Raw genomic sequence first — 65,721 nt, forward strand, 5'->3', positions numbered from 1 at the left:
TGTGAGTTCGAGAGTTCGAGGCTAGCCTGGTCTACAGAGTGAGTTCCAGGACAGCCAGGGCTACACAGAGAAACCCTGTCTCGAAAAAACCAAAAAAAAACAAAAAACAAAAAAACCTTACAGATCTCTGTGAATCACTGGAAATAGTTGTGTGTATTCGTGGAATCAGAGGCTTTTTCAGAGGGAAGAGATGAAGGAACTACGTTTTCTAGGTTAGAGTATAGCCATTCCCCGAGTGGTTATGGAGAGGGTCTGTGTGTGTGTGTGTGTGTGTGTGTGTGTGTGTGTATTGTATGTGTGTGTTATGGGTAGACATAATGTTACTGTGCCCTGCCTGAAGATTATCCTAGAATTATTCAAATGCTGGTTTCTCTGCCCCCATATCTGGTTGAAATCCTTATTCTAAGAATCTCAATGTTGTGTAAACATTGCTCTCCAATTATTCTCTGATTGGTCAATAAAGCTAGCTGATCAGCCATTGGCTGAGCAGGGGAGAGAATAGGGCTGGACTTCCTCCCAGCCAGGGTAGAGAGAGAGGAAGTAGGGACTTGCTGTTGGGGAGAGTCATTTGCTGTAGGGAGGACGTACCTTGCCCTGGAGCAGAGAGAGCCTTTGGTTGGGAAGTAACCAGATTCGTTTAGAGGATTAAAACAGAGTAATACTGCTTGATTGTTGTACCCTTATATAAATGTAATATTAATAAGTAATAAGCTGTTATATAAATGTAATATTCCAGCCTCAATTATTATTTAGGAGACAGTGGGGTTAAGAGAAAAACTATGTGCTTTCATTTAAAATGCTCTGTGTGTGTGTGTGTGTGTGTGTGTGTGTTACCTGGGGGACATAGTTGTTGTACTGAGAGAATGGATATGGTACATGAGCAGTTTCAGGCAACATCCTTTTATTAAAAGTATAAGGGTCAAAATCTTTGAACAAGTAGGGAAATTTGAAGGTAAAGAAATTACTATTTTTTTTTAGATTAATAATCCTAAATAGTTTGCCCTTGTATCCGTCACTTCTGTAAGTTTTTCTTGTTGTGGAAGGATGGCCTGCAAACTAGATTCCATCTACACAGTGGTTCTCTAGTCAGTGAACTTGGTAAACTGTCACCAGTTGAAAGCCCCTGTTTTCCCTTAACACACAGCTTTCCTTTGTATTTTAGCTGAGGCAGAGGAGCTACTTTATGCCTATAATTTTGCTACTGTTATGTGTTTTAGTATAAATCTCTGTGTTTTCCTGTGGTCTTAGAGGACCCTGTGAAAGAAGAGTTGTTCGACCCCTAAAGGGGACTTTACCCAAAAGTTGAGAACCACTGGGCTAGTGAGATGGTTAATTGGTTACTGCTCTTGCAGAGGACTGGCGTTTGGTTCCCAGCACCCACACTTGGTGGCTCACAACTGTCCCTGACTCAAGCCACAAGGGCATCTGATACCTCTGCCCTTTGTGGGCACCTGCACTCACATACCACACTCCATCCACCACGCAAATGCACACACTTAAAAAAGACAAATCTTGCTAGGTGGTGGTGGCGTACACCTTTAATCCCAGCACTTGGGAGGCAGAGGCAGGCAGATTTCTGAGTTCGAGGCCAGCCTGGTCTACAGAGTGAGTTCCAGGACAGCCCGTCTATACAGAGAAACCCTGTCTCGAAAAACCAAAAATAAATAAATCTTAAAAAAAAATTTAATCTTTTTTTTGTCAAAACATTTCTGTATCTGTTTATTTCTACCATAATTTATTTAATCATACCTCTGTTGTAGATTTGGGACTATTTCTACTGTTTTGTTATGTCGTGATAAATTAGTATTTTTCCTGTTTTCCATGTGACACAGTCCTAGAATTACTTTATCCAAAGGGAGTAGTTTGGGGGCTGGACAGATTGGCACAGTGGTTTAGAGCAGGTACTGTTCCTGCAGAGGACCCAAGTTCAGTTCCCAGCACCATGTCCGGCAGCTCGAAATGTCTGTACCTCCTGCTCCTGGAGGATCCAGTGCCTTTGGCCCTGAAGAGCACCATCACACACATGCACACACCCACACACAAGTACACAGAAGTTTTTTAAAAACGGGAGTAGTTTGGGTAGTAGGTAATTATAATTTAATTTTCAGAAACGTACTTTCTCATCTTAGATTCCTAATAGTGTAAGAATGGCTGGGTTTTTTTGTTTTTGTTTTACTTTATAAATAAGTGAATCTTGAAATGAGTAAAAATTTTTTTAAAGAATTTTATTTATTTTATGTATATAAGTATACTGTAGCTGCCTTCAGACACACCAGAAGAGGGCATCAGATCCCATTACAGATGGTTGTGAGCCACCATGTGGTTGCTGGGATTTGAACTCAGGACCTCTAGAAGAGCAGTCAGTGCTCTTAACCGCTGAGCCATCTCTCCAGCCCCGAAATGAATATAATTTGTTATATAAACATTTTGCTTCTGTTTTGGGCCTTGCATCCTGCTGAGCCACTCGTCTCTCTTCCCCAGAAGTCTTTCTTCCTTGAAGTCCTGTGATAAGACTTCTAGGGCACTTCAAGAAACGTCTCAAAACCTGACTTTGGTGCTGAATTCCTAGACTTCTCGTAAGATTCTAGTAAGATTCTAGCATCAGATCCTATTATAGACGACTGAACTCAGGACCTCTGGGAGAACAGAGCAGCTGACACTCAACAGCCAGGCCGCCTCTCCAGCCCTGTTTTGCATGTTGCCTGTAGATTCAGCTTATAGTATCTTCAACTGTTTATGTGCTGAGTTGATGGCATTAAATAACCCAATCACTAAATTGCCTCTGGTTATCAGAACTCCTTTGTTTTGTGGTTGGACATCAGAGGACATCTTAGAACTGTGTTCCCTCCCTCTACTCTTTGGGTCCTAAAAATCCAACTCAGTTGGACCATCATGAGGCTTAGCAGCCAGTGCCTTCCCCTTGAGTCATCCCACCAGCCCTACCTAATAGCTTGTTAAAGAACAAAGTTCCAGTCGACTGTCCTGGCAGATGGTAACACCAGCTTGTCAGCTTTCTCATGGTTCATTCACAGAAGAGAAGCTCACTGTGTGGCAATGACCTCTAATGAAAGTTAGTGCTTTGGCAGAAAGACTGTAAAGCGGAGTAACATTTTCCTTTGCAGGTTACATGTCTTGCTTGTGAGAACAAATCAAATACTATAGAACCATTCTGGGACTTGTCACTGGAATTTCCAGAGAGATACCAATGCAGTGGAAAAGATGTTACCTCCCAGCCTTGTCTGGTTACTGATATGTTGGGTAAATTTACAGAAACAGAAGCTTTAGAAGGGAAAGTCTACGTGTGTGACCATTGTAACTGTGAGTATGGCCCGTCTCTCTGTGCTTTTGTAACGTTAATATCAGGTGGGGACCAGGGACCCTGGAAGAAAGCACTTCCGTCATAGCTATGAAAATGATTTTTTTTTTTAGTTCTGCAAAAGAAATCAGACATTTCTACTTGATAATGATCATTATTGATGATAATAAGTTTCTTCTTGTAGTGCCAGAGAGGTGGCTTAATGGTTAAGGGCACTGGCAGTTCTGGTAGAGAGCCAGGGTTCCATTCCCAGCACCCATGTGGCAGCTCAAATCTGTCTTTAACTGTAGTCTCACGGAGTCTGATGACTTCTCGCCACCTCAGGCGCACACATGTGGTGTGCAGACATACAGGAAGGCAAAACATTTACCCATACACATAGAATAAAATAACAGTTATATCTATCTATCTATCTATCTATCTATCTATCTATCTATCTATCTATCTATCTTATTTTGGTTTTCCCAGACAGGGTTTCTCTTTGTAGCCCTGGCTGTCCTGGAACTCACTCTGTAGAGCAGGCTGGCCTCAAACTCAGAGATGTGCCTGCCTCTGCCTCCCAAGTGCTGGGATTAAAGGTGGATGCCAGGCTCAACAATAATTTATTTAAAAAAATGTCCATGTCTCAAAAAAAAAAATGATACAAGAACTTGAGATATTTAAAAAGAAAAGAAAAACAGTGCTATGGCATTAAACCTCGTGTTTCCTGCATGCTAGGCAGCTGAAGAGATATATTGATTATTTTCTAGAACCCCTTAAAGTCACATTTTGTTCTGAGTGCTGCCTTAATTTCACATTATTAGGTTATGACATAGCCTAAGATCTACCTATAGGACTTGGGAGAGCAATGGGCCTTTGTCAGATTTGTTAGGATGAATTTAAAATGTCCCAAATAGCTTCATCACCAAAATTTTGGGGTAGATAATATTATACACGTAGTATATAGTCTTATAGTAACTTGAATATGTAAATGAGGCCGACAGATCCAGGCTTAGAAGAACCACTTTAATACAGTAAGGTGAAGGTTGCAAGTAGAATCCGGCGGCCTGGCCGGCACCCTGTGTAGCCATACACAGAGTCCAAAAGCAGGAACAGGGTATTTAGCAGCATCCGGGTCCCTGGAGGAATAGCTTCTAGTAGCCAGTGAAAGCCACCCCAAGCTGACACGAGTGGCAGCTGCTAACCAGCACGCTCTGGGAGTCGATGGTCCAGCAGAGACTCCAGGGCACAGTCCCTAGGTGGACATAGGGGAGAACCCCGAGTCCTTGTTAAAAGAGCATGACCCTGGTGTGGCGAGGAGAGACCTGGGAAGCATTACCAGTAAAGCTAAGGACACAGGAGTGCTATGTGCAGTACACAGCCATGTGCCTGGGACTGGCTTAGTGAAGGCTAAATGAATTGACCATACGTTTTTAAGAGTCCAGAAAGTGTGTTATTAAAGAATGTATGGAGGGAAATGTTCACTTTCTCCTGCTAGTTGGCCTAGTCAAATCTACTTTTAAATCTATAGCGGCGTTCTATTTTATTCTTGCGTGTTTTGCCTGTATGTATAAAAGCATACCACATGTGTTGTGCCTACAGAGGCCAGAAGAGGGTGTAGCACTCCCTGGACCTGTAGTCACAGACAGTTGTGAGCGTCCACGTGGGTCCTAGGAACTGAATCTGGATTCTCTGCCAGGAAGCACTTGCTCTTAGCTGCTGGATCCAGCCCCTTGCAGGATTATTATTAAGTCCCATACTTCCTTTCATGTCTACCCTGATTACGCATCCGTTTCTCGTTTTGTAAAATGCACAACATTTCCTGAGATCACCTCTAGCATGGTGCTATCTATGCCTGGTGCCAGTGTGGGCGAGTTACATGAAAGAGTTCACTCATGGTTTTCCTTGTAATTTTTGAAACTGTTTTTATTTTACTTGTATTTTAGCAAAGCGTAGAAAGTTTTCGTCAAAACCAGTTGTACTCACAGAAGCCCAGAAACAGCTTATGATATGCCACCTACCTCAGGTCCTCAGACTGCACCTCAAACGGTTCAGGTCAGTAGTGTTAGTTCCAGTTGTCTACCACTTACGGGAATAATTGGGTCATTCCTTCTGCTTACGATGCTTCAGGACTTTAATTACATTTGAACAGTGACTACTTGGCTAATGGATGACATTCTTTTTAAAAAGCATAGTTATTATCTTTAGCTTTGAACAGCAGACATCTATATTCAGAAACTGAGTTGTTTAAATAACTGTTTTTCTGAGCCAGGGCCAGGCTAGCCTAGAATTTGCTGTGTAAGGTACCCCAGCCTGGGATCAAACTGAGAATCCTCCTGCCTCACCTTTCTGAGTGCCAGCATATCACATATCCCAGCAATGACTGTGACCTGCTCCATGTGACTTTAATTATACTTATCATTTAATATTCAGGTGTACTTTTTGAAAGATATAATTTTGTAATGTGTGTATTTTACCCAGTTGCTTTGTGGTTAGAATATACTGATCAAAGATATACCAGTTTGGGGGCTAGCGAGTGTTAAAGTACTTGCCACCAAGTTCAATCCACTGGATTCTGCCCATGGCTTAGAGAACCAAGTCCCACAAGTTGTCCTCTGACCTTCAGTGACACTGCAGCATGATCATCTCCCAGAATGAGACACACAAAATAAAATGTGACTTAAAACCATAAGAAAGCCAACAGTTGTAGCACACACCTTTAATCCCCGCACTCAGGAGGCAGACACAGGTGTCTCCTTTACACAGTGAGTTCCAAAACAACCAGGGCTACACAGAGAGACCGAGCCTCACAAACAAACATCCTAAGAGTTCAGTTCGAAGCATTTAAAAAAAATTGTCTATTTGTATACCTGCATGTGTATTCACACATAAGAATGCCACAAAGCACATACAGCAGTCAGAGGACAGCTTCTTAAGAGTTGGTTCTCTCCTTCTGCCATGTGTGTCATGAGGACTGACATCTGTCTGTCAGGATTGGTGGAGGCCACCCTTACCACTTAAGCCATCTTGCTTTGCCAATTCCTCAAGCAGTTTTCTTACTTATTTCTTGAAACAGGGTCTCTGTACTTCTGGCTGTCCTGAACTCTCACGTAGACCAGGCTGAGTTCCTCCTGCCTCTACCTGAGATTACAGGTACAGACCACTGTGCCAATAAGAATAACTTTCTTAGTTCAAGTACGGCATTACAGAAGTAAAAACATCCCTTCCTGATATGCACTGTTAGACTTGGCCCACCCCGTTGACTGACTTAAACTTGTAGCTGTTAAAGATGCTGTCAGCAGATATATGAATGCTTTGTACGAGATACTAGGTTTTTTCCTCAAGATTACAGCTATGCACACACAGAAGTAATTAGGTAAAGAGCTATATGCAAGTGCCGTCGGATTTGAGGAAGGGTGTTAACAAAAATATTTAACGTTCCCAGAGCCTGTCTTAGGTTAGTTGGGGTCCTGGGCCTTTCAGGTCTTAGATAACGTGGCCATGCCTTTATGAATCCTATCTAAAGCATAGATCTAACAATATAGCACAAGACCCAACACACAGCAAAACCAGTCTGCAACAAAGTAGCTTAATTTGCTTACCTCTCTCTTACCAAGCAGAACAGAAACTCAGCAATAACCAGTGCCCTAAGGAAAAGTTCTTCCTTACAAAGGGTGTGCTGCTAAGAGGCTACTCCACTCTTCTCCGTATTCTCCTCCCTCCAATACATTCCTTCAGGGGAGGTCAGCAGGCCATTAATGGGACAGTGAAAAGGCTCCTGGAAAGCACCACCAAATTCTGGTACAGCTGAAAAGCTTCTGGTAAAGATGGATGGAAGACGTTAGCTGTCATCTTCAAGGTCCTCCATATCCTTAGACTGCAGCTCTCTAGTCCTAGCTGGCTCTGAGAGGCTTCCCTTCCACGGCTGACCTTTGTTTCTGAGCAAGGCAGATCCACTGCAGTTTCTGTGCTTCTCCTCAGGCAGAATAATGTCAGCATGCACGTGTGTCTGGACACCCACTTCTTGGGGTGGTCCTTGCATCAGCCCTTCATCTGTCAGGGTGCCTTCCATCTGCAGCTTCGGTTGTCTGTCCCACCCCTCTGGTGCTTGAATAGCTGCTGCCTCAGCTTTCTCTGGGACAACTGATCTGGAACAGCAGACACCCCTGGCTGCTCTTGGCAGCTCACTCCTGATTTCCGTTTCTAAGTGCCACACCTCAAGGCCAAGTATTGTGCTTCATACAATTCCCCCTTTTAATCCTCTGATCTCAAGGCCTAGAATGCAATTCATAGAGCATGCCCAGAAGTGTCAGGTAAATAAAGGGAAGTATCTTTCGGGAGGATCACTGAAGCCAAAGAGCAACATGAACGAAGGTATGGAGGGAAGAACAGGACTTTTATAAATAAATAAATGAATGAGTGAGTGAATGAATAAATGAATGAGGAATGAAGACAGGGCTGAACAATTAATAGTATAAGGACAGTGGAGATTGAGACTATATATACCAGGGGCTGGAGAGATGGCTTGGCAGTTAAGAGCAGTTAAGCACTGGCTGTTCTTCCAGAGGACGCAGGTTCAATTCCCAGCAGCTACACAGCAGCTCACAACTGTCTTTAATTCCAGTCCCAGGGATCCAACACCCTCACACAGACATCCACATGCAGGCAAAACACTAATGCACATGGAATACAAATAAATAGAATGTATATCACTTTTTTTCTTTTTAAGACAAGGTCTCATGTCTAGACCAGGCTAGCCTCAAACTTAAGAGATTACCACTGCCTTTGCCTCAGCTCTGGGATTAAAGGCATGTGCCACTATACCTTCTGTATTAGAAAGCAGTGGGAAAGTCCTAAAAAGGACACTGTAAAATATAAAATGACACTGTAAAAATGCCAGTTATCATACTTTTTTAAAAAAAGGCAATGAAATAAGCCAATTTATAATTTTAAATTATTCTTTGTCCTAATTTTTTAAACTTTTTTTTTTTTTTTGGCGGTGGGTGGAGAGCATATGCTTCAGTGGGCATCTCAAAGTCCAAGGACAATTTGCGAGAGGTTGTTCTTTGTGGGGACAGAACTTAAGCCATCAGATTTGGCAGTAGGCTCTTCCACCTATACCGAGCCATCTTGCCAGCTCTTAAAATCATTTTCTACACAGGCAGTGCAAACAGAAAGGGACTTAGGACGCACTGGAATAAACTACCCAGTAGTCATGTCTATGGAGAAAAACATCATAACCATATGAAAAAAGGCATCAAAAAGAAAGTACCCAGCCGAGCAGTGGTGGCGCACGCCTTTAATCCCAGCACTTGGGAGGCAGAGGCAGGCAGATTTCTGAGTTCAAGGCCAGCCTGGTCTACAGAGTGAGTTCCAGGACAGCCAGGACTACACAGAGAAACCCTGTCTCAAAAAACCAAAAAAAAAAAAAGTACCCAGTACAAAGAATTTAGTTATCAGCTGGGTTCCCTTTCCTTAGGTCCCCTGCGCTTGCCGGTGGATCTTACATTTGAATTTATCCATTACCACAAAGGGCATCTGAAGATACTGATGAACAGTAGGGATAGAGAAGGCACTAGGGAGGAGAAAACAAAAACAAAACCGACAGCAACAACAGCAGCCACTGTATCCTAGGGTTACTTTTGCTGTGATGAAACACCAGGACCAAAAGCAACTTGGGAAGGAGAAGGCTTGCCCTTCCACATCACTGTTTGCACTGGAGAAAGTCAGGACCGGAACTCAAGCAGGGCAGAAACTGATGCAGGAGCTGATGCAGAGGCCAAGGAGTCCTGGTTACTGACCTGCTCCTCAAAGCTTGCTCAGCCTGCTTTCTTATAGATCCCAGGACCACCTATCCAGGGTGGTACCACCCACAGCAGGCTGCCACATCAATCAATAATTAAAAAAAAAATGCCTTCCAGGTAAGGTTCACTACCCTCAGGTGGCTATAGCTTGTATCAAATAGAAATAAACTAGTCATCGCATATACCTTTCCCTGACATGGCCACTCCTCTATGTTCTACTAAATACTAGGGGAATTGTGTGGAAGCTTCAATGCATAGACATTATGGTATCTCTGGTTCTCCCTTTTCTTGGACTGAACATCTGAACATCCTCAGCAGTCTCTGACTACTCAAGAGCATACAAAAGGCTCATCAGCACTTCCGAGATCCCAAGGACGGTATGAGAAAATGCACGACCGCCAGCTATCATCTGCCATCCATAGCAAGGCAGAATGTGAAACTCACAAGGCTAGCATTCATTCTCTAGGTTTTATCTCTGCATTACAGAAGACAGTTATTTCAAGCCTGATGGAAGCCTCCTGCGTAGTTGCACAAGGTTGTGATACCACACTACTTGGGGGGGTGGGGGTGGGGTGGAGGCAAGACATTGAGAAGTTCAAGGTTACCTGACTACATGGGACCCTGTCTGAAAAGACAACCACGTGGCAACAAAAATGATGGAAGGGCTTCAAATACAGCACAGTGGCGAAATGCTTGCCTACCAAGTCTAACCCTCCCAACACTACATGCATGCATTGTTAAACTGATAAAGCAGACGGTATTGGGCCTTGTTGCAAAAGAAAACACACATCCCTCCACAGCTAACTCAGCACTGAGAACACGCGTTATATACACATGCTGCTTTAGATTATGCACTCTGCGGAATCAACTACTAAAGCTGTCTAGACCTAATATATGGCAAGCTTTCTTCCCTTGATTCTGAAGTGTCACTTGCTTTTCTTCCTAGATGGTCAGGACGTAATAACCGAGAGAAGATTGGCGTTCACGTTGTCTTTGAGGAAACCCTAAACATGGAACCCTATTGCTGCAGGGAGACCCTGAACGCTCTCAGACCAGAGTGCTTTATCTATAATTTATCTGCTGTCGTAATCCATCACGGAAAAGGATTTGGCTCAGGACACTACACTGCCTACTGCTACAATTCTGAAGGAGGTAGAGCAAGAAAACCAATTTTATTTTATCTTGGGTTAGACTTGTAAGCTTCTGCTTAGGTTTTTAGCAATTTCTAAGTTGGCCACTAACTCACCCGATCATCCACCTACCTTCTTTCAGACAAAGGCCTTCTGCAGTCAGTGCTGCTGGATTTTTGGTGGGTTAGGGAGGTACAGAAAACATTTCACAGGTTTGGATACTTTTTTGAGACAGAATCTCAATTTATGTAACTGGCTATTCTGGAATTCAGTGTGGATACCAGGCTGGCCTTGAACTGAGATGTTCCTACCTCTGCCTCTCCTGAGGGCTGGGATTTAAGACATGTGCCATCAGGTCCAGCCAAAATACACATGTAATCTTTTCTTTGGTTTTGAGACCGAGTTTCTCTGTAGACCTAGCTGACTTGGTACTCAATGTATAGACCAGGCTGGCCTCAAACTCAAGAGATACCCCAGCCTCTGCCTCCCAAGTGTGCCACCAAGCCCAGCACTAACCATGGAGATAGCAGATACTTGTTCAGATTTAACAGAATCACCTTCATCTGTGTCCTCCATATCCCTTCTACAGCCACCTTTCTGCTTTCCTCAGCAAAAAGCCTTGCTGTTCTCATACAGAATCTGTTAAAACTACTAGGGACTATATTGTGCTTTATAGTAAGTAGCTGAAGCAATAATTACTATTTCCTCTGGGAATGGAGGGTATCAAGTACATGTGTCAGGTTCTGTAACTACTAAGAACAGATAGGTTGTTGCATAAAAGGAGTATGAAAGAATTCTAGAGTAACACTTTCCCACTGCAAAGAAAATGAGCTTTCCTGCCATTGCTTTCCTGCAGGAAACTCTCCCTTTTCAGTCAAAGAGGCTTTTGTAGTGGAAACTTTTGAAATTCTTTTACAACTACTGATCTTTGCTTCACTCTAGGGTTCTGGGTACACTGCAACGACTCCAAGCTAAGCATGTGCACTATGGAAGAAGTACGCAAGGCCCAAGCTTATATCTTATTTTATACTCAGCGAGTTACTGAGAACGGACATTCGAAACTCTTGCCTCCTGAGCTCCTGTCCAATAGCCAACAACACCCCAGTGAAGAAACCGATGCCTCTAATGAAGTCCTTAGCTGATCCAGACAGTGGGCTCTCGTTATTTGTATATATACTTTTTAAATGGGCTGACTTACGATGCTGGGCTTCATTGTTTTTATTCTGTAATTATGATCAGTGCCTGCTGTGTTTAGACATTGTGTATTTAACTACAAAGGTTTTTTTTTTTTTTTTTTTTTACAGAGACAAAACTATAAATGTATGTATATCAACTATAGGTCAACTAAACTTTTTTCAAATATTTGAGTTTTATACTTTTAGTGTTTACCTCAGACTATTATTACCTCTTATATTTTGATGTCTTAATTGCCTCAAATCATGAATTTGTGCAACCTACTAAAGAAATTCAGGTGGCATCATTTTCTATATATTGTCACTTATTTATCTTTTGTAGCTGTTTTCTATACAGATTCTAACTACATGGGAAGGAGATGCTCTTCACAGATTGACTAAGAAAAGAAAGCCATTGGTGTACTGACTCCAGTTCTGCCCCCTCGGAGGTAACTAGATTGGAAGTGAAATGCTGAAGTATCACCTAGGTCCAGTCATTCCTGAGGCTTCATGCTTCTACAGGGCTCAGAATAGACTTAATACAGATACTGGTCTTTCACTACAACATTTATTGCTTCCATAACTGTCCTTTATTGAGCACAAATTCAAAATGAAAATGGCAGATTTACAAATGGTATACTATAATGAACTTTGGAACTATGGGCAATGAAAAAAAATAGTTCTAATAAAGCAGTCACAAAATTTTGAATTTAGCAAACCAGTATATTATGATTATAATACAAATGTAGTTTATCTTGAGAAGTGAGTTTTATGTTTAATTATTTTAGATCTCTTAAGTACTTGAGATCTCTGTTAGTTACATGGAATATGTATGGGAGAATGTATAAGGCGGAGAAGACAGCGGTTCAAGCATGGCACCTGGGGTGTTACATCTAAGATCTCATTTTTCTTGAAGTAAACTAAGCCTGACTCTTGCTAGGATTAAGTGACCACTGGGAATCTCTTAGGACCCTGGCCCCTCTTTAAAAAACAGTAAAGTGATCTAAACTTACATTTACTGAAAGCAAGAGAGATTTCTGCTTTGTTCTAAAGAAAGCTTTCTAGGTCTTACGGAGCTCTGCTGCCTGCCACCATGGCCACCGCCACCCAACCAGCTCAGAAAGGGGGCTCCACCAACCTACAGATCCCAAGGTACCTGTTAGCCACTGGGAGAGGGTTTTTTCCGTTCTTGCTAAATAAAGTGACTTTATTTACAGCTTCTGTGCCAGGAAGAGTTAGTTGTCTTTAGCACAGACTTCTGAAAGGAGTGTCACCTGGAGCAGGCAGCTTATCACAAACTCCAACAAAAACGCCATCAACCTACAGAAGAATCATTTGTGCCAAAAATATAGCTGGAGTATATTAGGTCTGAAAGTGCTCACTTACCCAACACGTATGCAAACTGTTGCATCAACTGTTAAATATACCTCATTAAAGATTTGTGATAAAGGTACCGAGTCTAGCCTTTAATTTCAAGGACTGTGTTTTGAGTCAACACATTGTAGCACCTTATTTTTACTGGTATTTAAAGGGAAGAAACAAAACATGAAACTAGCACACAGCAACCTGTTGTACTTCCCACTATATTCTTTTGTGAATCTAAAATTGCATTTAAAAAAAATACGCAAATGATGTAAAGAAACTTCAGTTTCTTATTAAATAACACAGATCTACCATGGATGTCTGCACTTTTAACTTGTTCTAACAAAAACTCAACAGTTTAGGTTGTAAAATAATTTACTAAAGGCACTATTGTTAAAGTTCACAGGCCGACTTTGTTCCAGTAAGAGGTATATCACTAAATGTACAGTGATTTTAAGGGATACATAGCTAGTAGGCAAACACATGTTGTTTTTGGCTTTGTGTTGGTTTTGCTTTCCTTTATAAGGCCATACTCCTTCAGGACACAGTGATGTCTTTCTCTGCTCCCAACAGTGCTCTGAGAGGCGTCTGGACCTTACAAAGAGGAGACTGCTGAAAAGCTCTTAGAAAACCCTAAAGCTCTTTGTTTAGGGGTCAGTTTATAAGATCCTGGGCTTAGATATCAAGCCACTCCAAAGACAGGGACATGAATCCAGAGCCCCAGGAGCCAGCTGGAGAGGATGTGTGTATTCGAGGGTAGCAATGTGACATAAGGTCACAGCTCACAGCACCAAAAGTAACCTTCACTTACACTATTCAAGCTGCCCACGATCCAGGTCCGGAAGTCTACCTTCTCTTCAGAGACAGTGTCGAGAAAAATAAAGATGATATGGCAACCCAGATATAATACAGTACCATTGTGCTAAGGCATACACAAATTAAGGCTTTACCTGGGTAACAATTTTGAAACTACGGTGGAACATTTCTAGCAAACCACAAAGGTTTTATGCAACTAAATTATTATTGGGCCCAGTCTAAACAGGTTAAATGTGTCTTTACATTCAAATTAACACACACGATTTATATATAAAAGATAAAGCAAACCTCATTTCCTCAAGTCATCTGATGCTGGGATCTCTAACTTGTTGGAGGCCGTAAATGTTGAGCTCACGAAGGAAAAGCCCAATCCCAAGATAACTTTTCTAATTAGGACAAGATTCAAACTTCTTTTGCTTGTGGCTTTAATGTTGATTTGGTTTTCTAATGTGGAATACATATCCTATAAATATGAACACTGGGTTAAGTGACATTTACTACATCAAGGTTTTTCCAATTGGCACAATGTTTTCCCATGATGCTTAAATCAGTACATGGGGTTGGGGGAGACACAAAATATGCTTCTACAAAAAAAAAAAAAAAAAATCCTCAACTGTAGTCATTTCTGCCTGCTTCTTACACATGAAGACCTCGCAGCCACCATGCCTGAAGAGAATCTGTAGACTCTGTCACATCTACAGTCCATCGGAACACTATCCATACTTCAGCCTCTTTCTGCTTAGAATTACAACCATAGACATTAAAACGTAGCTCTCAGATCTGAAAATGTCTTTTATTTTTTAGAAAATGGATTCCAGGAAGGTTAAAAAGCAATACCAGAGGGCATAGGTGCAGAACTGGATGTACGTAGTCATTCAGAGCATCCAAGTAAGAATATGGCAATATAAATATCCAAAAAGCATCTCTTGGGTCTTCAAAACAAATCGTGTAAGTAATTCCTAACTAGTGAGCAGTACAGCATTTCCTAGACGGGAGAAACAGTTAACATTAAAGTCTTGAAAGCCTTCCCTTGGTTAACTACATGTAGACAGTTTGCCTTTGATCAAACTCCTTTAAACATGGATAACGGTATTACACAGGTCCACTGTTAAAACAGACAACATGTTGCAAATTACGTGTGGTATAATGTGTTCCAACAAAGCTTAGAAAATAAAGACGTTGAGTTGCTCTGGACTAAGTTTAATAGTCATCTCCTCGGCTGACAACTTCTTTACAGGTCGGACGCAGCAGTATGGTGTGTTCAAACTGTGCTGTGTATGATCCTTTAATGTCACACAGTGGTGGGTATGGATCTACAATGCCCAAGTCACACAGATTCTTCAGAGCCATTAAGTATTTACTTTCTCCCAAGCGATCCAGCCACCTTCGGCAGAAGGCAAGGGTACCGAAGTTTTCATTGATGACATTTAACAAGTGTTTTGTTCTTGGAAGCCTAAGAAGAGAAAAGTGAAGACAGTTGGCAAGAGTTAACTAACCAATTTACTCATTATAAAAGTCAAATCTAAGCTGTGTCTGCTCCTGGAGTCTGAGTTTAAAAACATTCTTTCACTAATAGTAAGAGAAATGTAATGGCCCAAAGACATGGCTGACTATGAAACATGCTAAAGATGACCTCCTGTGTGCTAAGTTCCTAGATTGAGTATCATGGAAGTTTCTTTTCATACAAGTTCGCAGGTGACAACCTGTGAAAGTATGAATCCTACCTATAATCAACCTTTGTAGTGAGTGAAAAACACAATGTCAACTGGGACTGGCCATTTATTTACCAACAGGGAAAGCATTATAATCCAAAACCTAGGAATGCTGGGAAATGATTACGTCATCAGAAACTGGACTTGAATACTCAACTCTCCATCGGTTTCAAGGCAGGGAAGGTTAATGGTCATTTTTCTGCTGTACTACAGAAACCAAATAACTCACTGAGAAGACTGCAGACCCTGGCACTTACAAATACACCACCTGACATGTTTGCCATACTCTTGACTTGGAAGAGATGCTCAAGAGTTATCAAGTCTCTCACCTTATTGGCACATGTCCCACATCAAAATTTTTCATGTAGTGTGAACATTCCATGTCGTCATGAACCACGCCCTTCCCGGTGCTACCAAAGGTCTCAATGGCGTACACCTCTCCTTCCTTCAAAAACACAAGGGTCAAAGAGCAAAAAACAATTCAGAACTAAACTTCCTGTGATAAGCAGTAACATGAAACACACTTCCCAGTCCCTCAGCCTGCCGGCCTGTCTCCTCAGCACCTCTGACCACTGGATAGCCCTTATCAAAATGCAGGTTTTACATAGCTGTACCCCAATGCTCCCTAAAGGCGACAGCACTGAGGACATTCCTAATATTTATACTAGGTAAATAGTACATTGACAGCCTCAGTTTTCATGAGTATAGCAAAATATGAATATGAATTGTAAGCTTCTTCTGTTCAGTATTGATTTAGATGGGAGTTAGTTTAGAACAAAGTGTCACGGCTTTTCACAGACGTCTAAGAGATGGGCTGGGACTGAGGGCAGTGTTAGTGCGCCCACCGTTGTAGCAAGCCAAATGCCCTTGTTAGCAAGGGCTACTCACATACCTCCATTCTTGTAGCTTCCCCTCCTTTCACGATGGGCACTGTTTTTCCAGCGTGAATTCTATATGGCCCAATTGAATGTCCATTTAAGTTACGTATGGGTTTCACTGTCATAATAAAGAATTATTGTTCAGAATCTCTCAAGGTACAGACTTTAACTGTTTATACCAAAAGAAGACACTAAGAGTAGTGGCACACACTTTTAAATCCCAGTACTTGGGAGGCAGGTGAATCTCTGTGAGTTCAAAGCCAGCCTAGTGTACACCTAGTGAGTTCTAGGCTAGTCAGGGCTACACAGTTAAGTCCCTATTCTGGAAGGAAGGGTCGGGGGAGGAAAAGAAAGGGGAGAGAGGGTGGAGAGAGGGAAAGAGAAAAGGAAGATAAGGCTCTCACAGAGATAAAATGAAAAGCAGTTTGTTTTATTAAGTGTGAAAGAGAGCTGGAGGAGTCAACTGTTAGAGAACATGCTGCTGCTTCAGTTACCCAGCACCCACAGCGGGGGGGCCTCACACCAGCCCCAGAGGATGCGCCGCCTGCTGGCCTCCATGTGCACCTGTGCTTATCTGCACAAACATGCAGCCACACATGCACATCATTTCAAAATTACCAAAGAGAATGTTAAGGGAGGAATGGAAGGAAAAATAAAAGTGATGAATACTATATAGATATAACCTCAAGGACAAAAAAATATGGTTACAAAATTAAAGATAATGTGAAGGTTGAGGGCACTGTCAAATGATCTTAAATTTAGATTTTACTATTTCAAATGCTACAAAAACAAAATCTAATTTTCTGCAACCAACGAATAAAGTGACACAATAGAATATTACTCAAAAATTCAAACAGAAAACAAATAATTTAAGTAGAATAAGCACTATTGAGTGATTAAGACTTAGAGACATACATACTACAGGCTTCCATATGTACATAGGTACAAATTCCAGAGGCCATGAGTTCAATTCCCAGCAACCACATGGTGGCTCACAACCATCTGTAATGGATCTCCCTTTTCTGGTGTGTCTGAAGATAGCAACAGTGTACTCACATACATTAAATAAATAAATAAATGAATAAATAAATAAATAAATAAATAAATGTATTAAAAAAAAGAAAAACAACAAAAAAAATTACACAATTAGTAAAGACAAAGAGAAGCAAATGCCAACACTTCAGCACTCGTGATTCTGGCTTATAGAGATCACTGCTGCAACTGGAAGTGGGCAGAGGGTGCTAGTGTTGCATGCCCTCTCAGCTGCTGTTTGGAAGGTGGCCCCAGTGCAGTGGAGTTGGGAGGTACAACAGTGGCTCCCACTGTTTGCCAGGAGCCATTATGGAGCACAAAACACAGCAGTGGCACCAGGGCTGGACAGCTAAGACAGCTCTCAAGGGACGAAGTTAACTAACTTCAGCTGAAGTTTTCAATTTACCCCTCAGTCTCCCCCAACTTCATGATGTTTAGAACATCGTTAGAAAGGAGGACTGTGGCCAGCAGATGCAGACAGACCTGGGGTTGCGGACTACACTGACAGCAGTGAATGCCAAGCACCAGAAAGCACAAGCGATCCTAGGAAAAACATAAAGCGGCAGCTGAAAGAGACTAAAGGGCAGACTAGGTATTAACTGGCCTCCAAATTCTGAACTTGATTCAAAAGAAACAAGTAGGAGAATCACCAATAAATGAGACTGTGGCCTCTTTCTCATCCTTAATGTCCCAGAGGACTTCTTAGCTCCTAAGTAGCTCAGACCTGGTTCCCAGATAGCTCCCAGTGCTACCGCCATACGCTCTACAGCTGACCCAAAGACCTATTTAAAGCACCATACCTTGATATGTCTTCCCATCTATTTCTACTTCATAGGATTCCATAACTTCTTGAATGGCCTCACCAACATCACAGAGACGAACGTCAATCCCAGCACACTAAAAAAAAAAAAAAAAAAAAAATACATACATATATATACTTTTTTTATTTTTATTTTTTTTAAAGATTTATTTATTTATTATATATGAATACACTGTAGCTGTCTTCAGACACACCAGAAGAGGGCATCAGATCTCATTACAGATGGTTGTGAGCCACCATGTGGCTGCTGGGATTTGAACTCAGGACCACTGGAAGTGCAGTCAGTGCTCTTAACCACTAAGCCATCTCTCCAGTCCTATATACTTTTTTTAAAGTGCAAACTTTTATAATGGTTTAATATTTTCCAATAAAGGACAATCAGAAAAGCTGTTTGCACATACTGCAAATAAAATATCATGCAAAGGATGTTAAAATAAACACATAACAAAATTAGACCCAAATTTTCTTTGCCTGTAAGAAGTTATTAGTTATCAGTTATTTTGGAGACATGTGAGGAATACAATAAATTATAATGGGATGGTGACTGCTGCAAAGATGGCTCAGCAGGTGAGAAGACTTTCTCCTATTGCAGAGGAAACCTTGTTTTGTAAGCAGAACCCACATGACTACTAACAACTCTTAACTCCAGTTCCAGGGGATTTGATACCCTCATCTGGCCTCCAAGGACACTGCACACCTGCAGAGTACTTAATGCAGGAAAAAGTAGTCATACACATAAGCATTTATACTCAGTAATACCAGGAATCGCTGCTTAGACAAAAATGCACCAGTAGAATCTGATGTAGTTGTGGAAATCTTGGAGTCTGCCATCTTAAAACCTCTAGGGAAGTCAATCCTAACCTTGTGTAATGATTATGATAAATGAGTCTCAGTAGCAGTGCCCAACCATCAGAGGGAAAAGAGAAAATAAGGCAGCCATAGCGGTATATACGGAACACAGAGAGAGAAAGCGTGAGTCCAGGTCAGAGCAACGAAGGAAACAGTCTCACACTCTGACACGCATGCACACATGCACACAAATGCAAGTGCACAATTTATTTTATTCCTGGAATACAAAGGCAGATCAGGAAATACAACATCAATATAAACACACATTATGAGGGAAAAGCACATATAATTTCAATTGGATATACATTTAGAATAGAATTTTTATAGAGAGAATTATTAAGCAAGAATACAAAAAAACACAAATTGCAAACAAATTGAAAAGAAAAAAAGGCTCTCCAACAGGTGACAATTGCAGGTAATCTCTCCAGATCACACAGCAGGGGTGCTGGAGCAGTGGTTCTCCACCCACCCAGTGCTGAGATCCGTTACTACTGGTGCTCACAGTGCAGTCATCCTCAACCACCACATTATTTTCATTGCTACTGTTATGAAGCATAATGTAAAATCTGATATTCGACCCTGTGAAAATGCCATTCAACTCCCAAAGGTGTTGAAAGTCACAGCTGAGACCCACTGGGCTGCAGTGACACCGAGCAGTTCAGAGCCCTGAGCTAATCTAGACCACAGGTAAGCACAGGTTTGGCTCCCAGCAACCATAGGTGGCTTACAACCATGTTACTCCGGTTCCAGGGGACCCAACCTCTTGTCAGCCTCTGAAGGCACTGTATATACATGGGACACAGACATACGTGCAGGCAAAATACCCACCTACACCCCAACCCCAACCCCAAAACCTAAAGTGAGACCCACAACTATAAAACTCTCAGAGCAAGCAGGCAAAAGCCTCATGAAACTGGATCTGACAGTGATTGCTTATGTATCAAAGGCACAGCCAACAAAGGAAAACAAACTAAAACTGTACTTCATAACTGTGCACCAAATACAATATCAACACAATAAAAAAAAAACTGTAGACAGATTTTAAAATACTGGCAACTCATGTGCTGGATACAGGACTAAGATCCCATAATATATAGAGAACTCCAGAGACTCAGCAATAAAACAACAAAGGAGCCGATGTATATATGTAAAAAAATGTACATGTAGGTAAATTGTAACATATAGAAAAGAGAACAAAACCTAAATACTGGGGGTAAGAAAGGACTGAAACTGAAAACAACTAATACCCTTTTAAAGAGAAGACAGGCAACTGTTGTGAATAGGAATTGTAATTCAGAAACATGGCTGTTGTGGCAAGGGATCACATCCAAAGACCTAAGCCATGCATGCTACACATCTTTAATCCTCCTGGCTGGAATACAGACATTCCCTTATCCCCAAACAATGAAGGTAAAGTCTGTTTGTAGAAGGAAGCACCCATACTTCAAAGTGATGTCCAATAGAGAGGCAGACAAAGTGATGAACCAATATAAGATTTCTCAGAATCATTAGTGCCTGACTCTCACGGGGAGAGGGAAGCTACTTAAGGGAGGGGTGTATTTGTTGTGGCAGTTTTACTGGGACAGCTGTACAGAGAGAGGCTGAAGAGAGAACAAGCTAGTCACAGATGAAGACAGAATGAGCCAGGTAATGAGAAGGAGATAGAAGATCAAAAAGATTGCTAGAGTTAGTTTGAGGCCAAGCAGAGCAATTCAGAGAAGATGAGAGAAGCCAGACTGAATCGCTCAGCTTTGAGAAAAGTTTGGACCAGAGCAGCTGAGTTGAATCAGCCAGCCAGAGTTCAGAAAGAGCTAGAAGGGATAAGCTTATTCAGCTGTAAGTTTCAGAGGCTGCAAACATTCTAGGTCTAGACTGTACAGAGGCTAGAGGCTTCCAGGACTAGGCCTAGGTTAGCAGACAAAAGCAGTAAGCCTCCAAAAATTACCTTTACAAACTGATTTTTCTAACTGTAGGTGGATTTTTCATTTTTGGTGTGGATAAATGCTCAAAAATAGCTAAATGAGAAGCCCTATGACATCCTGTCTGAGTGGTTAGTCAAACTGTACAGAACTTAAGACAAATTGCATAGTTTTTGAGTTTGCTTAATTTCAATGTAATGACTTTTATTTGCAACTTAAAAAAAATAACATTTAGCCGGGCAGTGGTGGCGCACGCCTTTAATCCCAGCACTTGGGAGGCAGAGGCAGGCAGATTTCTGAGTTCGAGGCCAGCCTGGTCTACAGAATGAGTTCCAGGACAGCCAGGGCTACACAGAGAAACCCTGTCTCGAAAAACCAAAAAAAAAGACTAAAAAAATGTGCTTTGTTGGAGACACAGGGTTCTGCTCAGTTCTGCTGTGAATAGAAAACTGTTCTAAAAACAAAATAGCAACAAAACAAAGTAACAATAATGAAAATAAACAGCCAATGTTACAGGTAAAAAGAGATACACAATTGTTGACTGCTGATACAGTGTAGTACTACTGCCTAAGAACTCAAGGCCGATGAACTATATAAATCACCTAAACTACTACACAGACAAGCAATCTGTGAGAGTACTCAAAGTTATGTTGTTAAATAGTGCTTACAGAACACATACCTTTATTCCAGTATTAGTGGCATCTTTTACAGCTTTTAATAATATGTCATATTTGGGATTAAAAGTAACAGTAAAAGCACAATCGATTATTCTACCTGAAAGAGAAAAAATTCACCTTTAAGTTGACTGAACTATTAAATGATTGATTTCCTTTACAGACTTCCTCTATTAACCTTGCTAGTTAAAAGGAGAACGGCTGGCTCAAAGGAAGGCAGTGTTCCACGTCCCAGAGATTATTTAGAATCAAAAGGCCGAAAGTAGCAGCTACTTAATGATTCAGAATAAAATTTATGCGTTACTATACACATTGCTCCCTCTCAACAAACCACTACACAGAAATAAAAAGCAGCAGCGTGAGCAGAGAAAACCTACACCCTCAATGCCTCCAACAGTGTCACTTACCTGTAAGTGCTCAATCTAAACTCACTTTCTTGCCTGTTAAATAATATTCTAAAGGTACTTTAGACATTAGTTTAGGGAAATTTAGAAAAGCAAACATATATACTGCCCAAACACAGCTTGACAAATACAACTGTTTGTCCTTTAAAGTCTCATGTATTCCAGCCTGTTCTCAACTCACCAAGTAGCCCAGGATAACCCTGAATTCATGCCCATTTTCTTTTTTAAAAGACAGTGCTTTACCGTGTAGCTCTGGCTGACATGGAGCTTGCTATGGAGATCAGACAGGCCTTGACCTTACAGTGAACACCATCAAACCTGTACCTTCTTTAAGAGACAGGGTTTCCCTGTATGGCCCTGGCTAGTCTAGAACTCTATGTAGATCAGACAGGCCTTGAGCTCACAGACATCCACAAACCTCTGCTTCCTAAGTGCTGGGATTAAAGGGACCAAGCCACCATGCCTGGCTTCCGGCTCCCCACCACCAAGTTTGATATTAGGGACTGAATGTCAGACTATTAAGCTGGTCAAATACTTTGTATTTGAATATACTGTGTGTAAAACAATGACCTGAATGGGAAAAAATGTACAATCACATGAAAACAAAACAAAAGGTTTAAGTAGGATGCTCTAAACCTAAAGCAAACAAAACTCTGCCCCAGTACAGCTTTACAGAAAGGGAGACAAGAACAAAGTGCGGCATTTAGCATTCACAGTTCTATCTACCCCTTACGAAAGGCATCCCTGCTAGCCCAGGAGGCATGGTTGGGTGGAAGATGGGATTACCCTCAGACTCACCACTTATATGTGTTCCAAAGTCTATCTTACAGATGTCATCGTACTGTAAGACTGTTGTGTCACCAGCATTGGGAGTGTAATGGGCAGCACAGTTGTTGAGAGAACACCCAGTGGGAAAAGCCAGGCCTGCATTTAACCCATTTTCTTTTATTAGCTTTCGGGAACAGTCTTCCAACTTCTCACTAAAAGACAAACGATTTGTTTTCAGATTCATACCTTAAAACCTGGTTACTTTCTAGAAAGGATACAAATACTTCCTGAAGATGAACAGCTCTCCAATGAGGGGTTCATCCATAGAGACAAGGAACTCTCTGGCGTCCCAAGCTCAAGAGAAGACTCAGCTCAGAACTTCAGTCACAAGCAAATTTGTAAGTTTCAACTTACACCAAATTTAAGTTGCTGCTACAATCTGCATGTCATGTACACATATGTACACACACATGCATGTTTTAACTTGAAGTACTGGGTGCTCTGCCTGCGTGTGTGTCTATGTACCACTTGTATGCCTGGTGCTGAAAGAGGAGGGAAAAAAGCATCAGCTCCCCTTCATGGAGTCATAGACTGTGAGCTGCCATGTGAGTGCTGGAAATTTCACCCAGGCCATCTTAAAGAGCATCCAGTGTTCTCTTAAGCACTGAACCATCTCTCCAGTCTCACAGTATGTACTTTAAAATTATTTAAATAAGAGAACTATCTTCTCTGCTAATCATTTCACAAGGTAAGAAGAAGAATAATTTTACTAGTTTCTTCACAATTTTACACTTTTGTGTCTAGATACTATAAGAATTCCTATTTCTGGGCTGGAGAAATGGCTCAGCAGTTAAGAGCACTGACTGCTCTTTCAGAGGTCCTGAGTTCAATTCCCAGCAACTACATGGTGGCTCACAACCATCTGTAATGGGATCTGCTGCCATCATTCTGGTGTGTCCGAGGACAATGACGGTATACTCACATACATAATATAAATAAAATCTTAAAAAAACAAAGGATTCCTATTTAATATGGATTACTAGTAGTAAATAAATGATTTCCAGAGAGAAAGTTAGTCACTACTGTATACAAGTACGCCCAAATAAAAATGTATACAAAATAACACGCCTAACGTGCAAATGTGTGTGTGTTTCACACTTCTCTCCCTGTACAAGAACAGTAACTGAGGGGAAGCAGGATCTCTACCTAGGATAAAGATTTTACTAACCGAAGACTAATAACAGTCCATTTTAACTAAGAAGCTAGTCAGGGCTAAAATGAACACCTTCCCTGACTCCTTAAAAAGACAGGATCCACTAAATAGCCCTGGCTGGTTGGAAATCACCACGCAGACCAGACTGACCTCAAACTCAAAGATTCTCCCCGCCATTCTGTAGGAGCATAGGTGTGACCACCATGCCCAGTCCAAACTTTAATGTTTTACAAAACCACGTTCCTCTTACCAGATTTCTATCATTGTCATCCCAGGCTTGATCCAGCTCATGACATATTTCCTAACTTGCCGATGTGCTTCTGCAGCTTCCCGGAAGTCGTTCCAAATCTCCTCACTAGCCTGGTCTAGGGCCTTTTTCTCTTCACTTGTGGTTCTCCAAGCAGCTGTTCTCCTTTGGAATAGACGCAGCATAGCATGAGTCATTTACAAACGTCACAAGAAAACTAAAGACTGAGATTAAAATATATACCAAACGATGTAAGACATTTCACATATATTAGCAGTTTTTATATATTCAACAAATTTTTTAAATATTCAAAGCCACATGCTTACAATTAATCCAACTTACATGATTATTACAGGAAACAAACCTCTCAAGTTTCGGTTTCATTCATAACCAGAAGGACTAATAATTTCTACTAACAAAATATGGCAAAGAGAACCGGAGATATGAGAATTCAGAAAGGAAGCAGGTACGGTTTGTGGTGAGGTCATCCTGGCCTGCACGTGAGGAATACCTCCACAAGCCAGCAAAGGAGTGCAACGGCACCTTCCACACCTTCCATACCATCTGGGAAAACCCCTCTAATTCTCCACTCTGTGGACAAGACTGCAAGTCCCTGGTATCAAATGCTACTACACTTATGTAGAATCCATGCGCAAATCCTCCTCAGCCTGTTTCAAACTCCTAACACAAAGTAAATGCCGCCTCAGTCTGAAGTTGTAATGTTTAAAAATCTAATAGTTATTTATAAAACAACCTGTCTGCACAAGTTAAGTATGGGGCTCATACTTACACCTATAATCCCAGCCCTTAGTAGGCTGAGGCAGGAAGATTACCACAAATCTGAGACAACCCAGGGATACATGGTGAGTTCCAGGCTTAGCCTGAGGTACACAGTAAGGTCCCATCTCAAAAACAAATAACAAATACACACATATAAAACTAAACATACCAAAAAAAAAAAAAAAAAAAACCCCAAAACCCTAAATTTTTATCTACTAGGTGAGATTCATCTGGGGGTAGGGGACACTCTTGAAAGTCTAGCTTTGTGTAGGTTTCCAGAGCCTTTGCTGCCTCCAGTTAAAGGTTCTCCTCCCCTCTTCCAAGGCCCTGTGATCTACCCTGACAACGGGCCTCTTGATTCTCCGTGTCCTCCCACACCCCCAGCGCTCTGGTTCACAAGGACACCGAGCGAGCCTGGCAGACTCCTTTACCTAGTAGCTAACAATCTTTGTGCCCACCTCCATATGCAGCATGTTTAGTATCTAGTAATGAACGCCCCTGACGATCAAGCTGCATGTTTTAAAAAACATCAACTACTACAGAATTAGCTTTAGAAATCTGTTATAATTTTCACATATTCTTTTGTTGTTGTGACAGGATATCACTATGCAGCTTGCCTTGGCTGTTCTGAAACTCACTATGTAGTAGTCCAAGCTGGCCTCCCTTCAGCTTCAAGTGCTGGGATTAAAGGCATGTGCCACCATGTCTAGTTTACTTTCATTCTTTTTTCTTTTTAAGTTACTCCTTTAAGGACTTGTTTCTGTCTTTACAACTAGTGATTCAGCAGACTACAGTCTTCAGATAAATCCACCCTGGTGGTGCCCGATTTGTAAATAGAATGGTATTGTAACACAGGTATACATATTTGTTTACATTGTGGCCATGTGAGAGGCTGGAGGTCAAAATCAGGCATCTTCCTCTAGCTATGGCTCTTAGTTTTTGAGGTAGCATCTCTCACTAGACTTGAAGCTTAGAATGTGAGAAAAACTACTAGCCTCAGGGATGGCCCCACAGCACTGTAATTACAGGCATATGCCACGTCTGACTTCTTACACGGTTGTAGGGATCCACACTCAGGTCTTCATGACTATGTGGGTCTGACTCAAGGGCCTTAATGTTCTAGGAAAGAGCTCTTCCTGAGTGACATGGCCAGTCCTCCAGACTCTTTCATATACACAGACACTAACACTCAAGGCCGGACACTGTGTGACCCATCACAGTTAGAGCTGCTCTAAAGCATAGGCTCTTAAGTCAATACATACTCAACATGCCTTTTATCTCACTGCCAAGCTTACTACTTCTGACTGCTGCTGCTGCTGCGAAAATATTAATAAATGTCGAGGGAATGTTTTAATTGGAATGTCACTGTTTTGTACTTTCCAATGAAGCTGACTGACAGAACACAACCATCATTGGTTATTAGGATAACTCAGTGGGAATGGCTTAAGCAAAGGATATGCACCTATAATTCCAAAAGATCCACAGACTACCTGGGAACTACGAAAAGAAAAGGTAATCTTTAAAAAAAAAAAAATCTCCCTGGCATTATGGCACACATCTATTGATATAAAGCAGTTGGGAAAGAACCAGAGGCAGGCAGATTTCTCAGTGAGTTCAAGGTCAGTCTGGTCTATTTAGTAAATTCTGGAAAGAAAAGCTGTGTAGGAGACCCCCACAAAACAACAGTGAGGGGGAGGGAGAGAGGAAAGCGCTGACACTGAAGAGAGGCTCTGACACTGAAGAGAGGCTCGGCAGGTAACACGCTTACTATGGACCCATCAGGACCCCCCAGCACTCATAGAAAAGCCAAGGGTGGGGATGCGCACCTGACACTCGATAGTGAGGTACAGGGGCTGGCTGGCAAACTCTAGTCAGTGACAGTGACCTTGTCTCCAGAATAAAGCAGAGCGCCAAGGAGGAAGACACCTGAACAGTGATCTCTGATCTCCACACATACAAACCTGCTTACATTTGGACATACACATTCAGACAATGAATGAGAGGGGGAGAAGGGAGGGGGGGAAGGAGGGGGGAGGGAGGGAGGTAAACAGGGCGGGGGTGTCACACTAAGTAGGCGCTCAGACAGGGTGACAACACTTAAGAGGACGCAGAGTAGTGCAGTGTGGCCTACGTGATTATAACACGGCCCTGTCAGAGATGTTTACTCCAAGCATAAGCCTAAACTCACTTATACCTAATCACATTTTACAGACGTAACCACAGCTTACTAGCACAAGGAAACACCGGAGTCTTAAAACTCTGTGTAAGGGTCTAATTTGTTAAAGGAGTAAAATAGGGAAAGACAGAAAGGGGACGGATTCCAAACACACACTGCATTTACAATACAGAGAGGGGTCACCGACAGTCCCTACGGACAGGACCGTTCAGAGACTGCATTTACGATGCTCAACACTACTAAGTCAGATACCTAGCACAGATCTTTAAACACTCCACTGACAGGAAAGAAGACTGAGCCCCGCTGGGGGCTGGGGACTGGACATCAACAAACATTAGATCTACAGCATAGAGGACAAATGTTACACATGTGGTAACATTTACAATGTCACAGCAGTGAGGGACACTTGATCATGTCTGTCTATGCTATTGGGTGGCAGTGTTCCCAGGGCTTCTTTTCTGTTCCTCTGTATTACATTTATGTCAGGGGGTGTGTGGGTGACTGCATGCCATGACACTCGTGTGGAAGTTACAGGACAGTTTCCAGTACTCACTCACTCCTACTACAAAGGGTCTGGGGACTGAGCTGAGATCACTAGGCTGGCACAGTGCTCATCTGCCCCCACCTTGTAGGCACACTCCCAGGGATTTATAATGTGCATACGTTGTGTAGCAAGAGAAGAAACAATGAAGTGGTGTTTAACTTGTTGACAACCAAGAAAGCATTTATTTTCTTCGTTTTATCATTTCCTAAGCAATATATACCATCTGGAAAAGTAACGGCTGCCACTCAAGACTGCTTATGAAATTTACAAAGAGGCTTATCAAACGTCAGAAATCAAAACCATAAAAAAATCTTATCTAGGGGCTGGAGAGATGGCTCAGCGGTTAAGAGCACTGACTGCTCTTCCAGAGGTCCTGAGTTCAAATCCCAGCAACCACATGGTGGCTCACAACCATCCATAATGAGATTGGATGCCCTCTTCTGGTGTGTCCGAAAACAGCGACAGTGTACTCATAAATAAAATAAAAAAATAAATCTTAAAAAAAAAAAAAAAAAAGAAAAGAAAAAAAAAAATCTTATCTAATTTTTAACTCTAGTACCATGCTGGCAAAATACTAATACATGTAAAAAACTAAAAGTAAATCTTTAAAAAAAAAAAAAAGGTTTAAAAACCCATATATAAAAAAGTTTAAAAAACCCATATATAGGTATATAAGTCGGTGGTCAATGTATGGAAGTTAGTATTCACACTGCCAGGAGCGATGGCTCTAATCCCAGCACGCAGGATGCAGAAGCAGGTGGGCCATACATAGGGATTACATAGTGAGCACTCGGCCAGTCAAGAGTTACAGTGAGACACTGTCTCCCAAATAGGGCCAGCTAGATTGCTCAGTGGGTAAGATGTACACCACCATGCTTCCTGACCTAAGTGCAATCACCAGGACCTACACAGTGGAAGAAGAGAACCAATTCTCAGAAGCTGTCCTCTGACCCCCAGACCCAGTGCACCAGTGCACCTTTCCCCTCCCCACACAACTGCAAAACAAAAAGCCAATAAATAAAAAATGTTCGAAATCACTAACAATGTAATTATTGTAAATTGCTGCTCAACTCTACAATCCCACTCCTGGAAAAATATTTCATCGTAATAAAATTATCCATACACAATACACTCTTACCTATTTACCTAAAATGTTTATCATAAACGGTAACAGTGGCAAAAAAACATAGGAGACAAAGTAAATGCTCATCAATTAGAAGAATGAGAGGAAAAATGATACACTTATACCTCGGAATACTAAAGCCATTCAAAAGAATAACAAGAGTTATTCTTCTAACTTGGAGGGACTTCCAAGAGGTAGTACTGAGCTAGAAAAGGTGGAAAAATGCTTATGATTTTTTTAAATATAAAAATTATAAGAATATAAAATAAATGACCGAACACTCCCCTCATATAAACAGACACAAAAGTACATATATATGAGCATAGAAAAATACGGTAGGCTACCTGCTAGGTGGTTAACATGGGTCTGGAAGGAAGGGAAAGAAGAGGGAACAAGCAAAATAAAAAAAAATAATTAAAAGATTATATTTGAAAATAAATGTGATCACATCATATGTACTATGAGAGTTTATGTAATCAATGTAAATTACATGTATTTATGACATTTTTAGGCAGGGACCATAATAGATGAATTCAAAGAAAAGATGTCTATGTCATAAAATTTTTAGAATTTTATACATTCCCTAACAATACTCATATCTGGGAAAGAGGGAGGTGAATTTTTAATAATATTTATAAGCCAACAAAACAATGCTACAGTAGAAGCTTTCTTAACCAATTATTCCACGCACTGTACTGAGCAGTGCTCCCGATTCTGTCTTGAAGGCACACCATGGTATTCTACATAAAGTCACCAGGCTCCTTTTTGGTGACAGCACTAACTTACCTAGTGCTTACAATGCATCTGTTACTGGTCTAGGTGCTTTATGTCTGTCACTGTGCTTCAGAGCAGGCTAGGAAGTGCCCATTTTATGGATGAGGAAGTAAAAGTCTAGGCGTAAGTTACCTGCCATGTCACACGGTCAACTCAGGTGCTAGCCCTAAGATTCAAATGCAGTTACCATAGTTAAGCAATCACATAATGCATCCTCTATGGGCTCCTGCTGACCACCTGAAGCATCCGTAAAGAGCACTTCTAGTGTCCGTGAGTCTGCTCCCAAACCTGCTGAGTCATCTGTGTCACTGCAGTCACCAACTTACTGTAGGACATAAAGGAACTGCTTCTGTGAAAATTCAACCAACTACTCTGAAAAAAGCTTCAATTAGAGATGAATCATTTAAAACAATTCTGTGTGGTGCTGGATAGCTGGCTCAGCAGGTAACACTGCTGCTGCTGTTTGCAGAGGACTTAGGTTCAGTTCCCAGCACCCACACGAGGCTCACCACCATTTCCAATTCCTCTCGCTTCAGAGGATCCAAAGCCCTCTTCTGACTTCCCAGACACCAGCATGCATGTGGTGCATATACATACATGCAGGCAAAACACTCATACACATACAATAAAACAAATACGTCTTAGAAAAGTTAAAAATGTTTTCTTGTCAAATTAAGTACAGGGAAGAACTGTTAGGAGCAAGCAGATGGTAACGCAGGTAACTGCAAAAAGTCCCATCTCTGAAACCCATGTAAAGGTGGAAGGAGTGCTGACTCCACAGTCGTGTACACATGCGCACACAAACACACAGGTTTTTAATTAAAAAAAGGAAGACCACTGGGAGCTATGGAAAGGGCTCAGTAGCTAAAATGCTGAGTCAGGTTTGAGGAGCTGAGTTCAGAGCCCAAAACCCAAGTAAGAAATCCCAGTGTGCAGGGGGCCGACAGGCAAGCCCAGGCGGTCACTGGTCACCCACAACTGCCAGAACAGCAAGCTCTAGGTTCAGGGAGAGACAGACAGAAAGCTGCCCCACACCTACACATGCTCACAAACTATATATGTTCTGGGGAAAAAGGCACAACAAGTACACAGTTACTTATCACTTTGCTCATCTTCCCAAAAACCCAAAATGAAATTAACAGATAAAAGCATTATGAACACTTTATGAAGGAAAAAAGTGCGTGCGATCTAATGCAAATCCATGCTAAAAGACTAAGAGGGGAAACAAGTATACTAACCTTTGTCTGCTAGACTTTTGGTTTTTTTAACACCCACCCTAACATACTGCCCGTTTAACCAACCTGTTACTGGTCCCAATTATTTTGGGTAAGAAGTCTTCTACTGTATTTTCTTTGCAACAAGTCACAAACTTTTAGTAAAATTGCAAATTTCTGAGAAATGCTAAAGTGGCTTTAGCACTGAGCTACAGCAGTCAAAGTCAAAGGGGAAGCTGTTGGATCCTTACCCATCTTGTGTGGGTGGGTATTCACACTCTTGTCCTTTGGGAAATACACCATTAGGATACAGGTCGCATATTGGAACTGAGGGAGGGTCTGTTTGAACTTTTGCTGTGAGATACAAATATTCAGTTATACTATCTACAAAAACAATAAAACAACCATATTTGAACAGTATAATATACAAATTATTAATAAAACCTTTTAAATTATGGGACCTCTCATTAAGCATTTATCCAAAATCTAGTCATTTCAAAGCTAGTAAATGGTCAGAAATTATGTTCTCCCTGCTGTCCTAATAATGGTATTGCTTCTACCATCCTCTGTAGAATGACTAAGTATGCAGGCAACCAACCACACTAGGGATCCTAGGGCTGGCAGCTAAAGACAATGCCCACAAGACTGTTAACCCAAGCTCCTGTTTCTCTCTGCCATGGACTATGATGTAAAGCAAGTTCTAATGTCCTCCTCAACCCAGGGTCACTAGTCATTGCCAGTCTAACAAGACTCATGAGACACTAACGTCCTCTCTTCCTCTTCTTTTTCTTCTTCTTTTTCCCAGTTGCACCATCAACATCACCATCTCCATCTGCAGAAACAATTCAAATACACTCATTTAAACTTCAGAGAAATGAAGTGCGCACAGGAGAAAGTGTGCACGGTCCCCCCACCCCCCACACACACACACAGTGCCAACTCACAGCACTGATGATGTGCACTCAATACTCTGAGAAGGTTTTCTTCATGTTTCTAGAGTTAAGATTCAGGTGTGACGTTAAAAACACTAGCAATTTTTTACTTTAAATTACTCTAATAACTGCTGAGTAATACATATTTATTTTAATTTTTTTCTTTTTGTTTATTAGTTTGTTTTTTTTCATACAGGCAGGGCTTCTCTGTGCAACTCTGGCTGTTCTGAAGCTCACTCTAGACCAGGATGGCCTGGTCTCAAATATCCATCTACCTCTGCCTTCCGAATACTGGGATTAAAGTACTGTTATAAAACACTCAACTCTGTCCACAATCGGTGTTATGAAATATGAAAATAAACAAGATATCCTCCAGGACAAGTACAAGTTGCTATCTAACCATATGCTCAGCAAGTTACACAGTAAGTGTCCCCCAGAGATATGACCTGATCAGTAATTTTAGAAATCTAAGAAACGATGTCAGGTGGCTAGAGTCGGCTCAGCAGTTAAGAGCACTCATTGGCTGCTCCTTCTGAGGAACTGGGTTCAATTCCCAGCACCTACATGGCAGCTCACAACTGTGACTGTAGTTCCAGAGCATCTGCTGGCTCATGCCCTCTTCTAGACTCCACAGGCACCAGGCACACACATGGTACACAGACACACATTCAAGCAAAACACCCACACATACAAAATCATTTTTGAAGTCAAATGACCAGTTTTCTTTTTGCAGCATACCTCTTTAAATCCTGCATTCATAAGAGTCATTATTAAAAACTTTTCTTACCACTCTACAATCTTCTAATTAATTACACAAAAATTGTTATCATTGATTTATAATGATGCTCTTATCTGTGTGCTTCTTAAAAAAACTGATTACACATCTGTTGTTAAAAAACTACGCACAGTAACAAGAATGTAGTAATTGCAGTCTACTAAAAATGTTCTTTTAGTTTATCCTTTTCCTTTACTTAAAAGAAGCAGTTTGGAAGGAGAGGTTTCTAGTTTGTTACATTCAATTACAGGACATTCGTAGGTCCATTATGCAGAGTATGATTAAAAAACACTAATATTGGTTAAAATGTCCAACATAAAAATATTTTAAAATACACAACTTTTGATCTCCTTTATATAATCGGATTCGTACAGCCTGTCATTCCAATAATGGTGTTTGTTAGGTGCCAAGGAACAGGCACAGCAGAGCAGAGCAAGGCAGGCTGTGCGCTGGGAAATCACTCAATATCTAGTACACAGCTTCAAACACTAAGAGCAAAGACCTCAAGACACGTAAGCAATTTTACAGATAACTAAAAATCTTCCTAGCTACGTGAACTTGAAAGTTATTAGCTTCTTTCTACAGGGACGTCTTAAACTTTAAATGAGATGGTAAAACCGTCCTCTAATAGAAAGCTCTTTCTTTGATCTCCTAGCACCCTTTGGAAGTACCTTAACTCACTCAACGCCCCGTACGTGACTCATCACAAAGTAACAGCTGCTCTTTAGCTGGTAACAGGGTGCCACCAGAGCCAGGGTAGGAATACTGATATATCCTTCTGGTTCTAACCATTTTAATAGACTAAAATTTACATTTTTGCATGTCATTTGTCCTTGCTAGCATCCCAAGATATTCCTAACAAAGATTATTTCACCATTAATATGATATCCAACTCAGTGGTTATTTGCTGAACTGATAACAGAAGTCCATGCTAAAAAAACAGAACTCTAGGACCTAGGGAGTGTACCTCAGTGACCGGAGTATAACTCGTTCAGCATGAACTAAGATCAAGTTAAGCATCAAGAAAGTGCAAGCAGGATGAGGTGATCTAGGTCATCCTTAGCTACATAGCAAGTTTGAGGCCACCCTGAGCTACAGGAGATGCTGTCTTAGAAAACTTAATTAATTCAATCCTCACTTTATTTAAAAATTATTAACGAATATACTTAGATGTAGCAGCTAGAAATGTACAAATCCTCTTGAAAAGAAAATCTTTGTGACCTTAAAGACAGAAGTTGAATTTTATGGGGAGGACCAAAAAAGTACCACTTATAAAAGGACATCATTGAAATTAAACTTTGTACTGCAAGCAATGCCATCAGCAAAGTGGAATAGTCATCACAAACATACATCTAGAACATGCAAAAACAAAAACAAAACAAAACAAAACAAAACAAAAAAAAAACAAAACCCAACAGCTTAGCAGCAATCAAATAGAAGAGAGCCAAAGACTACCACAGGCACTTCAAAATGACGTGTGCAAAGCAATAAGGACCAGACAGCGTGCTCCACATGCTCCTCTCCCGTGAACTGCAAACTGTACAGACTAACACTGCACACTCACTACAGAGGCTGGAGCTCAAGGCCGAGGTTATCAGTGTCTTACAAGGACACTAACGATGGAGAGTATTCACTGCTGACTGAATGGTCAGGGAGGAAGACAGTTCCAATTTCTTTCTCTCCATTTTTATTTTATTTTATTTTTATTTTGTTTTATTTTATTTTATTTTGAGACAGGGTCTCACTACATGGTTCTGACTGTCCTAGAATTCACCATGTAGAACAGACTGCCTTGAAACTCACAGAGATCTGACTGCCTCTACCTCTGCCTCTCTAGAGCTGGGAATAAAGGGATATGTCAGAACGACTGACTTGACAGTTTCTTATGAGGCATAGCACTATGTTATGTGAGAATGGAGTAGCTTGTAAAGGCTCACTGAGCATCCAAGGGCCTTTCTACTCCTAGGTATTTACCCAGAGAATAAAAACACATCTGCACAAACACATGTATATAAATGACTGCATTAGCATGGACCATAATCAAACACCACAATAGCCGTAAATAGTAAACAGGCAAAATCAGAAATACCACTTAGCCATAAAAAGAAATGCATTAATAATTTCTAAAAAGGAACATATCAACTGGATGACTGTCAAAACTATTAAGTAGGTGCTAGGCTATATCCCATTAGGTAAGAAAGCTTGCTACACAAGCCTGAAAACCAGAGTTCAAATCCCCAGCACCTATGTAAAAGTCAGGCACAGCTGCATATGCTCATACCCAGCACTGTGGGATTGACACGCAGAGCACCAGCAAGCCTAGCTAAACAAGTGAGCTAAAAGTTCATGAGAGCCCCTAACTCAAGGGAATGGGCAGAGAGAGCAAGACATGCACTGTCCTCGCCTGGCCTCCACGCTCAGCTCTGTGTCCTGTGTCTGGTAAGGTTACTCAACTGCACATTGTTTCTAACCACCAATCTATATACTTTAAATGTAAATATCATTTGAACAACTTGTTTGTTTATAAGCTCAACTTAAAATTTAACGTTTTTGGCAGTGACAACCTCCCTATGAGAACATGCCTCTCAAAAAGGTTCTCCTTTCTAGAAAGAGAACACACACACAAAAAAGAAAAAAACAAACAAACAAAACCAAAACCCTGCTGCAGAACCGAAATTCCTGCTTCATGGCTGTGAATACCCATAGTCTTTAGCCATGAACAGATGGTAGCCTTGTGTACTGGCTGCTCTGCTGCCCTGTCAGCCCACAGAAGGAAACAGCATTGAAAGCACTTAATTCAAGGGGAGTGGGAACCCTCCCAATAAACATGCTCTGGAAGAAAAGCAAATACTGAATGAAAGCCAGGCGTAACAGTGCACATCTGTTACACTAACACTCAGGAAGCTGGGGCAGGAAGATCCCGAGGTGAAAGCCAGCCTAGCCTACACACGATCTGCCTCAAATATAAGACAAAAATGATTTAATGAATAACCTCTGGCACATTGCCACATGACCACAGGATCAACTTTTCACAGAACAATTTCAAGTTCCATGCATCTCAAGTCAGATCCATGACCTTCTTCCTTGTCTGCAATCACCCTTCATCTCCAAACTCTGATTTCATTATTTCAATCAAGAACACCAACATCCCGCCACCCACACTCAAAACCCTGGGATACACTATCTCCCAGCCCCTTAGACTGAAGTTCTCTATCACTGCTCCATTAAACCCTCCCTCCCTTCGCTCAACAGCCAGTTTAAACATTCATGACCACCTGCACAGCCAATTGCTAAGCGGCCTCAAAAATGATCCTGCCTTTCCTGTTTCTCCTCAGGCTCTCTCTAAGAATCCTCTCATTTTTACTGTTCAGCAAGATTCAAAACTTTCTCAAAATAATCCCTATGCAAACAAATGGTCTTTTCCATATGAGTTGTTTGGTTGGTTTTCTTTTCTTTCCTCTTCTTCTTGAGGTAGGGTCTCACTACACCACGCTGGCATCAAAAGCGATCTGCCTGCCTCTGCCTTCCATGTAGCAGCAAGACCAGGCTCCATAGGGATTTATCTAAGCCCCACACTTCCAGAAGAATTCATCTGCATTTAACGGTAACATGCACATCAGAGTGACTTTTCCCCTCTGGATTTTCTCTCAACCACACCAACCAGTTTTTCTTCAAAAGAAAATTTCTGAAATGTCCGTCTTTTTCATCACCCTGTTCCCCCAGGTTTATTCATGAGAGAGGCCAGTCATGGTCATCTGTGCCTGCATTACTAACTCTTGGGGAAGCAGAGGCAGGAGGAGCCTCCCTCATCCTTAGTGGGTAAAGGCACTTACTGTCGAGCCTGATAGCCTGAGTTTGAACCTACTAGGGTCTCACATGGTAAAAGAGGACAAACAACTCCCTCAAGCTGTACTTGGAGCTCCATACATGCATCACGGGCATCCATAAATGTATTCAAAAAAACTTTACATAATGCTGATTCTGGTTGTCAAAATGAATTAGAAAAGTATTTAACTCAAACTGGGAGAAAACTATCAATCTAACATACAAGTCTCCTTTTCAATGTCAAGGAGATTCAGGCAACTTTACAGGTTAAACAGAACAAGACACACCTCAAGGCATGCACTATGAGGTTCCACACAGTGAGACCCACAGCAGCCCATCACATTACCTACAATCTGCAAATCCCTGTCTTGTTAAAGCTATAACCTGAAGCAAGACAGAGATACAGGTCTGCTTAAAGACCTTCTTAAAGAAGAAGTAGGAACAGCTAGCTGGTGCTGACAGCAGACAACCCAAGACCCAAAGAATGGATGTAAGTTTTCCTAATCTCCTCTTCCTCCACTGCTTCACTGACAGCATCAAGTACTAGAATTTTACAATTTCTGTAAAAGCAATGGTACCCAGATACACTTAAAGTTCCAAACACTCAAGCATGCGCAGCTGAGCACGATGAAGCAACTCCGCTACGGACAGGAGGAGAGGCAGATTCTGGATAAGGCATTTTCAAATTCTGGTACTTCAAACATATTAGCCACACCACTTTAGGCATATCCCATAACCACTCTGCGTGCGTGCGTGCGTGCGTGCGTGTTACATATATAGCATATATAGTGGTTATGGGTTATGCCTAAAGTGGTGCAGCTAATGTATGTAAAGATATTAAAATAATTATACACACAAACACACACACATACACACACACACACAACAGCATCTACACTTCAGCTGGTTTTGTGAGATTAAAAAGAGAAGTCACATGAAAGCACCCTAGATAGATAGATAGCACACAGTAGCAGTTCAGTTCATTAAACGGCTTCTAATTTTATATCATACTCACCCAGCACTTGGCCTTCTGCCAAGTATGTATCTAAAAGTTGAAATCCTTCTATTTAAGCAAGTATTGAACACAGCCAAGGGGTTACTAAAAAATACCTGTTCCTTTACATTTTAACCAGTCAAATGGTAGGCAATTACAAGATGGACAAATAAACATTTTCCTTAATTAATGTCATATTTTCAGGGCTGGAGAGATGGCTTAAGAGCACTTGATACTCCTACAGAGGGCCCAGGTTTGGTTCTTAGCATCCAGACCATGCAGCTCAGTTAATGGCTGTAACTCCATTTCCAAGTATCCAACACCCTTCTGTGGCCTCTGAAGGTACCAGCATCAACGCTGTGCACATACATGCCGGCACTTGCACAGACACATTAAATGAAAATTATCTTTAAAAAAAGAATGTTGCATTTTCTGTCTTTTCTAACCAAGGATCAGATTAAGTGCTTACCTTCATCGTCGTCATCTTTCTCTTTCTCCTCCAGTGCTTGTCTCTCCAACTGTTTTGCTACTTCATCCACCGAGGTTCCTGATTCTTTATCAAGTTCTTGTTGCGCTGCTGTTCAAACAAGCATTATTGTTACTTGTTAAACCACAGGGAGAAAAACTTCCATACCGAGTAGTACTGTCTACTCAAGTCATTCTAGGGAAATCCCCATTATACATGATCACACCTACAGAGTAAACAAAAGTGGAAGCTGATCCCTATCCTTCAGCAGTTTAACCTTAAACAAGTTTTAAGAATTAGATGACAACAAACATTTTATTTACTATACATATATGTAAAACAGGCACTACAAGCTGAAGGCCTTAGGAAGAAGAGGATTTATTACACACCAGTTGGACAAAAAAAAAAAAAAAAATCTAGATAGGGAAGGATAATCCATTACTAAAATGCAACTTTGTAAACATCTAAGCCACCTGGAAGTGATTACATCCATCTGTAGGAGCAGGATGCCCACACAGGTAGCACATTTAGTAGAACATGCTGGCTACTAAAGGAAGATTTCCACTGAGAAGACAAATATATTAGGAATAAGCAAGTGGAGCTCTGTGAACTGGAGGCCAGCCCCCTGTCTATGGGGTGGAGTTCCAGAACAACCAGGGATGCACAAGTGAAACCCTGTCCCAAAGAACTGCAACTGCTGGGTGGCGTGGTGCACACCTTTGATCCCATACTCTGGAGGCAGAGACAGGAGACTCTCTGAGTTCAAGGCTAGCACAGTCTACTGAGCCAGTTCCAAGCGCGGCTATACAGAGGAAACCCTGTCTCCAAAAAACAAAACAAAACAAAACAATCCTATAAACCAATAGTCTGTTCCTCATCTTCAAGGGCAAACTGCAGAGTTCAGAGTGTACTGAAAGCCCAAAGAGGCACAAGAGAATGCCTCTAGATTAAACTCTGCTTTAGGAAAGGCCTACAAAGACGAGTCATACTTTCACTCCTATCTAAACACCAAATTTCTTAAGTATGTAGAAAAGTCCTCTCCACTTTCTCTTTATTCCAACTCCATTTTTCTCTCGTTCTTTTTCCGATGACCCTTAAGTACGAACAGGTAAAAACAGGTTGTGAAACAGAAACTTCTCAAGATTAGACACGCTGTCGGGCAGGCAGTGGTGGCGCACGCCTTTAAACCCAGCACTTGGCAGGCAGAGGCAGGCGGATTTCTGAGTTCGAGGCCAGCCTGGTCTACAGAGTGAGTTCCAGGACAGCCAGGGCTACACAGAGAAATCCTGTCTCGAAAAACCAAAAACCAAAAAAAAAGATAAGACAAGCTCCTGGTTAACTTGGTCCAACTGCAAACATGCAGCTGTTCTCCTCGCCTTAGCCACGGAATTAGATTCTACTAGTTGGGAAAATTCATTCATAGTCGTAGACTACACTGTCTGCACCGCATGCCAAGTGACATCAAGCCCTTTAGGGCTTGAGCATGCTGTGAGATTAAGCACCTGAAAATGCGCACTACGAACAACTGTCAGTGACATGAGCTGTCCGGAAGGACACAGACTCATAGACGAACACCCCTAATCTGCAGTCCAAAGCTAAAGCCCTAGTGTAAACACGGATGATACCTGGGGAGGGCGTACCGTCCTAGCAATATGCTCCAATACCCCACCCCCAACCCTCGACAAAAATAGGTAGGTCCAGCAACCAGGCCGCAACTAGGGTCAGAAGGGATTTTGAGACGGTGTCCAAACCCGCACTGAAGATGGTGAAGCTGAATCCTGTGCACGTTTCAGGTCCGTGCCCGTCTGCGTGGGAGCCGAGTTCGCGCCCCGCGACCCTAGCGCTACCATTCGGGAAGCGGAGGAGCTCTCATCCCCCACACCCTCCCACCATTACTGAGGAGCTGCGGCACGGAAAGCCGGCCAGGCCAATCCGCCAGGCCTGGGGATTTAACGAAGACCAGGGCTCCGGGTTCTCATCCCCGGCCACCCCTGCCGGGCCCGAGGCAAGTCGTTCGGTCATTCCTGGCAGGGACTGCGAAAGCACGACTCCTTTACCTGACACAGCCCCTTTGCCCTTCTTCTTCTTCCGTCTTTTCTTCTTGGCGGCTTCCTCGGCCGTGCTGGCGGTTCCCTCTTCCCTGTCGTCTGGATCCAGGTCGCCATTCAGGTGGCCCCCGAAGGATGCTGCCTCCTCCACACCCGCCATGTTGCCCGAGAGAGAGAGAAAGAGAGGCAGAGAGGGAGAGAGGGAGAGAGAACGAGCGGCGAGGGCCCGCTCCTTCTTCACCCACCTCCACCAGCGACGCCGGAAGCTGCGCTCGATGGTCGGGGCGCAGGGAATGCTGGGACGGCGGAGGACTCTGCAGCACGCGGTCAGAGTGCCCGCCCCTTCGCCTGGCTCAGTGCGCCTAGCTTGCTCTGATCCTAAGCCTCTGCATCCCCTTTACGTATCTTCCAGGCTTGGAAAAAGGGTCTTCGCTCCAGAGTGCCCCCGAGATGCCACAAACGCGAGGAATTTAGTGTTCCCAGTTTAAAAAAAAAAAAAAACCTACAGGTAGCGACGAGAAGGGGTTAAAATAATGTCTTTATCGTACACATTCTTGATGACTCAAAGACCGCGTTAAATTCACTGTCACAGCTTGCAGAGAAGCTGTTGAGAAGCGTGGGATAATTTTGGAAGCCGGAATTCCGCGTTTCGTGTGCTGCACTCCAAACCTCCGATGGTTCAAGATAGGATCCTCTCTTGGAAGCTGTTAATACGTTTAATCCCAGCACTCGGCAGAGAAACAGAATCTCTGTAATTGCAAGGCCAATATGGTCTACAAAGTGAGTTTCCAGGATTTTATAGAGACCCCGTCTCAAAATAAAAGGATAAGATGTTCTCACGCCTCTTATTTTGAGTTAAGTGCGGGTGTCTGACCAATAGGAACAGGCCTTCCTCAATAATACCAAAATACACACTCTTCTTAGTTTTCAGTCAGTTCTTGTGTTTTGTTTGTTGTTTGTTTTCCTCCGGGACAGGGTTTCTCTGTATAGCTCTGGCTGTCCTGGAACTCACTCTGTAGACCAGGCTGGCCTCGAACTCAGAAATCCGCCTGCCTCTGCCTGCCAAGTGCTGGGTTTAAAGGCGTGCGCCACCACCGCCGGGCCAGTCAGTTCTTGACTTTAAGATGCTTCAACAAAGTATCCTTGAATTCTGCCCATGTCGTCTCCCCTAGTGTTTTATTAGAGAGTCCTGCGTTCAGATCGCAATTCTTTTTTTTTTTAGACCATTGCCTATCTAGATGGTGAGTGGCTATCTGGATGAACCAAGGAGTTTCACCAAATATGGGTCTTTGTCCAGCTAGAGAGTTCTGGCATTTTCATTAGTTTTAAACTCGGTACCAAATTTCATTGATGTCAGAATAGCTCTCAGGTTCTCCTTGTTAGCAGTTTTATTTTATACAGGCCTGACCATAGCTACATAAAATGGGGCCTGGGAGTGTGGAGCTCAGTGGTTGAGTCCTTGTTTCTACTGCTAAAGATCCTGAGCTAATAAACAGAAGCATAGCCTGGTGGTGGTGCACACCTTTACTGAAGAACTTTAGGTCTGATGGTCTCTGTTCTAAAGACAGAACAAAGATGGGAGAAGCCAAGGGTATAGAGAAGTGGGAAGCTACTGCTGGTATCAATACTGAAGTTGTAAGCAAAGGCAATAATTGGGGACCAGGGACAAGAGGTTTGAAGACAGAAATATTTCTGAAACATAATTAAAAGAATATAATAGTCCTTGACTTTGGAGGGGAGAGAAGATAAGAATGGCACCCTGGTTTCTGGCCCCGGGTACCCTTCCCGGGTGGAGAGACCAATGGCTGAGATAAGGAATGAAGTAGGCAGAGGAGGCTGTGGAAGGGGCAGAGTCAAAGATAAGCTGCCTACAGCCAAAGTTTGAGATATCTGCAGGGCATGCAGACAAAGATACCCAGTTGTCCTGAGAAATGTTTACTAGCGATAGGGAAACAAGCAACACTGGGCCTAAGTGTGGCAGAAGGCTTGAAAGGTCAGGGACCAAAGTGCAAACAAAACCAGGAGGACACTGGTGTTTGGCAAGTCTGGGGGTTTGTTTTGGGGGTGGGTATTGGAGATTCTGTCAAGGAGACTTCAAAGGAATGGTTAGACAAGAAGGTGCTGTAGAAAACGATTAAATGGAAACAAAGAGATATAATGTTTCATGAAATAAAGTTTAGCTAGGCATATCAACTACTTACAGAAAGGGTAGATGGCACAGTCTCAAAAGATGCTGTTGGTTTCTGGTCTTAGGAAGCTACTGACACTTTAATAGAACAAGATTGTTAGGAGATACCAACAAAAGATATTAAGAAGACATTGGGGTGCACTAACCTGCTTTGAGACTCAAGAATCTCAAACCGATTCCATTGGGGGAATTGTAGTCCTCTCTTTAAAGTCCTGGAGAGGACTTTTCTTGAAATTGAACATATTTTCTTTGGACCCTATAATATATTCCCTAACTTTTCTAGGGGTTGCAGAGGTGGTTTCAAAACAGTGTTTCAAGACAGCCTTGGCTGTCCTAGAACTCTCTCTGTAGACCAATAACCTCAAACTCAAAGACCTGCCAGACTCCGCCTCCCAAGTGCTGGGATTAAAGGCAAGCGCCACGAACAACAACTGTTTTCCTTATCTTAATTGCATCTAATGACATTTCAAATTACCTTTTACTTTACAGTGTGCACTTCTCTGGGCAACTGCAAAATAATGAGTAGTAGAATTCTTCTAACTCAGGACAGCACCCTCCGATTTTGCCTTAAAAGCCTTTTTTCTCGTCTCTTAACAAAGTTATTCTGGTTAAAGCACATACTCAGTAGTAAGTAGACTTCTTCACCTTCTCCGTTTTCTCTGTGTAGAGCCTCCATGCTATCCATGCTACTAACCAGACACGAGCCAGAGACATCCAGGAAGAGGGAACTTCAACTGACAGAATGCTTTCATTGGAATGGCCTGTAGGGAAGTGTACAGGGACACTTTATTGATTAAATGATTAACATGGAAGAGCCCAGCCCACCGTAGGCAAGGCTACCCTTAATGGGTCTGGCTGGTATAAGAAAGCAAGTTGGGTAAGCTGTGATGGTTTGTGTATGCTTGGCCCAGGGAGTGGAACAATTAGAAGGTGTGGCCCTGTTGGAGTAGATATATCACTGTTGCTGTGGATTATAGAAGTCTCATCCTAGCCAGGCAGTGGTGGCACACGCCTTTAATCCCAGCACTTGGGAGGCAGAGGCAGGCAAATTTCTAAGTTCAAGGCCAGCCTGGTCTACAGAGTAAGTCCCAGGACAGCCAGGGCTATACAGAGAAACCCTGTCTTGAAAACAAACAAAAGTATCATCCTAGCCTCCTGGAAGACAGTATTCTGGTAGAGGCCCTCAGATGAAGACATAGAACTCTCAGCTCTTCCTGCACCGTGTCTGCCTGAATGTTGCCATACTCCCACCTTGAAAATAATGGACTGAACCTCTGAACCTACAAGCCAGCCCCAATTAAATGTTGCCCTTAATAAGTGTTGCCTTGGTCATGGTGTCTGTTCACAGAAGTAAAGGCATAAGACATAAGGCATGAACAGCAAGCCAGTAAACAATGCTCTTCCAGGGCTTCTGCTTCAGTTCTTGCTTCTGGGTTCCTGTCTTTGACATCCTTTGATGATGGACTCTGATGTGTAAGCCAAATAAACACCTTCCTTCCCAGGCTGCTTTGGGTCATGATGTTTTAACTACAGCAGTAGAAAGCAAACTAGCCTTCTATGTGTTGAAATTGGACTTTGGAGAAAGCATTCATAAACCCAACAATTATCCCCATGGCTAAGCTATCAGGAATAGTATTACGCTTACAGGAGTTTAAGGGGTTCCTTAGGAGCTACCTAGGACTCAGTATCACGAGTTCATGGAAGAAAGCAGGATAAAATACTCTGCCTGATGCTTTCCAGCCAGTTCCCCTCTCCCGGATACCTGCTTTGTGCCAGTAGAGCTGCCTCAATGGATTTGGACTATCCTGGAAAAAATGCCTTTCAGTCAAACAGCCATGCATTTTTTTTCATTTGTTTCCTTTCTGTTGTGAATCAAATGCTGTTTCCTCTGGGCCAAGGTATAAAACAGTTACTCCCTTTCTTTTGCCCAGTTAGCCGCTGTGTATGAGGTTTGTAGACAGTCGGTTTCTACATCATGGTTGAAAGTTGAAGCCCTAGGGCAGATCTTCCGTTTCCATGTTGCCCCCCACCCCAGTCCTCCCTTCCCTCAAAAGGACTTCCTTCCTTCCTTCCTTCCTTCCTTCCTTCCTTCCTTCCTTCCTTCCTTCCTTTTTTCCTTCCTTTCTTCTTCCTTCTTCCCTTCCTTTCTTTCTCCTTAATTTAATGTGTATCAGTGTTTTGCCTGTAAGTATATGTGTGTGCTACATGGACACTGCAACCCCTCAGAGGCACAAGCTGTTGTAACCATTTCCTGCTCTCAGATGACCCAGTCTGAACACTGGCTGTGAACTGTTTGTGGATACAGCTCTGTCAATGGGCAGATTTTACTCCAATGTCAGTGGATAAGAAAGCTGATCATATACAGAATTCATTTTGAGTTTTTCATGTCTAAGCATAACCCTTCTAGCTTCACCTTGCTGAGACCTGGGACTACAGGTGTATCCTGCCATGCTTGGCGTGTCCATGTTTCTTTGCGTAGCCAGGTGAACCTATCCCTAACAAAAAGAAAACTCCAGCCTGAGCTGATGCACAACTGTAATCTCTCCTGCCTGTGGCTTACTCACGCAACAGCGTGTGCGGCAATTTTATTCAATGAGAAATGAAAGAAAATCATTTAAACCTTTTGGAAAGTTTTTCTAAGCCTTAAAAAATAATAATAACCGAAGTATAGTATCTTGCTCCTATTCTGAGTGTCATAGACTGCTGTTTCTCATTTCTTCACTGTTGTTATTTTAATAAGGTTCCAGGCGCTTGTTAAGGTCTGTATCCAGAAACCCAACCTTAGCTGGGCAGTGGTGGCACATGCCTTTAATCCCAGCCCTTGGGAGGCAGAGGCAGGCAGATTTCTTTCTTTCCTTTCTTTCTTTCTTTCTTTCTTTCTTTTTTTTTTGTTTTTTGTTTTTTGGTTTTTTTTGTTTTTTTCGAGACAGGATTTCTCTGTGTAGCCCTGGCTGTCCTGGAACTCACTCTGTAGACCAGGCTGGCCTCGAACTCTTGAACTCATAAATCCGCCTGCCTCTGCATCCCAAGTGCTGGGATTAAAGGTGTGCACCACCACTGCCCAGTGACAGGCAGATTTCTGAGTTTGAGGCCAGCCTGGTCTACAGAGTGAGTTCCAGGACAGCCAGGGCTACACAGAGAAACCCTGTCTCAAAGAACCAAAAAAAAAAAGAAACCCAACCTTATAGATGAGTGAGTATGGAGGACCAAGATAACGGTCCTGAGTGGAATCAACTGGGCTGAGTGTTCCAAATGGAGCTCTGGTACACAGGTACTCTGTGTCCAAACCCATAGATCTCTCAAAACTTGAAGCTGATGAGACAGAAGGTAGGTACTTTATTTATGGGAACTTTCTCTGTCTCTGTCTCTATCTATCTATCTGTGTGTGTGTAATGTTGAGAATTCAACCCACACCTTCCCTGTGAGTGCCAAAGAGCCACATTCCCCAGTGCACACAGGCACAAAGGCCTATTTTTAATTATGTGTAGCCTGTGTGGGGGTTTGTGCACGTGAGCTACCCTTGAACAATCCTTCTGTATTGCCCCTCCTGGATGCTAGAATTACTGACATGAACAATCACAACTGGTTTTCTGATACCTTTTTAAAAGTATCCTTGGTAGCAGCATCTGGCCATAATTGCCTGCTGGGATATCCAACTTCCTCCTGATGCACCAATTAACATTTGCCTCTCGTGTTCGGACTGCACACTAGCACAGATTTCTCTTCTCTCCCCTGTCCTCCCCTCCCCTCTTCTCTTCCTCCCTCCTCTACCTCTCCCCTTCTCTTTCTGTCTTCCTTAAAACTGGGTCTCACTACATTCCTGTTGGACCTAGAACTCAGTATTTAGACCAAGGTGGCCTCAAACACACAGAGAATCAACTGCCTCTGCTTCTTGAGTGCTGGAATTAATCTCATGGGCCACCATACCCTGCCCTAAAAATTTCTCTTTAATAAAGGACTTTTCTTTTTATTTTCTTAAAATTGCTTGTGTATGAGTGTTTGCACACATGTATTTATAAGTGTTCTTGTGCCAGGAAGCGTTCATGAGCCCCAAAGACCACCAAGGAGCAGTCTCTGATGTAATAGCATTAGGGTCTCTTTATTACAAACTTGGGCTTGGGCTTTCCTCCAACTCAACCCTGACACAGCAGGACAGGAGGAGAAGGGAGAGTAGCCTCGAACCCTCAGCAGGACAAGTTTTTATAGGAAAATAGGAGCAAGTGAGGGGGTGTCTAGTCTGGCAAGCTTCTAATAGAATGACTATAAGCCAACAGGTGGGTGCTCTGAAGCAAGACCATAGACAACCACAAATGGTCTGAAAGTACATCTGAAACAATCAGATTAATCTTTGATTAACTGTTGCTAAGGAAATAGCTAGGGAGTAACTCTGGCCAAGGATGTGCCATGGGGGTCCTTCCTAGTATGTAGGTGTAGCTTGGGTTCTGCTGTAGGTCAAGTTCTCAGGCTTTTCTTTCTTTTTTCTTTTCTTTTTTTTTTTTTTTTTAAGATGGAGGCTGGCCCCAAGATGGAGTAGGTTTGGCCTCTTAGTGCCACGTGTGGCTGGTACCCTCAGAGGCCAGAAGAGTGCATTAGGTCCCCTGGAACTAGGTTACAGACAGTCGTGAGCTACTATGTGGATACTGGGAATTGAACCCTAGTCCTCTGCAAGAGCAACAAGTGCTCTTAACTGCTGAATTATTTCTCCAGCCCCAACAGTCTTGAGTGAGGCTCAGAAAAGTCTCTTCATTTTTACAGAGGATAATAATAACTCTTTCTTGTCTGTTCTTGCGAAAATTGAGTGTATCCTATCTCTGATTCACTCTGTCAAATCTTTCTCTGAACTCTTAGAGATCTGCCTACCTCTGCCTCACAGATGCTCATATCAAAGATGTTAACCACCATCCTGTCTGGTTGGACATCCTATAGAGCACAAGGCCGCTCTATTGTGAAGAAAGACTTGGTCCAAAGTGTCAGCGGTGTTGAAACTGCGAGCGACTGTAGCTTTGTCTCCCTGCATGGCTTTTACCTCTGTGATGTCAGCATCACATCTGGAGCCCCACCATGAAATGAAGATGGAGATAAAAGAACAATGGTGTCCACTCCAGAACTGTTTATACGTCATTGAAGACAACACATCTGGGCTGGAGAGATGGCTCAGCAGTTAAGAACACTGACTGCTCTTCCAGAGGTCCTGAGTTCAATTCACAGCAACCACATGGTGGCTCACAACCATCTGTAATGGGACCCGATGCCCTCTTCTGGTATATCTGAAGACAGCTACATTGTACTCATATGCATAAAATAAATAACTTAAAAAAATTAAAAAAAAAGAAAACAACACATCTAAACTTTAAAACCACTGGGCACTTTGAATTATCACCTGCGACCATGATAACTCATTTTCAGATTTCAAATTTTCCCTTCTTAGGTCTAATGTGTGGAGGAAGTTATCAGCGCCACACCCTTCTTCTCTGGGTCCAGGTATTCCTTCGATCAGGTAATAACCGTTGCTCTATTTCAACAAAGTATATTGTTTTTTTTTAAAGCTTTGTTTTAATGCTTCTTATAATACAATTACTCTATATATTATTTTTATTTTATGTGCATTGATGTTTCACCTGCATGTATGTTTATATGAGGGTATCAGTTGCCCTGAAACTGGAGTCACTGACATTTGCAAGTTGTCATGTGGGAGCTAGGAACTGAACCTGGGTCCTCTGGAAGAGTAGCCAGTGCTTGTAACTGTTGAGCCATCTCTTCAGCCCCAACAAAGTATAATTTGTATATGTGTGTGTGTGCTCGGGTATGTGTGTGAGTGCAAGTGCAAATGTTATATATAAGCAGCTTTGAATGTATATACACACATGTGGTGGGGGTAGAAGTGTCAACCCTCAAACACTGTCCACTTTTTTAAAAAATTGTTTATTTTATATGTGTGGGTGTTTTACCTGGATGTGTGTCTATGTGCTACATGCATGCCTAGTTCTCACAGAGGCTGAAGTTAAGATGATTGTAAGCCACTATGTGGGTGCTGGGAACTGAACCTATGTCCTTTGAAATGGCAGCCAGTCCTCGTAATCGCTGGACCATCTCTCCAGTCCCACCTGACTTTTTGAGATAGGAACAGCGGGCTAGGCTGGAGGGCTACTGAACCTCAAGGTGTCCCAACCTCCCAAGTTCTGGGATTATTGGAGGCATGCCATTATGCCTACATGGTCTCTGAGGTTTGAACTCAGCTCTTTATGCTTGCGTGACACACGGTTTACCAATTCGATGATGTCTCCATGGCAAGCACTATATCAATCTGGTGACACACCACCACCACCACCACCACCACCAGCAGCCCTTCCTTTTAAAAATATTTTTTTCACCTCTAACCGGCATCTTCCTCCACATCATAATCACAAAGTTTGCTTTTGTTTCAATTAAAACCTAAAATAAGAAAATGGAAAAAGGAAACCCAGAAAGACCAGTTCTTGTTCCCCAAGGTGACGGGTGAGTAACATATTTGGAATTGCTCCTTAAGTTTTTGGTCTTACTTTGCATTTGTGAGGGCTTATTACACAATGCTGGATACCAGTGTTTTCTCCCATCCTCACTTCCCCAAAAACCACACCAAACAGTCACTGCTCTACATGCCGCCATGACTCTACTCAACGGTTAGCTTAAGCACACTCCTTTTGTTAACCATTCACTGCTCTCTTCATTGTTCTGTAACAAGCCAACCCCGTGCTTGCCTTAACAAGTCTGCTGTTGATGTTAACTCTGCTCGCTACATGGCTTACTTCATCCCTGTTGAAGGAAGGGAACCAGTGATGGAAGGGGATGTCTCAGCGGGCCCATGCCGAGGCATCTCTTCCCCCTGAGGGACCAGCCACACACCAGTATAGCATAGAGTTTATTCATGACATGGGGAGGGGAGCTAGGAGGGTAGTAGAGGCAGAGAAAGAGAGATAGATAGATAGAGAGAGAGAGAGAGAGAGAGAGAGAGAGAGAGAGAGAGAGAGAGAGAGGACCGGCCATGACCACGTGGAGAGAGGGGGAAGGGAAAGGGAGAGGGGGCAGAGAGAAGCTACAGGCAAGAGAGCAAGAGATTAAGAGAGAGAGGGAGTAAGAGACAGAGGAGGGGGCAGGCAGCCCCTTTTATAGTGAGCACACCTACCTGGCTATTGCCAGGTAATGGTGGGGAGGAGCATACCTGGCTGTTGCCAGGTAACTGTGGAGGTGGAGTTTAGACAGAATACTAACACCTGTCCCCTTTAACTCCTTACTTAAGTAGCAGCTTTGTGGGGAGACCATCACAGTAGCCTGCTCTAATCTCCCCAGCAGAAGCGTGTTCACCACCACCCCAATGTTGTGGATTCTCTAATGAAACACACAGACACACACACACACACACACACACACACACACACAGAGAGAGAGAGAGAGAGAGAGAGAGAGAGCCTTATTTTGAATATGCCCTAAGCAGCTCAATGGCTGGGCCACTCCCAAACTTCCAGGTTGCTAACTCCACATCCCCTGAAGACTCTGGAATTATAACTTACTAAAATCTATATTCCATCTTTGCTACCCCAGACCCAAATGGGCTGGGGCCCCTGAGGCTACTCTTCCCTGGCTCTTACATGGCTGTGGCTGGATGCTTTCTCTCCCACAGCTTCCAAGCCTGATCCTCCTGCCTCCCTGGCATGGAGATTCGGAATCCTTCTTCTCTGGGTTCTTTTGCCCAGAAAATCTAGTCTCACCTCTGTCTCTCTGTCTAGAGCCAGCTTGGGGGAGGGACTTGCAGCCTCTTACATGCAGCCGTGCAAATTCCTGTGCCATTTGGGAACCCAATTAACATAATATAAGCAATAACCCAAATCCACAACATGAGACTCGCTTTGATTTAGATTTCTATTCTCTTCCCACCTTAGTATTTCATATCACCCTTTCTTCAGTTGTGTTCTGGTATTGTAAATGATATTTGTGGGTCAAGCTGGCCTCTGCCCCTCAAGTTCTGGGATCAGAGATGTGCACCACCACATCCCTCATTATTTTTTCCCTTTCAAGAGAGTATAAGGTCTTTAAGGATGGTTTTGGGTTGTGTGTTTACTTGTTTTTCTATCCTCAGTCATTAAATTGCACTTGGAGCAGAGAATGGGCTTACTGAAGACTCGTGATTGACGACCATGGAATGTATCAGGCGCAGAGAGATGAAGTAATTAATGGACATTTCACCTTTTCACCCTCTAGATACTGCACTATCTTTACTGGTAAAATGGAATTAAAATTGTTCTGTCTGTATTTTCCGGTGTTGGGGATCTAGTCCAGAACCTTGACTGCCTCGGCTGAATGTTATTCTAAAAGCCACACCCTCAACCTTTCCAACATGTCTGTATTAACCAGTCCTGAATCACCAACTTTATAGATAAAAGAGGTTTCGTTAGTTATAGTTTTGGAGCTCTGAGGGCACGGTTCTGGTATCAGTTTTGTTCCCTGCCGTGTCACACTCAGTTTCAAAGCAATGTTGGTTACAAGTGAGTGACATCTCAGCCGAGGAGCAGAAAGAGGCAAAAGAAGGCACCCCCACTCACTTTACAGCACCCCTAGTGTGAGAACACACGGGCTTTCATGTGAAGTACGGGAAATCCATCAGAACCGTTTCAGGCATCCAGTGACCGTCAGGCTCAGTAAGATTTTTATCATTTAAAAACCAATATGCAGGGGCTGGAGAGGAAACTCTATGGTGAAGGGAACTTGCGGCTCTTACGTAGGACCCAAGTTTGGTTTCTAGCACCCATGCTGGGCAGGCGACAACCACCTGTAACCCCATACATGAAGATCATTGTATTTTGTTCACTTTAACCCTCCCCAACACCCTTCCACCATATTTATTAGGTCCACTATATGTAGTCATTATATTTAATAGCATCACATTTTCCAGTATAATTCCAGTCCCCTGAGTTCAGAAAGCAGAGAGTTTTCACTGCTCATGTGGATCATCAGCTGAGGCCAAAAGGAGCAGAGACCAGACGTTTGGAAGCCCCGAGAGGCTGTGTGGTGAATAAGACACACAAGGACCAGCTACAGGGAGGCGGATCAACTTTACTTGGGGTGATCCAAGGCACATATAATTTCGGGGGGACAAGGAGAGGTAGAAACATCCAGGATGAGCAACAGTCATTAGCTGAAGGCTTAGGGTCTGAAAAATGCCTCATTCCCATGGGGAAGCATTTCAGGCATCTCAGATGCTAGCTGAACAGGTTCTTATTGGGAGAAAGGAATTCGAACCTGTAATCTAACTAAGGCCATATGGCATTCTTCAGGTAGAGGTGTGTGTGTGTAAGTGTGTGCTGGGGTTTGAATTCCCCAGACAAGGTCAGAGAAGGAGAAGCCCTGCCCATGAAGGAGTCCTCCATATTGGGCCAAGCCCCAGAAGGCTATCCGGTTAATGGTAGACCTTAATTCGCAGTTTTCCCACAGAGCCGGAACCAGCAGACCTTCCAGATCATTCCTATGGTTCCAGAGGCATGCCTTGCAATTCCCTCCACAGGCAGCGTTACACAGAAAACACAGGTTCCTGATGGCGGAGATTTTCATCTGTCTACCGCTCTACTGCAAACAAACAACAGACACTCCCTCCACGAACACTGGCTGATGGCTGGCTATCAAGGACGGGAGATATCTCAGAAGCTCTGTTTCTAAGACTCTCTTCTTGGGTTGTTAAATGCTTTGGGGTCAGTTGTAAATGAATTATTTATTCTAGCTGGCCCATGTAAAAGACAGGAAAACCTAGTATTGTATTTAGAAGCTGTAAGACTAGATTGGACAGGTTCTGAGCTATCTAACCTGTATCCTACCCTTATGCCCCGTTACTTGTCTCAGTCTCACCCAGGCTGTTTCTACTCCATCAGTCTGTCCTCAGAGTCAGCTTCTCTCAGCCATGAGCTCCTGGTCCATCCTGTCTAAAAGAGACCCCTGCTCTCTCAGTCTTCTCTCCTCCTCTTCCTCCTCCTCCTCCTCCTCCTCCTCCTCCTCCTCCTCCTCTTCTTCCTCCTCCATGGCCTCTCTCAAGACTCCTCATTTCCTCTCTCTCCTGCCCAATGACAGGCTGTAGCCTTTTATTAACCATCAGCCTTAAATTGGGGAGCAAGGTTTGCACAAGAAAGATGGGTGTATGTGAGGATCTGCTCCTATGGATGGCAACCAGATCTTGGAGTTCAGAAATTAGCATTTGTATACAGACCAACAGACCAACCCCCAACAGTCAGCGTTTCTAAAAGTGCTCTTAGCTAAGCAAGAAGAACAGTAGCAAATGTAGATCCTAGTGTCGGCTGCTCTGCCGCTGCCGCTGCCGCTGCCGCTGGTGGTGGTAGTGCTAATGTTATGCTGATGATGATACCGAAGACGGTAATGTTATGCTGCTGCTGCTGCTGCTGCTGATGATGATGATACTGATGATGATGTTAAGATAATTAAAAAAATATTATTTATTTAATGTATATGAGTACACTGTAAACTGTCTTCAGACACACCAGAAGAGGGCATCAGATCTCATTACAAACAGTTGTGAGCCACCATGTGGTTGCTGGGAATTGAACTCAGGACCTCTGGAAGAGCAGTCAGTGCTCTTAACCACTGAGCCATCTCTCCAGCCCAAGATAACCTTTATCATACTAGGTAACCATCTAGATTTTTGCATGCATTGTTGCCTTTAATTCTATTAAATTATATGATTTATTAGATAAAAATCACTGTATCCATTTTTATAAACAGTAACTAGGCTCAGAGAGATTAAGTAACTTGCCCCCAAATCCCAGTGTGATCTCTGGAAAATCAAGTTTTCCATTTCTTGATTGTTTATTTATTGGTTTTTGTTTTTTTGAGACAGGGTTTCTCTGTATAGCCCTGACTGTCCTGGAACTCACTCTGTAGACCAGGCTGGCCTCGAACTCAGAAATCCGCCTGTCTCTGCCTCCCAAGTGCAGGGATTAAAGGCGTGAGTCACCACCACCCGGCTAAGTTTTCAATTTGTTAGCATCAAAAGGTGTCCTCTGTTATTAGGATGCCCGCTTTCAGAGGTCAGACTTCTGAACTGGAAACCAGACATTCACTTACAAGACAAGCTTTAGGGATGATAGATGTTACCATCAAAATGAGAGAGGAGCCAAGAGGAATGGTTCACACCTGTGATCTCAGCACCCTTGAGGCTGTGGCAGAATGACTGTTCTGAGTTCGAGGCCAACCTGAGATACAAAGTGAGCTCCTTCTCAAAAAAAAATTTTTTTTTTTTTTTTTTGCAAGCAATCCCATTCTCCCACTCCCAACTTCTAAGACCATGCTGTCCAACACAGTCACTATGAGCTCATACATAGGTAAAGGTGAAATTTCAGTTTTTCAGCCTCACTAGCCACATTTCAGTTGCTTGGAGTCATGTTGGCTAGTGACCCCATTTTTCAAACAGGGAAGGTTTAAAACCTTTCCACTACCACAGAAAGTTCCAGACAGTACAGTGGTGTTCTAGGAGATAAGTTGTGTATGTGTGTGTGTATGTGTGTGTGTATGTGTGTGTGTGTGTTTGTGTGTGTGTATGTGTGTGTGTATATATATATTTGATTTATAAGACAAGGTCTCACTACACAGTCTGATTGACCTGGAACTTGTTCTGTACACTAGGATGGCCTCAAACTACCAGGGGTCTGGCTGCCTTGGTTTCTCAGAATGCTGAGTTAAAGCCATGCACCGTCATCCCACAACTGTTGTGTGTTTTTTGTTTGTTTGTTTGCTTGTTTTGAGTATATTTATAAAACAGTAAAGCTTGCCATCCAGTAACTAGGAACTAAAGAATTATGCTTAAAACTTGTCTCACATGCTCTAGCTATAATTAAAAAAAGACACAGTTGCCAATACTGAGGAAAAATTGGAAGCTGGACACGACTCACTCTTGTAATTCCAGACTCAGAAAGCTGAGGCAGGTGGGAGCTGTGAACTGGAAGTCAGTGGGGCTACTAGACAGGGAGGTCCGGGATATCCCTGGCTAGAGAGAGAGAGATTTTGTCTCAACCACCACTCTCCCAAAAGCGGCAAAACTGGCACCCTTATACTTCCTAATAGAAACTATCTTCTATTAAATAAAATAAAACATTTCCAGGGGAAAATATTGCCACTTTGAAAAGCGTACTTCAGCTTCTCAAGGCAATAAACACAGACTTGCCAGATGAGCTGATTTCTCTCCCAGGTAAACACCCAAGGAATTTAAATGTCACTTGGAAGTATGTTCATATGACGTCTTGTATACAAATGTTTGTACCAGCATTGTCCAACATAGCCAAAAGGTATAAATAGCTCAGATATTCCTCAGTTGATAATGAACGTACAAAATATAGTGTAACAGGTACAGTAGAATAGGAATATATGTAATGACAAATGCTAGGTTATGAACTTTGAAAACATGCTAAGCGAAAGAAGCCAGGCACAAAAGGCTTCGCCAGGCAGTGGTGGCGCATGCCCTTAATCCCAGCACTTGGGAGGCAGAGGCAGGTGGATTTCTAAGTTCGAGGGCAGCCTGGTCTACACAGTGAGTTCCAGGACAGCCAGGGCTACACAGAGAAACCTTGTCTCGAAAAACCAAAAAAAAAAAAGGCCTCACAGTGCTAAGTGAAAGAAGCCAAGCACAAAAGGCCTCACAGCTCATGATTCCAACATGTGAAAGCTTCTAGAAGAGACAGAATGTGGATTAGAGGTTCCAGGGATGAAGTGAGGCAGGAAGAATTTACTACTAAGAGATTTAGCATTCTTTGGAAGGTAATAAAAATATTCTAAGATTAGAGGCCAGTGATGGTTGGACAATCTTTACATATCAGAAGGATGGGTTTATGACAGTAATCACAAACAAATCACAAGTATGACAAAACTGGAACTGTTTAAAACTGTGAAAACAAACTTAAAGACTACTTCAGACAGAGAAGTCATGATTTGTAACAGAAAAGGAGGGAGAGAAGGAGAAAGAGGAGGAGAAGGAAGAAAAGGAGGAAGAAAAGAAGGAGGAGGAGGAAGAAGAGAAGGAGGAGAAGGAAGAGGAGGAGGAGGAGGAAGAGGAGGAGGAGGAAGAGGAGGAGGAGGAAGAGGAGGAGGAGGAGGAGGAGGAGGAAGCGGTGGCAGAGACAATGATGACAAAAACCATGACCATGACCCAATTGTTAGCAAAGAGCTGAAATCCCAATGGCTTTGACTCCAGGCTCTCAGGAGTCTCGAAGCCTGTCATGTCCTATGAGATGGTGGTGACATTTACGTTAGACACTTCCTGACTTGCAGTTTGACGGAGGTCCTCAGTGTTTTGAGAACCTTTTGCACTGTTTATTCAAGGGTCAAAAGGAAGCAAGAAAAAGAAATCGGATACAGACCTTCTGAGGGAGCTGGGCCTTACCAGTGTAAAGTTTTCTGTAGCAGCAACAGACCTGGCTATTGTACAGTCTGTGGTAACAAACACTGTGTGCCTACTCACCCAAGAAAGGGAACCTGTAGTACCAGAAAGCGTTTGTAAACCCCGAAAGATCAACCAGTAGCTGATCTGATGCGATCGCACAAGGGTCTTTATTCACAAGTTTGGGCTTGAGCTTAACTCACCACTGACCCCTAGGATGGTTTTGGTGAAGCCATCCTCACATCAGGACAAGTTTTTGTAGGAAATGGCAAGAGAGGGGTGAGTGTTCCTAGCCTGGCAAGCATCTTATTGGAGACTACTATGCCCTTTAACATGATTGGCTGGTGCTGGGAGTTAAACTATAAGCTTAACTTCTGTTTTGCTCCTGATTGGTAGTAGTTAGGAAGTGAAGTGTCAGGGGCAGGCTTGTAACCTGGGGATGCAGATTTGTTGGGAAATAACGTGGAAACTGGTGCTAGATGCAAGATTTGTTGGGGGGTAACCTAGAAACTGGAGCTAAATACTAGCCTGTTAGTTAACTTGAGGTCAACCTTAGGTCCGGTTCTCTCCCCCCCCCCCTCTCTTTTTTTTTTTTTTTTTTTTGGTTTTTTTTTTGTTTGTTTGTTTTTGTTTTTTTGAGACAGGGTTTCTCTGTGTAGTCCTGGCTGTCCTGGAACTCACTCTGTAGACCAGGCTGGCCTCGAACTCAGAAATCCGCCTGCCTCTGCCTCCCAAGTGCTGGGATTAAAGGCGTGCGCCACCTCTCTTTTTTTTTTTTTTTTTTTTTTTTTTGGTTTTTTCGAGACAGGGTTTCTCTGTATAGCCCGGGCTGTCCTGAAACTCACTCTGTAGACCAGGCTGGCCTCGAACTCAGAAATCCTCTTGCTTCTGCCTCCCAAGTGCTGGGATTAAAGGCGTGTGCTACCACTGCCCGGCGTAGGTCAGGTTCTCAAATAGAGTTTGAACCCAAAAGATGTGGTCTCTCAAACCCACAACAGACCAACGTACAGATATCACTGAAGCCCAACTTGGGGTTGCTTACAGGAATATAGGTAAGGTGTTACTTATAGAAGCAGAAATGACACAAAGACAGCTGTATCACCAAAGCCCATCCCAACATGGATGACAGCTCATGAAGCTGGGAACTGAAGCACACGGCATGGCCTGCAGGCAGCTTAGCTGCTTGAAGACGGGTGACTCCAGGCTGCTGATCTGCTCTCAAAGGCTTTTTTTGTAGCTCTGCTTCTCTGAGAGAGACTCTCAGCTTTTATTGCTTACTCTGGCAGAGAGGGACCTATAGAATCTGATCAGTTTTAGGGACTTCCTGAACCTATTTTGAGTTGTTTACCTGCTCGCTTAAGGAGCTTCCCTGAAGGATATTTCAATCTGTAAAAAACTGTTACATGTTAGCAACCTATGAATGGGGACAAATGGGTGGATACAGGAACAGTTTGGTTTTTTGTTTTGTTTTTTTGGTTTTTGTTTGTTTGTTTGTTTTGTTTTGTTTTTTTGGTTTTTCGAGACAGGGTTTCTCTGTGTAGCGTTGGATGTCCTGGAACTCCTCTGTAGACCAGGCTGGCCTCAAACTCAGAAATCCACCTGCCTTTGCCTCCAAGTGCTGGGATTAAAGGCGTGTGCCACCACTGCCCAGAGGTTTTTTATTGTTTTTTTTTTTTTTTTTTTGCTTTGTTTTGTTTTGTGTTTGTTTTGGTTTTTTTGAGACATTGTTTCTTAAGTAGCCTTGGCTGCCCTAGAACTCACTTTGTAGACCAGGCTGGACTTGAACTCACTTGACTCTGCCTTCCAAGTGCTGTGATTAAAAATGGCTTTTTTTTTTTTAATCACCTGGCTTTTTTTCTTAATTCTTAGGCCTTTTCTCCCTTCTTTTTTTATGGGATATTATGGAAGATGAAAATCATGTTCTTTTTTTTTTTCTCTTTTCTTTTTAATGAGACACCATGGAAGTTGAAAACCATGGTTTTTGTTCTGTTATTCATTTAACATTATTTTTTTCATTGAAAAGCATGTAGGGACCCCAAAAAAAGTTTATGACAGCCTTAAGGAAGGAGGTTGCCATGAAAATGTCTCTTTCCACTCTTCTGCCTCAGGAAATTAACTGTTTGATGAGCCCAAGGGCTCATAAATTCCTCATTGCTCACTCCTGGCGGACACCCGGACACTCATGGTTATCTCTCTCCTAGGGTCTCGCCAAGGCTTTGCTGAATGCCCTTAGGCTGCACTGCAGTATAAGACCTAAGACGATCCAACCGACTTCTTTCCTCCCTCTTTTCTTCTCTGGGAATCAGACTCATGCCACTGAGAGCTGGCTCCCTGGCCTCCTCCACATCTCTCCCTTCTTGTTCACTCAAGCATTTTGCCGAATACATTTCTAATATATGTCTCATTCTATGCTAGCAATTCTCCTTAGACCCTGACTCTACACAGGGACTTTCAGGAAACCTGCCCATCAAAAAGATACCTGAGCAGCCCTTTCCCAATGGTCAGTTTGTCTCGACAACAGTGAACTTGACAGTCCGGAGTATCAGGGGGGATGAGAGTGTGCAAAGCAGTTCACGTAGGTTAGATCTTTAATTTTCACGACCAGTAACAATAGCCTTTAGAGCTGTAGACTCCAGAAGAAGCCAAGCATGGTGCCCGCCTGTAATTTCGCAGTCTTGTAATGAATCAAATTCTGCAGAGGCATTTCCGGTTTCAAAAGCTGAGTCATTTGAAGTGCAAATGGTGAGAACATTTTATGGATTGTTATTGGGGTTTATTTGATTGGACTTTTGACACAGAGTCTCACTATGTAGACAAGGCTGGCCTTGAACTCAAAGATCTGCCTACCTCAGCCTTTCAAATTACTGGGATTAAGGGTGTGTTTCACCACATTCGGCTATTATTGATGTTTATTGAAATCCTGGGTAAGAATGTTAAATATCGCCGGGTGGGCGGTGGTGGTGCATGCCTTTAATCCCAGCACTTGGGAGGCAGAGGCAGGCGGATTTCTGAGTTCGAGGCCAGCCTGGTCTACCGAGTGAGTTCCAGGACAGCCAGGGCTACACAAAGAAACCCTGTCTCGAAAAACCAAAAAACAAAAACAACAACAAAAAAAGAGAATGTTAAATACCAGTCGTTTGTTTTCAGTTGTTGATGTTCTAGAGCAGTGTTCTTTATCTTTGTCTTCTCCTTACCTCCTCCTGACATCTCTGTTGTTTTCCTCCCTTCTAACTTTACTCAGTCATACCCAGGGATCCCAGGTCACCCAGGAGAGCAGTATACTCTTTGTCATTCACTTCTCACGAACATCAAAGATCTATTTTGAAAATGCTAAGACCTCGTACTCATCAAGGTCAACTCTGATGTGGGATCCTGGTGAGGTCACTAATGTTTCACAAGGTCAGGATCTTCCCCACCCCCCCCCCCCTATCGTTTTATAGAGTCCTTCATCAGAGTGAGACGCTGAAGTTCAAGGGCTCCAAGGCAAACTTTTCAAAGGCATCCCCTTTGATTCAGCCAGCTCTGACTTTTCTACCCTAGAAAACCTCCTGACTCTGAGAAGCCAGCTTTTGTGGCAGTAATGCCCATATATTCGGAAGAGAGGCCCAGGACCCTTCTGTCGTCGTATCAAATTAGTCAGAACTAAGACCAAAGGTTTGTGTGTCCAAAGGCAAACTTTTGTTCTTAAATTCTGCAAATGTTGCAAGGGAGACTTCTCAAGAAAAGAATATGATCTCAGAACCTGAAAGGATGCGGCAAACTCTCGCATGAGCTTACAACACGGATGACGATGAACCTCAGGAACCGGAACCTCGGTGTTCAGGCATGATACAGCTGAAGGCTGTTCGGTCAGAGAATGCACAGGAAGTTAGGTGATTTCTCTGGGCCTTGTGGGATTTTATGACCTTTTATCTTAAACTTAACTACCTTAAGGAATGTTAAGAGATCTTGACTTGGGGAAGTATTTAACGTAAGTGCCAGGTGTGTCTCCATGCTTCCCTCCCATCGGAATAGTTTATATTCAGGGATCAGCAGTTAGGGCTGACCCTGCTCTTGGGAGTGGGCCGGGTGTTGAGGGAAGAGGTGTGTACATGCACAGTACTCGGGACAAGCAACAGGTCAGCTTGTAAACACTCAGAAACCCAACATGTAGATACCAGGGAACTCAATAAAGTGTTCCAGTGATGGGAAGGAATTTACAGACAATCAAGTGACAAGCCAGTGACCAAATGACAGCTGCTTTTATGGTATGTGAGAGAGACCCACCAGACCTCGGTCGGCGAAGGGCAGGACTTATTTCCAGGTTTGGCAAATGGAATGAGCAAGCATATAATCCAGCCCCACAGAAACCAGGGCGCGGCCCGTCTCGTCTTCCTCTCTAACGCCAGCCTAGGATGTTGGGATCCCATGAAGATGAACCTGAGGCTAACTGTGGTTGAGTTTGGACTCTTTTGCTGCTGGCAAATGGCAGGTTAACTCATAGTAGCTCAAACAGTAAGTCTTTGCTCATGTCCTGGGGGCATTTACAAGCCACAAAGGAAGAACTGTGACAGCAGAGCCCAGGTTAGGTGCAGGACTCAGCCTCTTAGGAACCCTGCCCTCCCTCGATTCCTCTGTACAGCTTCCAAGGTCAAGCTCCCACCAAACAACAAGAAAAATGCTCCCCCCCTCCCTAGGCTCACATGTTCCTTGCTTAGAAAGAAGGGTTCTTTGCTTCCAGTGTCACTCATCCATCCCTGGTACTGAGCTCTGTTTGAATCTGGCTACCTAATTTTAACAGTCTGGAAGATAGAGTAATAATATTGCTCAACCTGATTTATTAGCTCAGAGACGGTGAGGAATCAGTCTTTAGACCTCAGCTCCCCTTGAGCCATATTCAGAGGGAGGGAAAGAAGTTCCATAGTCTTGTGAGAAGGGATGATGCCCGTTTGCACACTAGAGTTACAAGGAGACAAGGAGGTGTTAAAAAACAAAGGAGCCACGCTCTCCTGCCAGCTTCAGCTAAAGCCGTGCTTAAATGAAGAGCAGATAGTACGGGCAAGGGCTTGGAGATGGAACACGTCCACCATTCATGTGACACGCATGGCTTCCCTCCGCACAAGGCAAACATTCTGGATGGTGATGACAGTGCCCACGGGGGAGGGGCTACGTTTTCCTTTCTCTCTATTTCCCCGTTTCCTCGTATGTGTAATTCAGTGGATTACAGAACGGACTAGACTTGTTGGGATGAAAAAAGGAAATGGCAGATTCCTCTTCTAAATTCCCCGAGGCTGCCCACGGGCCTTTCCAGTTTTTCAATGCAAGGATTGAATTTGTATGAGAGAATATTAGAACTGTGAGCGGCCTTAGAAATCATCGGGCTCGAGCCCCTTGGTTTACACATGAGAGAAACTAAGCTCAAAGCTATTGACTTTATTCCACAAGTTTATCAGTCCTGAACTCCACCTGTTGACTTCTGGTGCAAGTTTTATTTCTGGATCATGGGCTCTGTCCTCAGTCTGGAGACAAGGGTAATGGAGACTCTGGTCTACACCGGCTCTGCCTGGTATATAGGGATTCTGCAAAGACTCAGGTTATTGCAGGGATTGAACAGTTTCGGGTAGAAGTTTTCATCTTCTTTCCGTACAAATGCCCTTGAAGAGGGGTTATTTTAAGGGGCAGTTACGCATAGTTCAACACAAATGAGGTGTGGCTTCTTTTCCAAATACGCTCTGGTGGACTTGTGATGGGGTTTACCCTGCTGGCACTGAACGATCTCTTTTGTGTTTAATATATGCTTTGTCTGTGTAAAGGCTGGGTTCCTTGCTCAGAATTGGAAATTCTGAAATGGAAGGCAGACCTCAGCTCAGCTGTGAGGAGACTGTAAGAAGTCACCGTTCAACCGTAGGGAGCCTCTTTCCATCCTTACAGGAGTGTGCTGGTGTGAGGCATATGGCGTGGTCGGCAAGCACAGGAACAGGGCCTGTGGCACTCGATATAGGTCACCTGGTCACTGAATCACACAGCCTGTTATGTCCATAACGTGAAAAGATATATGAACACTTTGTCCTCTTCTCACTTCTCCCCTCCCCCCTCTCCTCCCTTCCTGTCTCCTTTGTTTTCCACATTTCTTCTCTTCCCGGTAACACATGGGAATTCAGGATGAGGAAATCAGTTTATCAGCTCTTGTCAGGTGACTAATACAGGGTCATGTGCCAAAACATGGAGCAGAGAAAGACGGGATTAAAAGAGGAAGTCAAGGAAATAAAAGGCAGCTAAGGGCATTATTTTATGTAGTTTTTTTTTTAATGTAAGAATAGCGTTATTGGAACATTTCAGGACATTAACAATAATAGAGGACAAATGTAACCATTAGAAGGCTGAGGCAATTTAGGTGCAGTGGGCATTTTCTTACTTTGTGCTGAACAGCGGGCCTGACGCTTTGCATGTCCCTCCCACGCTACTCCCAGAAGCCTCGGGGGAGAGGTTTATAATCCTCTCTCTCTTGATGATGAGAAAATTAACATGCCCTAAAGCAGCAGTTCTCAACTTGTGGGCCATGACCAACATTGGAGGTCAAATGACCCGTTCACAGAGGTCGCCTAAGACCACTGGAAACACAGATATTTACTTTACAATCCATAACAGTAGCAAAATGACAGTTATGAAGTAGCAACGACAATAGCTTGATGGTTGAGATTCACCACAACATGAGGTCCCAGTATTAGGAAGGTAGAGACCCACTGATCTAAAGTACGGCAAGTTGCTCACAGTCTTACGGCATGACTAGGCAGAGCCAGACATAAAACCTGGAACTTTGACCGACCACTCCCGCTGCTTTTGTGTGTGTTCCTTGCCTTGTCTCCGTGATGACAACGACTCAGGGCAGACGGCAAATACAATACGTGCTCAGTGTTTGGTTTGGTTTTGTTTTACATTGAAAGTATAAGACAAAAGTTAAAAACATAATGTTTCAACCAAAATAATACTGTTTGTTTTTCCATTTTGGCATATTTTCTCAAGCCTTTCCCCCAAACATACATGCACACAGATCCCCATCCACTGTTTCCCACACATACATTGTAAATATGTAACATGTATTTTATGTATGCTTACAATACATAAAACATAGCTGAGCAGTGCTGGCACACACCTTAATCCCATGACTTGAGAGGCAGAAGCAGGTGGATCTTTGCGTTCTAGGCTAGCCTGGTCTACAGAGTGAGTTCCAGGACAGCTGGGGTTACACAGAGAAACCCTGTCTCTTGAAAAATCAAAAAAAAAAAAAAAAACCAACCAAATAACAAAAAGCATAAAATATTTTTAAAATATAAAAATATATTTTATATAATTTTATGTGTATATATGTGTGGTAGTGTGGGCAAACATTTCTTATATACCTGTAAGATCCTGTGAATCAGAAGAGGGCATTGGATCCTTGGGACTTGGGTACAGACAGGTGTGTGTCACCATGTGGATGTTGGGAATCGAACCTGGGTCCTCTGAAAGAGTAGACATTTCTTTAACACCTAAGCTATTTCTCCAGCCCTAAAAACATCTTTTAAATAGCAATTTGGTCTTGCTTTATTATTTTTTTTTCTTCATTTGACCATGAAGAGTCCCCCCCCCCCATGCTTTTAAATTCTTCAGAAGCAAAATGTTGAATGACTGCTCAGGTTCCAAAGCATGACTATCTCATGAGGGTTTTAAAATAAGTTACAGGCTGGGCAGTGGTGGCGCACGCCTTTAATCCCAGCACTTGGGAGGCAGAGGCAGGCAGATTTCTGAGTTCGAGGCCAGTCTGGTCTACAGAGTGAGTTCCATGACATCCAGGTCTACACAGAGAAACCCTGTCTCAAAAAACCAAAAAAAAAAAAAAAAAAAAAACCAAAAAAACAAAACAAAAAAAAAGAAAGAAAGAAAGAAAGAAAGAAAGAAAGAAAAGAAAAAGAAAAAATAAAATAAGTTATATTTCTACAACCATCTTGGACATAGTTTTGTGTGTGTGTGTGTGTGTGTGTATGTGTGTATGTGTGTATGTATGTATGTATGTGTAAGTATGAATGTGTGTGTATTTGTGCATGTATGTATGTGTATGTATGTATGTATATGTATACTGTATTCTTCTTGAAGTAAGACTGCTAGAACCAGAACTCATTAGAAGATAAAAAACATTGGGTTTTTTTTGTTTTGTTTTTGTTTTTTTGTTTTTGTTTGTTTGTTTTGGTATTTCGAGACAGGGTTTCTCTGTGTAGTCCTGGCTGTCCTGGAACTCACTCTGTAGACCAGGCTGGCCTCGAACTCAGAAATCTGCCTGCCTCTGCCTCCCAAGTGCTGGGATTAAAGGCACGCGCCACCACCGCCCAGCAATAAAAAACATTGTTAAAGTTCTAGAAATGTGTTGACATTTGCTTTCTGGAAAAATCAGGTCTACTAACCCTCTACCACAATGTAAGCCCCACCTCTTGTTATTCTTAGCACTAAATAAAATCATTCTTATTCAACCTTGCTAAGTAGATAGGCAACAATTAGTTCTCTACATAATTAGAGATAGTTTACTTTTCTTTTTCTTTTACTTTTTCAAGACATGGTTTTTCTGGCTGTCCTGGAACTTGCTCTGTAGACCAGACTGGCCTCAAACTCAGAGATCTACCTGCCTCAGCCTCCCAAGTACTGGGACCAAAGGTATGCACTACTGCTGCCCAGCTTAGAGAAATTTAACTTTTTCTTTTTGTTGCTGTTTAGACAAATTTAACTTTTAAAAAACACTTCCTGATCATTTACATTTTTCTGCTGTGAATTAGGTATTTCTTATTTGGCGTCCCTTCCCACCTCCAGGTTCTGGTGTTTTACCCATACTAAACATAGTATTTGTGGCAAATATTTACTTCTCCAGTTTGCTTGCTTAATACATGCATGTTACTATGCTTACTCCTGTACAGTTATCAATGTTTTAAGAATCTTCCACCATGTCTATGAGCAATCCATCTTCATTCTTGGACACACCCACTCAACTTTTTATTTTTGTTGTATGCACACATGCATGTGCATATACATATGTGTGTGTGTGTGTGTGCGCACATGTATGTGCAGGTGAATGAAAGGGTCAGAGGGTAGTGCCTAGTATCTTGCTTTCCACCTTATTCTATTATTATTTTTGAGACAAGATCTCACTGCAGGGCTCTGCCAACCCAGAACTCTCTTTGTAGACCAGACTGGCTTCGAACTCACTAAGTTCTGCCTGCCTCTGCCTCCAGAGGGCTGGAATCAAAGGCATGCACTGCCCAGCTTGGCCCTCCACCTTGTTTTTGAGACAAGATCTCTCACAGAACCTGCTGCTCACCAATTCTACTGGCAGGCAAGCGGTCTTCTGTCTCTGCACCCCACCCCCAGCCCCCAGGGCTGAGGTTCCAGCTGTGGTTCCAGGTATGCTCCACCATGCCCAGCTTTTGGATGGGTGCTAGGGGCTGAAGTAGCATCTTCATTCTCGTACAGCAAGCTCTTTACTGACTGGACATCCTCCTAGCCCTACTTATATATATAGTGTAAGGTCACTGGTAAGATTATAGCTTTACTCCTTCCTTGTCAATGGTAACAATATCTGAGTGCCAATAACAATACAGTTTACAAAATGCCCATTTTGTGTAAGGCACTGTGAAATGCTGGCAGAGTTCCACGAGAGGTGGTGTTTTGTTTTCTTTTGTTTGATCTTTGCTTTCCTATAGTGCTGGGAATTGAATGCAATCCCTCCCACACACTAGGAAAGCTCTCTCCTACTAAGCTGCCTGCTGTTTGTATGCCATAGAGTCTTAGGGAGTGGGTGAACTTAGGTTAGGGCTATCTGATCCCCTAAACCTGTGCATTGAACCACAATACCCCAAGATCCCCCTGGAACCACTTATTCAATGTACTTTGCATCCCTCGATGGTTTAAATCTTGGTTTCATTTGTATCATCCTTACAAAAACAAGTCTTTAATGTGCTTTCATTATCCAGACTACGTAAATGTGAAAGATGTAGTCAAGGTGCCTAGCAGATGGGGCATAAATCCCAGCTCAATCGATTCCAGTGACCTTGAGAAATTCACTTGTTTCTGTTAGTATTCTGTCTAAACTCCACCTCCACAGTTACCTGGCAACAGCCAGGCATGCTCCTCCCCACAGTTACTTGGCAATAGCCAGGTAGCCCTGCCCACTATAAAAGGGGCTGCCTGCCCCCTCCTCACTCTCTTGATCCCTTGATTCCTTGCCTGCAGGTTCTCTCTGCTCCTTGCCCCTCCCCACTTCCCTTCTCCCTCTCTCCACGTGGTCATGGCTAGGTTCCTTCCACTTCTCTCTCTCTCTCCTCTCTCTCTCTCCTCTCTCTCTCTCTCTCTCTCTCTCTCTCTCTCTCTCTCTCTCTCTC

General features: G+C 42.8%; 2 protein-coding genes across 3 annotated transcripts in view; one reads left to right on the plus strand and one right to left on the minus strand.

The window, feature by feature from the left end:
* The window catches only part of Usp44 (ubiquitin specific peptidase 44), a 27,460-nt gene extending 14,606 nt beyond the window's left edge, over positions 1-12,854 (plus strand). Inside the window, exons 4-7 of the mRNA XM_028783019.1 lie at positions 3,123-3,318; positions 5,242-5,350; positions 10,046-10,251; positions 11,172-12,854. Of these exons, the coding sequence (XP_028638852.1) occupies positions 3,123-3,318; positions 5,242-5,350; positions 10,046-10,251; positions 11,172-11,371 (711 nt within the window). The 3' untranslated portion in view covers positions 11,372-12,854. The remainder of the gene's footprint in view (positions 1-3,122; positions 3,319-5,241; positions 5,351-10,045; positions 10,252-11,171) is intronic.
* Positions 12,855-13,987: 1,133 nt separating this feature from the next.
* On the minus strand, positions 13,988-40,055 carry Metap2 (methionyl aminopeptidase 2). Of its 2 annotated transcripts, none has more exons than XM_028783020.1 (11): positions 39,756-40,055; positions 37,702-37,809; positions 31,473-31,538; positions 30,958-31,060; positions 24,099-24,260; positions 22,666-22,847; positions 21,469-21,563; positions 18,002-18,098; positions 16,184-16,287; positions 15,621-15,736; positions 13,988-15,032 (listed from the first exon to the last, which is right to left on the minus strand). In XM_028783020.1, the coding sequence occupies exons 1-11, from the start codon at positions 39,904-39,906 to the stop codon at positions 14,780-14,782; spliced, it is 1,437 nt and encodes a 478-aa protein (XP_028638853.1). In that variant the 5' UTR covers positions 39,907-40,055; the 3' UTR covers positions 13,988-14,779. The 2 variants fall into 2 exon arrangements, with proteins under 2 accessions (XP_028638853.1, XP_028638854.1); XM_028783021.1 differs by having other exon boundaries at positions 37,702-37,806; positions 39,756-40,022.
* Between the last annotated feature and the right edge of the window lie 25,666 nt (positions 40,056-65,721).

Source organism: Grammomys surdaster, unplaced genomic scaffold, assembly GCF_004785775.1.
Source record: "Grammomys surdaster isolate TR1022 unplaced genomic scaffold, NIH_TR_1.0 958, whole genome shotgun sequence".
Taxonomy (NCBI): domain Eukaryota; kingdom Metazoa; phylum Chordata; class Mammalia; order Rodentia; family Muridae; genus Grammomys; species Grammomys surdaster.

Bases quoted from the DNA above. Each gene is read 5' to 3' on its own strand.
- Metap2 (XM_028783020.1), bottom strand. From the start codon at position 39,906: ATGGCGGGTGTGGAGGAGGCAGCATCCTTCGGGGGCCACCTGAATGGC. The intron at 31,061-31,472 runs GTTAGTGTCTCA...TGTATCTCACAG, and splicing joins AAAGAAGAGGAAGAGAGGAC to CAAAAGTTCAAACAGACCCT. The intron at 16,288-18,001 runs GTATGGTGCTTT...TTATTATGACAG, and splicing joins AGATGGGAAGACATATCAAG to TGAAACCCATACGTAACTTA.